General features: G+C 37.7%; 1 protein-coding gene across 1 annotated transcript; it reads right to left on the reverse strand.

Annotated features, from left to right (window-relative positions):
* Positions 1–995: 995 nt before the first annotated feature.
* LOC143841967 (integrase/recombinase xerD homolog) lies at positions 996–1892 on the reverse strand. Its single transcript, XM_077346517.1, has one exon. It carries the CDS (start codon positions 1890–1892, stop codon positions 996–998), a length of 897 nt encoding a protein of 298 aa, XP_077202632.1.
* Between the last annotated feature and the right edge of the window lie 70197 nt (positions 1893–72089).

Here is a 72089-nt window from a genome sequence, read left to right on the forward strand (position 1 = left end):
TTTAATCAAACAACCTCCCACGGAGGGTTGGCGCTACACCAGGTGAATGAGCCTTACCTAGGCAGTCCGCTGACTGCCCCACCCACACAACCCGATAAGAAGTCCATCAATGTTCCCCGCTGGGAATACGGACTTCCAATCAGGTTTCTAATCATGGGAGATAACTCATATGGAGGGCCAAAGGGCGCAAACCTCCTTGACTACCTCCAGAGTCATCTGGTCAATTAATGAGCCACTCTCGCCGCCCCGCCGGGTCAGCTGGTCACTCATTAGAACCACCTCGTTAAGGAGGTCCCAACCCCTGAGGGGAGTCCGATCGCATACCGGCTCCCCCAATAGGCTCATTCTCCTGTGTTCCAAACGCCACTGAACGAAGAATTCGATCCCGCCAACCCTCAACTCCACATAACCATTCAATAAGAGCCCAACGGATATCATTTAGCCAAATGTCATGCCCCCAATTGGATAGGTGTATTCCATCCGCTCGAAACAACGCTCCGAGCTGACTATCAATGTCAGGGTGCCTAACAACACGGCTTCCCCAATTAATAACAAAACTACAAATAGAACGATTAATTTTAGCTTTTGCCCTATTAATGATCGCTGCCTTCTTCATGGAACTCCAGACGCGCCGGCTCAAAAGTTCTGACCATAGCAAAACCGTCTGGGGCATACGTTGCTGCAAAACCTTCAGATCTTCCACCATGATGTTAATCAATTGGCGACCAGGAATCTTTGGTATGTCGTTTTCACCCAGCTGAACAATCATTACACTCGGCATCCCCCAACGATAGATAGCTTGGGATGCAACGTCCAGCAGGTATCTCCATCTCAGGCCCCGATGACCACACCATGTAATGCGAAGGTGGTGATCCAAACCAAGATGACGGCCCCAACCAGAATTGACTGCATACCGGCTGGCCCAATAGATGATGCTGTGCCCCAGTACCAACACTGTCCAAATCGAAGGGCATATCCCTGGAACAATGAATAGATTAGTGAACCATATCTGGGCGCAGGTACCCTTTATAGGCTGCTGAGCGCCACCGCCCAAGTTTCATGATCTGTTTTGTGGAAGCCCCATCTTGCAAAGCCTGCGTAGCGGCCCCAATCCTAAAAGAATGTGAACCAAATTGTCCAGCAGGCAATCCTAGCTCATTCAGACAAAGCCTGAGAACTGCCATAAACTGAAATCGGGAAAAGTACGACCCATCCCGATGTATCAATAACGGCCCAACAATATCTGGGCGAACTTTCAAAAACTTAGATACCCATCGTACCGGACAAACAGGTAAGTCGTGCTTTCGGATGTGAACTGAAATACCCTTGCCCAATTGATCTGTTTTCGATTTCTGGAGCCAAATCAACAGACCATCCCCATGAAGTGTTACATCATGTAAGGCAACTGTAGCTGCCCCTGCCCTAGTACGAGCCGGGGACAGCAGCTCCCCACTTCGAAATGCTCCGTAAAAGGCCAACGTGAAGGCCGCCCCTGTAAGGTAGACCTCATACTTATTTAAACAGATGTGGTGCAACTTCTGCAGCAACCTCTGTAAAATATTCTTTGTAATCGGGCGCCTAGCATCTGGGATCCCAGGGGCTTGACGTCTCCAACCGTTAATGGCCCTTCTTGCCAAAAACGATGATCCCGGATCCCAACCCTTAAACAGTTTGCTATAGAAAGAGAGTCCCGCTAATTGGACTCTAATAGTTCTATGTGATGCCCCACGCTCCCACAGATGTGCCATGTAGCTCAGCAATAAACTTTCCTTCATAGGCCAGTCCCCCCGGCAGCCTAGTGTTCTGCAAAATAGAAGGAAGTTTTTGGCAGCTCCCAAGTACGATCGACGTGTAGATGGTGCCACAGAGCCTAGCACGGCCTGTAAAATCATTCTCGGCCAAGTGCCCACAGCTCCTCTGGAAAGACGTCTGGGGCTGCGTTCGCACCCGGGGCCAACTGACGGAACCTCTCGTCCTGCAAACGAGAGAGGGCGTCGGCTATTTCGTTGTGGACCCCGGATACGTGGCTGGCCACAAACGTAACGTTAAACCTCAAACAAGTCAAGACAAGTCTGCGGAGCAACCTCATAACTCGCATTGACTTTGAACTTTGTCTGTTCACTATATGAACCACAGCCTGATTGTCACACCAGAACTTTACCCGTTTGTTAGCAAACAATGAACCCCACAACTCCACGGCAACCAAAATTGGGAAAGTTTCTAAAAAGGTAAGGTCCCTACGCACTGCTGCATCCCAGCAATCAGGCCAACGTCTTGAACACCATCGGTTTTCATAAAATACCCCGAATCCTAGGCTCCCCGCAGCATCCGAGTAAATTTGTAAACTATCCTTAACTGATAAAGGAGATTGCCATATGGCAACCCCATTGAACGTTTCCAAAAATTCCCTCCAAACTGTCAAATCTTCTTTTATGTGACGGGTCACCCTTATGTGGTGATGCGCTTGCTTCACTCCAGCAGTGGAATGCGCTAATCGCGCACAAAATGCCCTGCCTGGTGTTATCACCTTACATGCAAAGTTGAGATGTCCAACCAAGCTTTGCATTTCCTTAAGGGTACATTTCTTCCTCCCACACATTTCTCCCAACAGCCTTCTTACTTTTATTATTTTATCCTGGGGAAGCCTGGAGGTACCTTCAATGGAATCAAGTTCGATCCCCAAATATGAAAGGCAAGCTACCGGTCCCTCTGTTTTTTCAGCCGCCAATGGAACACCAAGCTCTGCCGCCAAGTCCTGAAACGTGGCTAGCCGCTGTGCACATGCCATTGAACCTCGGGGCCCCACAAAAAGAAAGTCATCCAAATAATGAGTGACCTCATCAAACTGCCCCTTAGCCTTTACCGCCCATTCTAAGAATGTGCTGAACGACTCGAAGGCTGCGCAAGCCACAGCACAGCCCATTGGCATTGCCTTATCCACGTACCAGCTACCTTGGAATTGCATACCTAATAGGTTAAAATCTGTCGGGTGCACTGGTAACAGCCGAAATGCCGATTGAATATCGCATTTGGCAATTAACGCACCAGGCCCGTTGGCCTTAACCAGAGCTACTGCCTGATCAAAAGGCGCATATCGCACAGAACATAATTCGTGTGGTATTCCATCATTAACTGAAGACCCCCGTGGATAAGACAAATGGTGGATAAGTCTAAACTCCCCTGCTGCCTTCTTAGGCACAACCCCCAACGGAGATACCCGTAAATGAGGGATCGGTGGGGCATCAAATGGACCTGCAATACGCCCTTCCCTGCACTCTTTCTCAAGCTTTTTAGCTACCACCTCAGGCATTGTCTTAGCTGATTTTAAGTTTTCAGACCACGAAGCCTCCCGTACCCCGACATAAGGAATCCTAAAGCCTTCCCGGAAACCTTCTGCAAGGTATTCTGCTGCCCTTCTATTAGGGTATCTGTGTAACCAAGCCAACAAGTGTGACACACTTACCGGAGTGGGGGCTTTGGATAACAGCACCTCAGGAATGGACTTAAGTGGTTTTGGCAGCACAGCAGGTATGGACCTAAGTAGTTTTGGCAGCATTTGAAGATCCAGCAGTGCCCGACCCCCCTTCTTTTTTACTGAGAGGCCGGGCCCCTCGAAAGGGCATTGATGAACCACCTTTAGCACATGCTGGAAGAGCATGACCCCCTCCACATGCTTCACATCTATGATCGAAACGGCAACGCCGCCGCCTGCATCCTTTATTATTAAAATCCCAACATGTGAGACCAAAAGAACGCTTTCCTGGCCCACCCTGTTGGCTGCGTTCCCTGGGACGCCTGGCTCCTGACCCAATTGTGACCATCCATGTGTCTAGGTGCTTTAAGTCCCACCGTGCATCCGGATTCTGTGAAGCTAACTCCCGGAATGCACGGTCATACTCAATTGCCCCTTCATCCCCTGCTATGTCCCGAGCCTCCAATATATGCGCAAAGTAGCGGCCCAAATGCCACCCTCGCTCGGGATAAGATCCACTGACTAGGATCAGATATTCAGCAAAACCCTTAAGCCAGTTATCAAAGGACCTTTCAACGAAAGGAGCATCCTTCCGCCGTTTCCGGTCTTTTTTGCTACCGGTGTCCCCGATCTTTTCTTGACTTTTTAGGAGAGAAAAGAAATCAACAAAATAACCCTCCAGAGCCCGCTCACGGATCTTAGTCCGCAAGTGAACACTTGGAGGCGCATCAGCCGTCTTGTATTTAACGGGAGGGGCCCTATCCTTTTCCGGCACTCCAGCTTCATCTAACAGCCGTTTTGTGTTTGTCCTACGAAGATCCATCCATTTCGGTATTCCGGGCACAAAAGCCCCTTCAATCCAAAACCAGCCCTCCCGCCTGATTTCCGTCCCGTCATCCCACTCGGAGGACTCACCCGACGACGGACTGCTGCGCAAAGACCGCCGTCGTTTGTGCCCTTTAGATTTTGAATTCCTCCCATGTTTTGTTCCAACTTGTCCTGCATGTCGCACTCCTTCTTTAGAAGTATGGCTCGTCCCCTCTCCTGAAGTACTGGATGGGCTGCCTTGAGCCCGACCCTTCCCTTTGACTTTTGCCCTAGACATGTGCTCCACGGCCCTAGCATAGCCTCTCCAGTAAGTACCGGATGATTTGTCTCTTAGCACCTGTTTACTAGCCTGTGAATCCCCTTCCTCCGATGAAGCGGATGTGCTCTCACTTTTGCCACCAGAACTACTAAAAGAACCCTCACTAGAACTTGTTAACTCTTGAACTTCCTTGCTTTTCCTGATCCTGGCACTCCTGGAACCATGTCTGCGATTGGCATTCGCCTTCTTATTTCTTCCTCTTCCCCGAGTTTGCCGCACTGGGGACTCACTATTAGAAGAATTTGACATTGCAGGACTACCCCATTTTGAGGCTACTCTGGACTCAGACCGCTCCTGTTGTTGAGCCCCTGCCTGTTTCTTATGCACCACTGCCTGTTTTTTATTTACCACTGGTCTAACCCCAGAATTGCTACTGCGCCTATCACGTGGTCTGACCTGCCTAACTTCCCCCTCCTGGCCTGAAGAAGGCTCAACTACTTTGACAGGGCGCTTCTTGCCAACCGCCGCACTTGCCCTTCTGCGTGGTGAGCGAGCTGGTGACCGTCCTTGACATGCCACCCCCTGCCCTGCCCGTGGAGTTGGCAAGGCAGAAGCCCATGCCTCACGGGCTCTAGATGCGCTGCTGCGCCGTAGTGGCCCGCCATGCTCCTGGGCAGGGTCCGCGCAATCCATCCCTGCACTCTGCCTTGAGCCCTGTCTCCCTCCAGCCTGTCTGGCCCGGGTAGCTCTCCTTGCTGGCATCTTTGAAATCTGCTGTTCAAATAGCCACCCTTGATACTTTGTTTCTTCCCTTTTCTACTTTGTTTCTTTCCAGTGAGAAACCTCCCAGCCAAGCCTGCCGATTTCAAAGTGGCCCCTTTTTTACTTTGTTTCTTACCCCCTCTAAGAGAGAAGAAACTCAAGAGCGAAACCTCCCAGCCAAGCCTGCCGGTTTTAAAACGGCCCCTTTTTTACTTTGCTTCTTACCCCCTCCAAGGAGGAAGAAACTCAAGAGCGAAACCTCCGAGCCAAGCCTGCCGGTTTTAAAACGGCCCCTTTTTTACTTTGCTTCTTACCCCCTCCAAGGAGGAAGAAACTCAAGAGCGAAACCTCCCAGCCAAGCCTGCCGGTTTTAAAACGGCCCCTTTTTTACTTTGTTTCTTACCCCCTCCAAGGGGGAAGAAACTCAAGAGCCAACCTGCTGAGCTTGGATTCGCGTGTGTGTGTGTGTTTTTTAAATCACTCGCGAAGCCACTCCGCTCACCGGTACCTCTTTTTTTTTTTTTTTTAAGTTAAATTGCCGCCGGGGCCAAGGCAAGCCGATTGCTCGCCCGCACTCCAGACAGAGGCAGGGAAGCAACGGCCAACGTCCTCCCGGGGCGTTTAAACCCCCGCCCGAGGCTCGCGCGCCTGCCGCCGCCGCGCCCCGCGCCCGAGCCCCGCACGAGGAATGCCGAGCCGGCGCTTCCCCACTCGCCCTCCCCCAGCCAACCAGCGGCACCGGTAAGTCCCTGCCGCTTCATTCTGGTTGGGCGTTGTATTGGTTTTTCGGAAGTGTTAGACCTGTAAGAGAAAAATTTAAATGGTTGGGATAGGCCATGGGATGTAGAAATATTTTTTTCACATTTTATTTCCTTGTAAAAATAGGTAAATCAATAGCGGTTTTCGTACGCATAAGTACCAAGTGAACGGTTCGTTTAGCTTTATATATTGTTCCGGGTGGGCGTTGTATTGGTTTTTCTGAAGTGTTAGACCTCTAAGAGAAAAATTTAAACGGTTGGGAAAGGCCATGGGATGTAGAAATATTTTTTTCACATTTTATTTCCTTGTAAAAACAGGTAAATCTATAGGGATTTTCGTACGGATAAGTGCCCAATGAACGGTTCGTTTAGCTTTATATATTGTTCCGGTTGGGCGTTGTATTGGTTTTTTGGAAGTGTTAGACCTGTAAGAGAAAAATTTAAATGGTTGGGAAAGGCCATGGGATGTAGAAATATTTTTTTCACATTTTACTTCCTTGTAAAAAAAGGTAAATCAATAGGGATTTTCGTACGGATAAGTACCCAGTGAACGGTTCGTTTAGCTTTATATATTGTTCCGGGTGGGCGTTGTATTGGTTTTTCGGAAGTGTTAGACCTGTAAGAGAAAAATTTAAATGGTTGGGAAAGGCCATGGGATGTAGAAATATCTTTTTCACATTTTACTTCCTTGTAAAAACAAGTAAATCAATAGGGATTTTCGTACGGAAAAGTACCCAGTGAACGGTTCGTTTAGCTTTATATATTGTTACGGGTGGGCGTTGTATTGGTTTTTCAGAAGTGTTAGACCTGTAAGAGAAAAATTTAAATGGTTGGGATAGGCCATGGGATGTTGAAATATTTTTTTCACATTTTATTCCCTTGTTAGAACAGGTAAATCAATAGCGATTTTCGTACGCATAAGTACCCAGTGAACGGTTCGTTTAGCTTTATATATTGTTCCGGGTGGCCGTTGTATTGGTTTTTCGGAAGTGTTAGACCTGTAAGAGAAAAGTTTAAATGGTTGGGATAGGCCATGGGATGTTGAAATATTTTTTTCACATTTTATTCCCTTGTTAGAACAGGTATATCAATAGCGATTTTCGTACGCATATGTACCCAGTGAACGGTTCATTTAGCTTTATATATTGTTCCGGGTGGGCGTTGTATTGGTTTTTCGGAAGTGTTAGACCTGTAAGAGAAAAATTTAAATGGTTGGGAAAGGCCATGGGATGTAGAAATATTTTTTTCACATTTTATTTCCTTGTAAAAACAGGTAAATCAATAGGGATTTTCGTACGGATAAGGACCCAGTGAAAGGTTCGTTTAGCTTTATATATTGTTACGGGTGGGTGTTGTATTGGTTTTTCAGAAGTGTTAGACCTGTAAGAGAAAAATTTAAATGGTTGGGAAAGGCCATGGGATGTAGAAATATTTTTTTCACATTTTATTTCCTTGTAAAAATAGGTAAATCAATAGCGGTTTTCGTACGCATAAGTACCAAGTGAACGGTTCGTTTAGCTTTATATATTGTTCCGGGTGGGCGTTGTATTGGTTTTTCTGAAGTGTTAGACCTCTAAGAGAAAAATTTAAACGGTTGGGAAAGGCCATGGGATGTAGAAATATTTTTTTCACATTTTATTTCCTTGTAAAAACAGGTAAATCTATAGGGATTTTCGTACGGATAAGTGCCCAATGAACGGTTCGTTTAGCTTTATATATTGTTCCGGTTGGGCGTTGTATTGGTTTTTTGGAAGTGTTAGACCTGTAAGAGAAAAATTTAAATGGTTGGGAAAGGCCATGGGATGTAGAAATATTTTTTTCACATTTTACTTCCTTGTAAAAAAAGGTAAATCAATAGGGATTTTCGTACGGATAAGTACCCAGTGAACGGTTCGTTTAGCTTTATATATTGTTCCGGGTGGGCGTTGTATTGGTTTTTCGGAAGTGTTAGACCTGTAAGAGAAAAATTTAAATGGTTGGGAAAGGCCATGGGATGTAGAAATATTTTTTTCACATTTTACTTCCTTGTAAAAACAAGTAAATCAATAGGGATTTTCGTACGGAAAAGTACCCAGTGAACGGTTCGTTTAGCTTTATATATTGTTACGGGTGGGCGTTGTATTGGTTTTTCAGAAGTGTTAGACCTGTAAGAGAAAAATTTAAATGGTTGGGATAGGCCATGGGATGTTGAAATATTTTTTTCACATTTTATTCCCTTGTTAGAACAGGTAAATCAATAGCGATTTTCGTACGCATAAGTACCCAGTGAACGGTTCGTTTAGCTTTATATATTGTTCCGGGTGGCCGTTGTATTGGTTTTTCGGAAGTGTTAGACCTGTAAGAGAAAAGTTTAAATGGTTGGGATAGGCCATGGGATGTTGAAATATTTTTTTCACATTTTATTCCCTTGTTAGAACAGGTAAATCAATAGCGATTTTCGTACGCATAAGTACCCAGTGAACGGTTCGTTTAGCTTTATATATTGTTCCGGGTGGCCGTTGTATTGGTTTTTCGGAAGTGTTAGACCTGTAAGATAAGTACCCAGTGAACGGTTCGTTTAGCTTTATATATTGTTCCGGGTGGGCGTTGTATTGGTTTTTCGGAAGTGTTAGACCTGTAAGAGAAAAATTTAAATGGTTGGGAAAGGCCATGGGATGTAGAAATATTTTTTTCACATTTTACTTCCTTGTAAAAACAAGTAAATCAATAGGGATTTTCGTACGGATAAGTACCCAGTGAACGGTTCGTTTAGCTTAATATATTGTTACGGGTGGGCGTTGTATTGGTTTTTCAGAAGTGTTAGACCTGTAAGAGAAAAATTTAAATGGTTGGGAAAGGCCATGGGATGTAGAAATATTTTTTTCACATTTTACTTCCTTGTAAAATAAGGTAAATCAATAGGGATTTTCGTACGGATAAGTACCCAGTGAACGGTTCGTTTAGCTTTATATATTGTTCCGGGTGGGCGTTGTATTGGTTTTTCGGAAGTGTTAGACCTGTAAGAGAAAAATTTAAATGGTTGGGAAAGGCCATGGGATGTAGAAATATTTTTTTCACATTTTACTTCCTTGTAAAAACAAGTAAATCAATAGGGATTTTCGTACGGAAAAGTACCCAGTGTACGGTTCGTTTAGCTTTATATATTGTTACGGGTGGGCGTTGTATTGGTTTTTCAGAAGTGTTAGACCTGTAAGAGAAAAATTTAAATGGTTGGGATAGGCCATGGGATGTTGAAATATTTTTTTCACATTTTATTCCCTTGTTAGAACAGGTAAATCAATAGCGATTTTCGTACGCATAAGTACCCAGTGAACGGTTCGTTTAGCTTTATATATTGTTCCGGGTGGCCGTTGTATTGGTTTTTCGGAAGTGTTAGACCTGTAAGAGAAAAGTTTAAATGGTTGGGATAGGCCATGGGATGTAGAAATATTTTTTTCACATTTTATTTTCTTGTAAAAACAGGTAAATCAATAGCGATTTTCGTACGCATATGTACCCAGTGAACGGTTCATTTAGCTTTATATATTGTTCCGGGTGGGCGTTGTATTGGTTTTTCGGAAGTGTTAGACCTGTAAGAGAAAAATTTAAATGGTTGGGAAAGGCCGTGGGATGTAGAAATATTTTTTTCACATTTTATTTCCTTGTAAAAACAGGTAAATCAATAGGGATTTTCGTACGGATAAGTACCCAGTGATCTGTTCGTTTAGCTTTATATATTGTTCCGGGTGGGCGTTGTATTGGTTTTTCGGAAGTGTTAGACCTGTAAGAGAAAAATTTAAATGGTTGGGAAAGGCCATGGGATGTAGAAATAATTTTTTCACATTTTACTTCCTTGTAAAAACAGGTAAATCTATAGGGATTTTCGAACGTATAAGTACCCAGTGAAAGGTTCGTTCAGCTTTATATATTGTTACGGGTGGGTGTTGTATTGGTTTTTCGGAAGTGTTAGACCTGTAAGAGAAAAATTTAAATGGTTGGGAAAGGCCATGGGATGTAGAAATATTTTTTTCACATTTTATTTCCTTGTAAAAACAGGTAAATCAATAGCGGTTTTCGTACGCATAAGTACCCAGTGAACGGTTCGTTTAGCTTTATATATTGTTCCGGGTGGCCGTTGTATTGGTTTTTCGGAAGTGTTAGACCTGTAAGATAAGTACCCAGTGAACGGTTCGTTTAGCTTTATATATTGTTCCGGGTGGGCGTTGTATTGGTTTTTCGGAAGTGTTAGACCTGTAAGAGAAAAATTTAAATGGTTGGGAAAGGCTATGGGATGTAGAAATATTTTTTTCACATTTTACTTCCTTGTAAAAACAAGTAAATCAATAGGGATTTTCGTACGCATAAGTACCCAGTGAACGGTTCGTTTAGCTTTATATATTGTTACGGGTGGCCGTTGTATTGGTTTTTCTGAAGTGTTAGACCTCTAAGAGAAAAATTAAACGGTTGGGAAAGGCCATGGGATGTAGAAATATTTTTTTCACATTTTATTTCCTTGTAAAAACAGGTAAATCTATAGGGATTTTCGTACGAATAAGTGCCCAGTGAACGGTTCGTTTAGCTTTATATATTGTTCCGGTTGGGCGTTGTATTGGTTTTTTGGAAGTGTTAGACCTGTAAGAGAAAAATTTAAATGGTTGGGAAAGGCCATGGGATGTAGAAATATTTTTTTCACATTTTACTTCCTTGTAAAAACAAGTAAATCAATAGGGATTTTCGTACGGATAAGTACCCAGTGAACGGTTCGATTAGCTTTATATATTGTTACGGGTGGGCGTTGTATTGTTTTTTCAGAAGTGTTAGACCTGTAAGAGAAAAATTTAAATGGTTGGGAAAGGCCATGGGATGTAGAAATATTTTTTTCACATTTTACTTCCTTGTAAAAAAAGGTAAATCAATAGGGATTTTCGTACGGATAAGTACCCAGTGAAAGGTTCGTTTAGCTTTATATATTGTTACGGGTGGGCGTTGTATTGGTTTTTCGGAAGTGTTAGACCTGTAAGAGAAAAATTTAAATGGTTGGGAAAGGCCATGGGATGTAGAAATATTTTTTTCACATTTTACTTCCTTGTAAAAACAAGTAAATCAATAGGGATTTTCGTACGGAAAAGTACCCAGTGAACGGTTCGTTTAGCTTTATATATTGTTACAGGTGGGCGTTGTATTGGTTTTTCAGAAGTGTTAGACCTGTAAGAGAAAAATTTAAATGGTTGGGATAGGCCATGGGATGTTGAAATATTTTTTTCACATTTTATTCCCTTGTTAGAACAGGTAAATCAATAGCGATTTTCGTACGCATAAGTACCCAGTGAACGGTTCGTTTAGCTTTATATATTGTTCCGGGTGGCCGTTGTATTGGTTTTTCGGAAGTGTTAGACCTGTAAGAGAAAAGTTTAAATGGTTGGGATAGGCCATGGGATGTAGAAATATTTTTTTCACATTTTATTTTCTTGTAAAAACAGGTAAATCAATAGCGATTTTCATACGCATATGTACCCAGTGAACGGTTCATTTAGCTTTATATATTGTTCCGGGTGGGCGTTGTATTGGTTTTTCGGAAGTGTTAGACCTGTAAGAGAAAAATTTAAATGGTTGGGAAAGGCCGTGGGATGTAGAAATATTTTTTTCACATTTTATTTCCTTGTAAAAACAGGTAAATCAATAGGGATTTTCGTACGGATAAGTACCCAGTGATCTGTTCGTTTAGCTTTATATATTGTTCCGGGTGGGCGTTGTATTGGTTTTTCGGAAGTGTTAGACCTGTAAGAGAAAAATTTAAATGGTTGGGAAAGGCCATGGGATGTAGAAATAATTTTTTCACATTTTACTTCCTTGTAAAAACAGGTAAATCTATAGGGATTTTCGAACGTATAAGTACCCAGTGAAAGGTTCGTTCAGCTTTATATATTGTTACGGGTGGGCGTTGTATTGGTTTTTCGGAAGTGTTAGACCTGTAAGAGAAAAATTTAAATGGTTGGGAAAGGCCATGGGATGTAGAAATATTTTTTTCACATTTTATTTCCTTGTAAAAACAGGTAAATCAATAGCGGTTTTCGTACGCATAAGTACCAAGTGAACGGTTCGTTTAGCTTTATATATTGTTCCGGGTGGGCGTTGTATTGGTTTTTCTGAAGTGTTAGACCTGTAAGAGAAAAATTTAAATGGTTGGGAAAGGCCATGGGATGTAGAAATATTTTTTTCACATTTTACTTCCTTGTAAAAACAAGTAAATCAATAGGGATTTTCGTACGGATAAGTACCCAGTGAACGGTTCGTTTAGCTTTATATATTGTTACCGGTGGGTGTTGTATTGGTTTTTCGGAAGTGTTATACCTGTAAGTGAAAAATTTAAATGGTTGGGAAAGGCCATGGGATGTAGAAATATTTTTTTCACATTTTACTTCCTTGTAAAAAAAGGTAAATCAATAGCGATTTTCGTACGGATAAGTACCCAGTGAACGGTTCGTTTAGCTTTATATATTGTTCCGGGTGGGCGTTGTATTGGTTTTTTGGAAGTGTTAGACCTGTAAGAGAAAAATTGAAATGGTTGGGAAAGGCCATGGGATGTAGAAATATTTTTTTCACAATTTACTTCCTTGTAAAAACAGGTAAATCGATAGGGATTTTCGTACGGATAAGTACCCAGTGAACGGTTCGTTTAGCTTTATATATTGTTACGGGTGGGCGTTGTATTGGTTTTTCGGAAGTGTTAGACTTGTAAGAGAAAAATTTAAATGGTTGGGATAGGACATGGGATGTAGAAATATTTTTTTCACATTTTATTTCCTTGTAAATACAGGTAAATCAATAGGGATTTTCGTACGTATAAGTACCCAGTGAAAGGTTCGTTTAGCTTTATATATTGTTCCGGGTGGGCATTGTATTGGTTCTTCGGAAGTGTTAGACCTGTAAGAGAAAAATTTAAATGGTTGGGAAAGGCCATGGGATGTAGAAATATTTTTTTCACATTTTACTTCCTTTTCAAAACAAGTAAATCAATAGGGATTTTCGTACGGATAAGTACCCAGTGAACGGTTCGTTTAGCTTTATATATTGTTACGGGTGGGCGTTGTATTGGTTTTTCGGAAGTGTTAGACATGTAAGAGAAAAATTTAAATCGTTGGATTAGGCCATGGGATGTAGAAATATTTTCTTCACATTTTATTTCCTTGTAAAAACAGGTAAATCAATAGCGATTTTCGTACGGATAAGTGCCCAGTGAACGGTTCGTTTAGCTTTATATATTGTTCCGGGTGGCCGTTGTATTGGTTTTTCGGAAGTGTTAGACCTGTAAGAGAAAAATTTAAATGGTTGGGATAGGACATGGGATGTAGAAATATTTTTTTCACATTTTATTTCCTTGTAAATACAGGTAAATCAATAGGGATTTTCGTACGTATAAGTACCCAGTGAAAGGTTCGTTTAGCTTTATATATTGTTCCGGGTGGGCATTGTATTGGTTCTTCGGAAGTGTTAGACCTGTAAGAGAAAAATTTAAATGGTTGGGAAAGGCCATGGGATGTAGAAATATTTTTTTCACATTTTACTTCCTTTTCAAAACAAGTAAATCAATAGGGATTTTCGTACGGATAAGTACCCAGTGAACGGTTCGTTTAGCTTTATATATTGTTACGGGTGGGCGTTGTATTGGTTTTTCGGAAGTGTTAGACATGTAAGAGAAAAATTTAAATCGTTGGATTAGGCCATGGGATGTAGAAATATTTTTTTCACATTTTACTTCCTTGTAAAATCAGGTAAATAAATAGGGATTTTCGTACGGAGAAGTACCCAGTGAACGGTTCGTTTAGCTTTATATATTGTTCCGGTTGGGCGTTGTATTGGTTTTTCGGAAGTGTTAGACTTGTAAGAAAAAAATTTAAATGGTTGGGAAAGGCCATGGGATGTAGAAACATTTTTTTCACATTTTACTTCCTTGTAAAAAAAGGTAAAACAATAGGGATTTTCATACGGATAAGTACCCAGTGAACGGTTCGTTTAGCTATATATATTGTTCCGAGTGGGCGTTGTATTGCTTTTTGGAAGTTTTAGACCTGTAAGAGAAAAATTTAAATGGTTGAGAAAGGCCATGGGATGTAGAAATATTTTTTTCACATTTTACTTCCTTGTAAAGACAGGTAAATCAATAGGGATTTTCGTACGGATAAGTACCCAGTGAACGGTTCGTTTATCTTTATATATTGTTACGGGTGGGTGTTGTATTGGTTTTTCGGAAGTGTTAGACCTGTAAGAGAAAAATTTTAATGGTTGGGATAGGCCATGGGATGTAGAAATATTTTTTCACATTTTATTTCCTTGTAAAAACAGGTAAATCAATAGCGGTTTTCGTACGCATAAGTACCCAGTGAATGGTTCGTTTAGCTTTATATATTGTTCCCGGTGGGCGTTGTATTGGTTTTTCTGAAGTGTTAGACCTCTAAGAGAAAAATTTAAATGGTTGGGAAAGGCCATGGGATGTAGAAACATTTTTTTCACATTTTATTTCCTTGTAAAAACAGGTAAATCTATAGGGATTTTCGTACGGATAAGTGCCCAGTGAACGGTTCGTTTAGCTTTATATATTGTTCCGGTTGGGCGTTGTATTGGTTTTTTGGAAGTGTTAGACCCGTAAGAGAAAAATTTAAATGGTTGGGAAAGGCCATGGGATGTAGAAATATTTTTTTCACATTTTACTTCCTTTTAAAAACAAGTAAATCAATAGGGATTTTCGTACGGATAAGTACCCAGTGAACGGTTCGTTTAGCTTTATATATTGTTACGGGTGGGCGTTGTATTGGTTTTTCGGAAGTGTTAGACATGTAAGAGAAATATTTAAATGGTTGGGAAAGGCCATGGGATGTAGAAATATTTTTTTCACATTTTACTTCCTTGTAAAAAAAGGTAAATCAATAGGGATTTTCGTACGGATAAGTACCCAGTGAACGGTTCGTTTAGCTTTATATATTGTTCCGGGTGGGCGTTGTATTGGTTTTTCGGAAGTGTTAGACATGTAAGAGAAAAATTTAAATCGTTGGATTAGGCCATGGGATGTAGAAATATTTTCTTCACATTTTATTTCCTTGTAAAAAAAGGTAAATCAATAGGGATTTTCGTACGGATAAGTGCCCAGTGAACGGTTCGTTTAGCTTTATATATTGTTCCAGGTGGCCGTTGTATTGGTTTTTCGGAAGTGTTATACCTGTAAGAGAAAAATTTAAATGGTTGGGAAAGGCCATGGGATGTAGAAATATTTTTTTCACATTTTACTTCCTTGTAAAAAAAGGTAAATCAATAGCGATTTTCGTACGGATAAGTACCCAGTGAACGGTTCGTTTAGCTTTATATATTGTTCCGGGTGGGCGTTGTATAGGTTTTTTGGAAGTGTTAGACCTGTAAGAGAAAAATTTAAATGGTTGGGAAAGGCCATGGGATGTAGAAATATTTTTTTCACATTTTACTTCCTTGTAAAAACAGGTAAATAATTAGGGATTTTCGTACGGAAAAGTACCCAGTGAACGGTTCATTTAGCTTTATATATTGTTCCGGGTGGGCGTTGTATTGGTTTTTTGGAAGTGTTCGACCTGTAAGAGAAAAATTTAAATCGTTGGGAAAGGCCATGGGATGTAGAAATATTTTTTTCACATTTTACTTCCTTGTAAAAACAGGTAAATCAATAAGGATTTTCGTACGGAGAAGTACCCAGTGAACGGTTCGTTTAGCTTTATATATTGTTCAGGGTGGGCGTTGTATTCGTTCTTCGGAAGTGTTAGACCTGTAAGAGTAAAATTTAAATGGTTGGGAAAGGCAATGGGATGTAGAAATATTTTTTTTCACATTTTATTTCCTTGTAAAAACAGGTAAATCAATAGGGATTTTCGTACGGATGAGTGTGTTGGCGTTTGTTGTTAAGCGGAAGCTGTTGTAGTGGTTTGTCACCTCGATGTGACAGAAGAACACAAGCAAACACAGGTTTGTAGGTTCCTTAGCAGTTATATTATGTACAGAATATTTACAGGTTATCCAGCAGAGTGCTGCGCGCACAATGGCATTCCAGAGAGGGTAGAACAGCTTTCCCATCATTCCTTATATACACATCCTATGTACATGCAACCTTCACTAATGTTGCATCAGCTTTCTATCCAGCCAATAGAAGCATTTGTGCTGTGTCATTCCTGTGCACCTGACACTTCTCACATGATCAGCACCTGTCAGTTAGATCAGTTTGATCACCTTCACGCTGTTAGCTGTCACTTGGTATATTATACCAACACCCCTCCTCAGATAACAGAGTGAAGTCCTAACATGTTACTAAACAGTTCATGTTTGTTTATACATACAGGCTTTGTGAATACATAAGATACAGTTTCATCAGTTCTGCAATTTTTGTGAAAAACCTCTCGCCACAAGCCTAGCTTTTGCCTGTGAAGAACCGTCTGCCTGGCTCCTAGCCAGGCGCCCCTTTCTGGTTCTGCAAAACTCAGAATTTCCTTGAAACTCTCTGGCTCCTGTGTGCCAACAAAGTTTATCACTGGAGTTCCCAGAGTCTCATACTGCAAGCGATTTGGTGGAACCCCTGCAGTTTTTCTAAGAGTTGCTCTGATACTTGGCTTAGTTTCTGAGCTTGCCTGCATCTGCTGAGATGGATCAGGCATTTGACCTCCCTGGTCATTGTGATTTGTTTCACCAGCATCTGGAGTGACTGGCAGCATAGCCATTTCAGGACTCTGTATGTGAGACCAGTTATTCTGCTCATTGAATGAAGCAGAACGGCTGAACCTCACTCCAGTTTGTCCCTCTTGAAAACGATATGCCTTCATTCCAGACTGATAGCCAATGAATTTCAGAAACTTTGACCGTGGCCCTGCCTTAGTTCTCTTTGCTTTGGGAATGGACACCCAAGCCCCAGACCCAAACACTCGCAAGTAGTTCAACTTAGGCAGTTTTCCATACAATAAGAAGTATGGAATGTGATTAACAGAACTCGACCACACACGGTTACATACATAACAGGCCGCACTGACAGCCTCTGCCCACAGACACGTAGACGACCTTGTGTCTTTTAACATACACCACATGACTGTCTGCAGTCTGCCTATATGTCTTTCAGCCACTCCATTTTCACTGGGACACCCAGGATTTGCTATCCTATGGCTGATGCCATTTTTCTCCAGCCACTGCTCAAAATCATGAGAAATAAACTCACCCCCAAAATCTGTTTGTATGGAGGACAGTTGACACCCCAACTGCTTTTGTGTTTTAAGACACCAGGTTTTAAATAGCTTGAATGTGTCTGACTTCTGCCTCATAGTTAGTGTCCAGCAGAACCTGCTATAATCGTCCACTATACAAAGCATGTACTGCCGTCCTGATACACTAGATGGCATCTTTCCCATAAGATCCATGTGTATTAGCTCAAGAGGTCTATGTGTTACTCTTGTGCTAATTTTAGCCACTGGATACGCCTTAGCCTTCACTTCCTTACACACCTGGCAATCCAAATAATTTGTACACTCCGAGATATTGCCAACCCCAAGAATATCTAAGGTTTTTTTCAATGCTGAGTATCCTATATGCCCAGTCCTTCGGTGCAATAAATGTATACAATTATTGTGAATGGGAGTGTTATCAACAACCTGTGCACTTTCTGAAGTCTCCTTCAACAGATACACACCATCAGACAAACACCCCTGCACCAACTCCTTTCCTTCTTTCCAAATTGAACACCCCTTATTAGTGAATATGACATTAAACATTTCCCTTGTTAAGACAGACACACTTAGGAGATTGGAACGAAGTGAGGGAACACACATTACATTCTTAAAAGTACAATTAAGTTGTGGGAGATATAGTGAACCCATACAGACAACTTCTCTTGTTTGTCCATCAGCCAGCCGCACTTCCTTTAGCTGAGCTGTCTGAATGTCTGTCAGCAGCTTCTGGTCATTGCAGAAAATTCCTGTAGCTCCGCTGTCTATTACCCAGTCCCCTCCTGAGGGTAATGCTGTGTTCACGAGCTTGATGGTAGCAGTACCCACTATCCTTTGGGCACTATTTGTAACATCCTTTCCCGATTGGGAATTAGCTTTTGAACAGAAACGAGCAATGTGTCCCGTTGACTGACAAATCCAGCACTTTCTCACTCTCCCAGACACCTTTTGGAAGTTGCTTGCTTGTTTGACCTTCGGTTTACAATAGACAGAAGCCACCTGGGAGCTGGAATACTCCTTTCCTTTGGCCATATGCCCAGACACAGATAAGACTCCCTTGGCAACTTGCCTGGACTCAAAATCTTGCAGTCGCCCAGTGACTTGGCTCCATTCCAAATCACGTGCTTCATAGCCCTCCAGGCTGGAAACGACTGGTTCAAACTCAGGTAACAGAGATGAAAGCAGAATGAAAATGCGATCCAATTTCGAAGTAGCTTTTCCTCTAAGCTCCAAATTACGAAAGCACTCACCCAGAGCATCAATATGTGACCTCACAGACTGACCTGGCAGCATCTGAGTTCTGTACAACTTCCTTGACAGAGATATCAGCGTACCGGCCGAGTCCTGGAGATAAACATTGCTCAGAGCAGTCCATGCCTCGCTTGCAGATTCAGCATTGTAGATATGCAGCAATTGTTGATTATCCACAGCTAACACAATTGTGGCAAGAGCCCTCTTATCAGCCACCTCTTCCTGTGAACTCGGTTTGGGAGGGGGATTATCCACATACCTCCAGAGCCCTTCTCTGGTTAGATAATGCTTCATCCGCAGCGCCCACACATTGTAGTTTTCCGAGTTGAGCTTCTCCACGGGGATAGCAGCTGTGCTCGCCATCGCAGCTGGAGAACTCATCAACACGTCTCTCTTCCCGCCTGCCTCCGTACCTTCCGTACCGGCAGACAACTGCTGCTCCTCAGCAGACATCCAAGCACTCAGGATAACACCACTGCCACAAACTCACAACTGCAACCACTGCAACCTCTGGAACCTCTGGAACCTCTGGAACGACTGGGCCCATAACCCTGTTGGCGTTTGTTGTTAAGCGGAAGCTGTTGTAGTGGTTTGTCACCTCGATGTGACAGAAGAACACAAGCAAACACAGGTTTGTAGGTTCCTTAGCAGTTATATTATGTACAGAATATTTACAGGTTATCCAGCAGAGTGCTGCGCGCACAATGGCATTCCAGAGAGGGTAGAACAGCTTTCCCATCATTCCTTATATACACATCCTATGTACATGCAACCTTCACTAATGTTGCATCAGCTTTCTATCCAGCCAATAGAAGCATTTGTGCTGTGTCATTCCTGTGCACCTGACACTTCTCACATGATCAGCACCTGTCAGTTAGATCAGTTTGATCACCTTCACGCTGTTAGCTGTCACTTGGTATATTATACCAACAGAGTGCCCAGTGAACGGTTCGTTTAGCTTTATATATTGTTCCGGTTGGGCGTTGTATTGGTTTTTCGGAAGTGTTAGACTTGTAAGAGAAAAATTTAAATGGTTGGGAAAGGCCATGGGATGTAGAAATATTCTTTTCACATTTTACTTCCTTGTAAAAAAAGGTAAATCAATAGGGATTTTCGTACGGATAAGTACCCAGTGAACGGTTCATTTATCTTTATATATTGTTCCGGGTGGGCGTTGTATTGGTTTTTTGGAAGTTTTAGACCTGTAAGTGAAAAATTTAAATGGTTGGGAAAGGCCATGGGATGTAGAAACATTTTTTTCACATTTTACTTCCTTCTAAAAACAGGTAAATCAATAGGGATTTTCGTACGGATAAGTACCCAGTGAACGGTTCGTTTAGCTTTATATATTGTTACCGGTGGGTGTTGTATTGGTTTTTCGGAAGTGTTATACCTGTAAGTGAAAAATTTAAATGGTTGGGAAAGGCCATGGGATGTAGAAATATTTTTTTCACATTTTACTTCCTTGTAAAAAAAGGTAAATCAATAGCGATTTTCGTACGGATAAGTACCCAGTGAACGGTTCGTTTAGCTTTATATATTGTTCCGGGTGGGCGTTGTATTGGTTTTTCGGAAGTGTTAGACCTGTAAGAGAAATATTTAAATGGTTGGGAAAGGCCATGGGATGTAGAAATATTTTTTTCACATTTTACTTCCTTGTAAAAAAAGGTAAATCAATAGGGATTTTCGTACGGATAAGTACCCAGTGAACGGTTCGTTTAGCTTTATATATTGTTCCGGGTGGGCGTTGTATTGGTTTTTCGGAAGTGTTAGACATGTAAGAGAAAAATTTAAATCGTTGGATTAGGCCATGGGATGTAGAAATATTTTCTTCACATTTTATTTCCTTGTAAAAAAAGGTAAATCAATAGGGATTTTCGTACGGATAAGTGCCCAGTGAACGGTTCGTTTAGCTTTATATATTGTTCCAGGTGGCCGTTGTATTGGTTTTTCGGAAGTGTTATACCTGTAAGAGAAAAATTTAAATGGTTGGGAAAGGCCATGGGATGTAGAAATATTTTTTTCACATTTTACTTCCTTGTAAAAAAAGGTAAATCAATAGCGATTTTCGTACGGATAAGTACCCAGTGAACGGTTCGTTTAGCTTTATATATTGTTCCGGGTGGGCGTTGTATAGGTTTTTTGGAAGTGTTAGACCTGTAAGAGAAAAATTTAAATGGTTGGGAAAGGCCATGGGATGTAGAAATATTTTTTTCACATTTTACTTCCTTGTAAAAACAGGTAAATAATTAGGGATTTTCGTACGGAAAAGTACCCAGTGAACGGTTCATTTAGCTTTATATATTGTTCCGGGTGGGCGTTGTATTGGTTTTTTGGAAGTGTTCGACCTGTAAGAGAAAAATTTAAATCGTTGGGAAAGGCCATGGGATGTAGAAATATTTTTTTCACATTTTACTTCCTTGTAAAAACAGGTAAATCAATAAGGATTTTCGTACGGAGAAGTACCCAGTGAACGGTTCGTTTAGCTTTATATATTGTTCAGGGTGGGCGTTGTATTCGTTCTTCGGAAGTGTTAGACCTGTAAGAGTAAAATTTAAATGGTTGGGAAAGGCAATGGGATGTAGAAATATTTTTTTTCACATTTTATTTCCTTGTAAAAACAGGTAAATCAATAGGGATTTTCGTACGGATGAGTGTGTTGGCGTTTGTTGTTAAGCGGAAGCTGTTGTAGTGGTTTGTCACCTCGATGTGACAGAAGAACACAAGCAAACACAGGTTTGTAGGTTCCTTAGCAGTTATATTATGTACAGAATATTTACAGGTTATCCAGCAGAGTGCTGCGTGCACAATGGCATTCCAGAGAGGGTAGAACAGCTTTCCCATCATTCCTTATATACACATCCTATGTACATGCAACCTTCACTAATGTTGCATCAGCTTTCTATCCAGCCAATAGAAGCATTTGTGCTGTGTCATTCCTGTGCACCTGACACTTCTCACATGATCAGCACCTGTCAGTTAGATCAGTTTGATCACCTTCACGCTGTTAGCTGTCACTTGGTATATTATACCAACACCCCTCCTCAGATAACAGAGTGAAGTCCTAACATGTTACTAAACAGTTCATGTTTGTTTATACATACAGGCTTTGTGAATACATAAGATACAGTTTCATCAGTTCTGCAATTTTTGTGAAAAACCTCTCGCCACAAGCCTAGCTTTTGCCTGTGAAGAACCGTCTGCCTGGCTCCTAGCCAGGCGCCCCTTTCTGGTTCTGCAAAACTCAGAATTTCCTTGAAACTCTCTGGCTCCTGTGTGCCAACAAAGTTTATCACTGGAGTTCCCAGAGTCTCATACTGCAAGCGATTTGGTGGAACCCCTGCAGTTTTTCTAAGAGTTGCTCTGATACTTGGCTTAGTTTCTGAGCTTGCCTGCATCTGCTGAGATGGATCAGGCATTTGACCTCCCTGGTCATTGTGATTTGTTTCACCAGCATCTGGAGTGACTGGCAGCATAGCCATTTCAGGACTCTGTATGTGAGACCAGTTATTCTGCTCATTGAATGAAGCAGAACGGCTGAACCTCACTCCAGTTTGTCCCTCTTGAAAACGATATGCCTTCATTCCAGACTGATAGCCAATGAATTTCAGAAACTTTGACCGTGGCCCTGCCTTAGTTCTCTTTGCTTTGGGAATGGACACCCAAGCCCCAGACCCAAACACTCGCAAGTAGTTCAACTTAGGCAGTTTTCCATACAATAAGAAGTATGGAATGTGATTAACAGAACTCGACCACACACGGTTACATACATAACAGGCCGCACTGACAGCCTCTGCCCACAGACACGTAGACGACCTTGTGTCTTTTAACATACACCACATGACTGTCTGCAGTCTGCCTATATGTCTTTCAGCCACTCCATTTTCACTGGGACACCCAGGATTTGCTATCCTATGGCTGATGCCATTTTTCTCCAGCCACTGCTCAAAATCATGAGAAATAAACTCACCCCCAAAATCTGTTTGTATGGAGGACAGTTGACACCCCAACTGCTTTTGTGTTTTAAGACACCAGGTTTTAAATAGCTTGAATGTGTCTGACTTCTGCCTCATAGTTAGTGTCCAGCAGAACCTGCTATAATCGTCCACTATACAAAGCATGTACTGCCGTCCTGATACACTAGATGGCATCTTTCCCATAAGATCCATGTGTATTAGCTCAAGAGGTCTATGTGTTACTCTTGTGCTAATTTTAGCCACTGGATACGCCTTAGCCTTCACTTCCTTACACACCTGGCAATCCAAATAATTTGTACACTCCGAGATATTGCCAACCCCAAGAATATCTAAGGTTTTTTTCAATGCTGAGTATCCTATATGCCCAGTCCTTCGGTGCAATAAATGTATACAATTATTGTGAATGGGAGTGTTATCAACAACCTGTGCACTTTCTGAAGTCTCCTTCAACAGATACACACCATCAGACAAACACCCCTGCACCAACTCCTTTCCTTCTTTCCAAATTGAACACCCCTTATTAGTGAATATGACATTAAACATTTCCCTTGTTAAGACAGACACACTTAGGAGATTGGAACGAAGTGAGGGAACACACATTACATTCTTAAAAGTACAATTAAGTTGTGGGAGATATAGTGAACCCATACAGACAACTTCTCTTGTTTGTCCATCAGCCAGCCGCACTTCCTTTAGCTGAGCTGTCTGAATGTCTGTCAGCAGCTTCTGGTCATTGCAGAAAATTCCTGTAGCTCCGCTGTCTATTACCCAGTCCCCTCCTGAGGGTAATGCTGTGTTCACGAGCTTGATGGTAGCAGTACCCACTATCCTTTGGGCACTATTTGTAACATCCTTTCCCGATTGGGAATTAGCTTTTGAACAGAAACGAGCAATGTGTCCCGTTGACTGACAAATCCAGCACTTTCTCACTCTCCCAGACACCTTTTGGAAGTTGCTTGCTTGTTTGACCTTCGGTTTACAATAGACAGAAGCCACCTGGGAGCTGGAATACTCCTTTCCTTTGGCCATATGCCCAGACACAGATAAGACTCCCTTGGCAACTTGCCTGGACTCAAAATCTTGCAGTCGCCCAGTGACTTGGCTCCATTCCAAATCACGTGCTTCATAGCCCTCCAGGCTGGAAACGACTGGTTCAAACTCAGGTAACAGAGATGAAAGCAGAATGAAAATGCGATCCAATTTCGAAGTAGCTTTTCCTCTAAGCTCCAAATTACGAAAGCACTCACCCAGAGCATCAATATGTGACCTCACAGACTGACCTGGCAGCATCTGAGTTCTGTACAACTTCCTTGACAGAGATATCAGCGTACCGGCCGAGTCCTGGAGATAAACATTGCTCAGAGCAGTCCATGCCTCGCTTGCAGATTCAGCATTGTAGATATGCAGCAATTGTTGATTATCCACAGCTAACACAATTGTGGCAAGAGCCCTCTTATCAGCCACCTCTTCCTGTGAACTCGGTTTGGGAGGGGGATTATCCACATACCTCCAGAGCCCTTCTCTGGTTAGATAATGCTTCATCCGCAGCGCCCACACATTGTAGTTTTCCGAGTTGAGCTTCTCCACGGGGATAGCAGCTGTGCTCGCCATCGCAGCTGGAGAACTCATCAACACGTCTCTCTTCCCGCCTGCCTCCGTACCTTCCGTACCGGCAGACAACTGCTGCTCCTCAGCAGACATCCAAGCACTCAGGATAACACCACTGCCACAAACTCACAACTGCAACCACTGCAACCTCTGGAACCTCTGGAACCTCTGGAACGACTGGGCCCATAACCCTGTTGGCGTTTGTTGTTAAGCGGAAGCTGTTGTAGTGGTTTGTCACCTCGATGTGACAGAAGAACACAAGCAAACACAGGTTTGTAGGTTCCTTAGCAGTTATATTATGTACAGAATATTTACAGGTTATCCAGCAGAGTGCTGCGCGCACAATGGCATTCCAGAGAGGGTAGAACAGCTTTCCCATCATTCCTTATATACACATCCTATGTACATGCAACCTTCACTAATGTTGCATCAGCTTTCTATCCAGCCAATAGAAGCATTTGTGCTGTGTCATTCCTGTGCACCTGACACTTCTCACATGATCAGCACCTGTCAGTTAGATCAGTTTGATCACCTTCACGCTGTTAGCTGTCACTTGGTATATTATACCAACAGAGTGCCCAGTGAACGGTTCGTTTAGCTTTATATATTGTTCCGGTTGGGCGTTGTATTGGTTTTTCGGAAGTGTTAGACTTGTAAGAGAAAAATTTAAATGGTTGGGAAAGGCCATGGGATGTAGAAATATTCTTTTCACATTTTACTTCCTTGTAAAAAAAGGTAAATCAATAGGGATTTTCGTACGGATAAGTACCCAGTGAACGGTTCATTTATCTTTATATATTGTTCCGGGTGGGCGTTGTATTGGTTTTTTGGAAGTTTTAGACCTGTAAGTGAAAAATTTAAATGGTTGGGAAAGGCCATGGGATGTAGAAACATTTTTTTCACATTTTACTTCCTTCTAAAAACAGGTAAATCAATAGGGATTTTCGTACGGATAAGTACCCAGTGAACGGTTCGTTTAGCTTTATATATTGTTACCGGTGGGTGTTGTATTGGTTTTTCGGAAGTGTTATACCTGTAAGTGAAAAATTTAAATGGTTGGGAAAGGCCATGGGATGTAGAAATATTTTTTTCACATTTTACTTCCTTGTAAAAAAAGGTAAATCAATAGCGATTTTCGTACGGATAAGTACCCAGTGAACGGTTCGTTTAGCTTTATATATTGTTCCGGGTGGGCGTTGTATTGGTTTTTCGGAAGTGTTAGACCTGTAAGAGAAAAATTGAAATGGTTGGGAAAGGCCATGGGATGTAGAAATATTTTTTTCACAATTTACTTCCTTGTAAAAACAGGTAAATCGATAGGGATTTTCGTACGGATAAGTACCCAGTGAACGGTTCGTTTAGCTTTATATATTGTTACGGGTGGGTGTTGTATTGGTTTTTCGGAAGTGTTAGACTTGTAAGAGAAAAATTTAAATGGTTGGGATAGGACATGGGATGTAGAAATATTTTTTTCACATTTTATTTCCTTGTAAAAACAGGTAAATCAATAGGGATTTTCGTACGTATAAGTACCCAGTGAAAGGTTCGTTTAGCTTTATATATTGTTCCGGGTGGGCATTGTATTGGTTCTTCGGAAGTGTTAGACCTGTAAGAGAAAAATTTAAATGGTTGGGAAAGGCCATGGGATGTAGAAATATTTTTTTCACATTTTACTTCCTTGTAAAAACAGGTAAATAAATAGGGATTTTTGTACGTATAAGTACCCAGTGAAAGGTTCGTTTAGCTTTATATATTGTTCCGGTTGGGCGTTGTATTGGTTTTTCGGAAGTGTTAGACTTGTAAGAAAAAAATTTAAATGGCTGGGAAAGGCCATGGGATGTAGAAACATTTTTTTCACATTTTACTTCCTTGTAAAAAAAGGTAAAACAATAGGGATTTTCATACGGATAAGTACCCAGTGAACGGTTCGTTTAGCTATATATATTGTTCCGGGTGGGCGTTGTATTGGTTTTTTGGAAGTTTTAGACCTGTAAGAGAAAAATTTAAATGGTTGAGAAAGGCCATGGGATGTAGAAATATTTTTTTCACATTTTACTTCCTTGTAAAAACAGGTAAATCAATAGGGATTTTCGTACGGATAAGTACCCAGTGAACGGTTCGTTTATCTTTATATATTGTTACGGGTGGGTGTTGTATTGGTTTTTCGGAAGTGTTAGACCTGTAAGAGAAAAATTTAAATGGTTGGGATAGGCCATGGGATGTAGAAATATTTTTTCACATTTTATTTCCTTGTAAAAACAGGTAAATCAATAGCGGTTTTCGTACGCATAAGTACCCAGTGAATGGTTCGTTTAGCTTTATATATTGTTCCCGGTGGGCGTTGTATTGGTTTTTCTGAAGTGTTAGACCTCTAAGAGAAAAATTTAAATGGTTGGGAAAGGCCATGGGATGTAGAAATATTTTTTTCACATTTTATTTCCTTGTTAGAACAGGTAAATCAATAGCGATTTTCGTACGCATAAGTACCCAGTGAACGGTTCGTTTAGCTTTATATATTGTTACGGGTGGGCGTTGTATTGGTTTTTCAGAAGTGTTAGACCTGTAAGAGAAAAATTTAAATGGTTGGATTAGGCCATGGGATGTAGAAATATTTTCTTCACATTTTATTTCCTTGTAAAAACAGGTAAATCAATAGGGATTTTCGTACGGATAAGTACCCAGTGAACGGTTCGTTTAGCTTTATATATTGTTCCGGGTGGGCGTTGTATTGGTTTTTTGGAAGTGTTAGACCTTTAAGAGAAAAATTTAAATGGTTGGGAAAGGCCATGGGATGTAGAAACATTCTTTTCACATTTTACTTCCTTGTAAAAAAAGGTAAATCAATAGGGATTTTCGTACGGAAAAGTACCCAGTGAACGGTTCATTTAGCTTTATATATTGTTCCGGGTGGGCGTTGTATTGGTTTTTTGGAAGTGTTCGACCTGTAAGAGAAAAATTTAAATCGTTGGGAAAGGCCATGGGATGTAGAAATATTTTTTTCACATTTTACTTCCTTGTAAAAACAGGTAAATCAATAGGGATTTTCGTACGGAGAAGTACCCAGTGAACGGTTCGTTTAGCTTTATATATTGTTCAGGGTGGGCGTTGTATTGGTTCTTCGGAAGTGTTAGACCTGTAAGAGAAAAATTTAAATGGTTGGGAAAGGCAATGGGATGTAGAAATATTTTTTTTCACATTTTATTTCCTTGTAAAAACAGGTAAATCAATAGGGATTTTCGTACGGATAAGTGCCCAGTGAACGGTTCGTTTAGCTTTATATATTGTTCCGGTTGGGCGTTGTATTGGTTTTTCGGAAGTGTTAGACTTGTAAGAGAAAAATTTAAATGGTTGGGAAAGGCCATGGGATGTAGAAATATTCTTTTCACATTTTACTTCCATGTAAAAAAAGGTAAATCAATAGGGATTTTCGTACGGATAAGTACCCAGTGAACGGTTCATTTAGCTTTATATATTGTTCCGGGTGGGCGTTGTATTGGTTTTTTGGAAGTTTTAGACCTGTAAGTGAAAAATTTAAATGGTTGGGAAAGGCCATGGGATGTAGAAACATTTTTTTCACATTTTACTTCCTTGTAAAAACAGGTAAATCAATAGGGATTTTCGTACGGATAAGTACCCAGTGAACGGTTCGTTTAGCTTTATATATTGTTACCGGTGGGTGTTGTATTGGTTTTTCGGAAGTGTTATACCTGTAAGAGAAAAATTTAAATGGTTGGGAAAGGCCATGGGATGTAGAAATATTTTTTTCACATTTTACTTCCTTGTAAAAAAAGGTAAATCAATAGCGATTTTCGTACGGATAAGTACCCAGTGAACGGTTCGTTTAGCTTTATATATTGTTCCGGGTGGGCGTTGTATTGGTTTTTTGGAAGTGTTAGACCTGTAAGAGAAAAATTTAAATGGTTGGGAAAGGCCATGGGATGTAGAAATATTTTTTTCACATTTTATTTCCTTGTAAAAACAGGTAAATCAATAGGGATTTTCGTACGGATAAGTACCCAGTGAACGGTTCGTTTAGCTTTATATATTGTTCCGGGTGGGCGTTGTATTGGTTTTTTGGAAGTGTTAGTCCTGTAAGAGAAACATTTAAATGGTTGGGAAAGGCCATGGGATGTAGAAATATTTTTTTCACATTTTACTTCCTTGTAAAAACAGGTAAATCAATAGGGATTTTCGTACGGATAAGTACCCAGTGAACGGTTCGTTTATCTTTATATATTGTAACTGGTGGGTGTTGTATTGGTTTTTCGGAAGTGTTAGACCTGTAAGAGAAAAATTTTAATGGTTGGGATAGGCCATGGGATGTAGAAATATTTTTTCACATTTTATTTCCCTGTAAAAACAGGTAAATCAATAGCGGTTTTCGTACGCATAAGTACCCAGTGAATGGTTCGTTTAGCTTTATATATTGTTCCCGGTGGGCGTTGTATTGGTTTTTCGGAAGTGTTAGACTTGTAAGAAAAAAATTTAAATGGCTGGGAAAGGCCATGGGATGTAGAAACATTTTTTTCACATTTTACTTCCTTGTAAAAAAAGGTAAAACAATAGGGATTTTCATACGGATAAGTACCCAGTGAACGGTTCGTTTAGCTATATATATTGTTCCGGGTGGGCGTTGTATTGGTTTTTTGGAAGTTTTAGACCTGTAAGAGAAAAATTTAAATGGTTGAGAAAGGCCATGGGATGTAGAAATATTTTTTTCACATTTTACTTCCTTGTAAAAACAGGTAAATCAATAGGGATTTTCGTACGGATAAGTACCCAGTGAACGGTTCGTTTATCTTTATATATTGTTACGGGTGGGTGTTGTATTGGTTTTTCGGAAGTGTTAGACCTGTAAGAGAAAAATTTAAATGGTTGGGATAGGCCATGGGATGTAGAAATATTTTTTCACATTTTATTTCCTTGTAAAAACAGGTAAATCAATAGCGGTTTTCGTACGCATAAGTACCCAGTGAATGGTTCGTTTAGCTTTATATATTGTTCCCGGTGGGCGTTGTATTGGTTTTTCTGAAGTGTTAGACCTCTAAGAGAAAAATTTAAATGGTTGGGAAAGGCCATGGGATGTAGAAATATTTTTTTCACATTTTATTTCCTTGTTAGAACAGGTAAATCAATAGCGATTTTCGTACGCATAAGTACCCAGTGAACGGTTCGTTTAGCTTTATATATTGTTACGGGTGGGCGTTGTATTGGTTTTTCAGAAGTGTTAGAGCAGTAAGAGAAAAATTTAAATGGTTGGATTAGGCCATGGGATGTAGAAATATTTTCTTCACATTTTATTTCCTTGTAAAAACAGGTAAATCAATAGCGATTTTCGTACGGATAAGTACCCAGTGAACGGTTCGTTTAGCTTTATATATTGTTACGGGTGGGTGTTGTATTGGTTTTTCGGAAGTGTTAGACTTGTAAGAGAAAAATTTAAATGGTTGGGATAGGCTATGGGATGTAGAAATATTTTTTTCACATTTTATTTCCTTGTAAAAACAGGTAAATCAATAGGGATTTTCGTACGGATAAGTACCCAGTGAACGGTTCGTTTAGCTTTATATATTGTTCCGGGTGGGCGTTGTATTGGTTTTTTGGAAGTGTTAGACCTTTAAGAGAAAAATTTAAATGGTTGGGAAAGGCCATGGGATGTAGAAACATTCTTTTCACATTTTACTTCCTTGTAAAAAAAGGTAAATCAATAGGGATTTTCGTACGGAAAAGTACCCAGTGAACGGTTCATTTAGCTTTATATATTGTTCCGGGTGGGCGTTGTATTGGTTTTTTGGAAGTGTTCGACCTGTAAGAGAAAAATTTAAATCGTTGGGAAAGGCCATGGGATGTAGAAATATTTTTTTCACATTTTACTTCCTTGTAAAAACAGGTAAATCAATAGGGATTTTCGTACGGAGAAGTACCCAGTGAACGGTTCGTTTAGCTTTATATATTGTTCAGGGTGGGCGTTGTATTGGTTCTTCGGAAGTGTTAGACCTGTAAGAGAAAAATTTAAATGGTTGGGAAAGGCAATGGGATGTAGAAATATTTTTTTTCACATTTTATTTCCTTGTAAAAACAGGTAAATCAATAGGGATTTTCGTACGGATAAGTGCCCAGTGAACGGTTCGTTTAGCTTTATATATTGTTCCGGTTGGGCGTTGTATTGGTTTTTCGGAAGTGTTAGACTTGTAAGAGAAAAATTTAAATGGTTGGGAAAGGCCATGGGATGTAGAAATATTCTTTTCACATTTTACTTCCATGTAAAAAAAGGTAAATCAATAGGGATTTTCGTACGGATAAGTACCCAGTGAACGGTTCATTTAGCTTTATATATTGTTCCGGGTGGGCGTTGTATTGGTTTTTTGGAAGTTTTAGACCTGTAAGTGAAAAATTTAAATGGTTGGGAAAGGCCATGGGATGTAGAAACATTTTTTTCACATTTTACTTCCTTGTAAAAACAGGTAAATCAATAGGGATTTTCGTACGGATAAGTACCCAGTGAACGGTTCGTTTAGCTTTATATATTGTTACCGGTGGGTGTTGTATTGGTTTTTCGGAAGTGTTATACCTGTAAGAGAAAAATTTAAATGGTTGGGAAAGGCCATGGGATGTAGAAATATTTTTTTCACATTTTACTTCCTTGTAAAAAAAGGTAAATCAATAGCGATTTTCGTACGGATAAGTACCCAGTGAACGGTTCGTTTAGCTTTATATATTGTTCCGGGTGGGCGTTGTATTGGTTTTTTGGAAGTGTTAGACCTGTAAGAGAAAAATTTAAATGGTTGGGAAAGGCCATGGGATGTAGAAATATTTTTTTTCACATTTTATTTCCTTGTAAAAACAGGTAAATCAATAGGGATTTTCGTACGGATAAGTACCCAGTGAACGGTTCGTTTAGCTTTATATATTGTAACTGGTGGGTGTTGTATTGGTTTTTCGGAAGTGTTAGACCTGTAAGAGAAAAATTTTAATGGTTGGGATAGGCCATGGGATGTAGAAATATTTTTTCACATTTTATTTCCCTGTAAAAACAGGTAAATCAATAGCGGTTTTCGTACGCATAAGTACCCAGTGAATGGTTCGTTTAGCTTTATATATTGTTCCCGGTGGGCGTTGTATTGGTTTTTCTGAAGTGTTAGACCTCTAAGAGAAAAATTTAAATTGTTGGGAAAGGCCATGGGATGTAGAAATATTTTTTTCACATTTTATTTCCTTGTTAGAACAGGTAAATCAATAGCGATTTTCGTGCGCATAAGTACCCAGTGAACGGTTCGTTTAGCTTTATATATTGTTACGGGTGGGCGTTGTATCGGTTTTTTGGAAGTGTTCGACCTGTAAGAGAAAAATTTAAATCGTTGGGAAAGGCCATGGGATGTAGAAATATTTTTTTCACATTTTACTTCCTTGTAAAAACAGGTAAATCAATAGGGATTTTCGTACGGAGAAGTACCCAGTGAACGGTTCGTTTAGCTTTATATATTGTTCAGGGTGGGTGTTGTATTGGTTCTTCGGAAGTGTTAGACCTGTAAGAGAAAAATTTAAATGGTTGGGAAAGGCAATGGGATGTAGAAATATTTTTTTTCACATTTTATTTCCTTGTAAAAACAGGTAAATCAATAGCGATTTTCGTACGCATAAGTGCCCAGGGAACGGTTCGTTTAGCTTTATATATTGTTCCGGGTGGCCGTTGTATTGGTTTTTCGGAAGTGTTATACCTGTAAGAGAAAAATTTAAATGGTTGGGAAAGGCCATGGGATGTAGAAATATTTTTTTCACATTTTACTTCCTTGTAAAAACAGGTAAATCAATAGGGATTTTCGTACGGATAAGTACCCAGTGAACGGTTCGTTTATCTTTATATATTGTTACGGGTGGGTGTTGTATTGGTTTTTCGGAAGTGTTAGACCTGTAAGAGAAAAATTTAAATGGTTGGGATAGGCCATGGGATGTAGAAATATTTTTTCACATTTTATTTCCTTGTAAAAACAGGTAAATCAATAGCGGTTTTCGTACGCATAAGTACCCAGTGAATGGTTCATTTAGCTTTATATATTGTTCCCGGTGGGCGTTGTATTGGTTTTTCTGAAGTGTTAGACCTCTAAGAGAAAAATTTAAATGGTTGGGAAAGCCCATGGGATGTAGAAATATTTTTTTCACATTTTATTTCCTTGTAAAAACAGGTAAATCTATAGGGATTTTCGTACGGATAAGTGCCCAGTGAACGGTTCGTTTAGCTTTATATATTGTTCCGGTTGGGCGTTGTATTGGTTTTTTGGAAGTGTTAGACCTGTAAGAGAAAAATTTAAATGGTTGGGAAAGGCCATGGGATGTAGAAATATTTTTTTTCACATTTTACTTCCTTTTAAAAACAAGTAAATCAATAGGGATTTTCGTACGGATAAGTACCCAGTGAACGGTTCGTTTAGCTTTATATATTGTTACGGGTGGGCGTTGTATTGGTTTTTCGGAAGTGTTAGACCTGTAAGAGAAAAATTTAAATGGTTGGGATAGGCCATGGGATGTAGAAATATTTTTTCACATTTTATTTCCTTGTAAAAACAGGTAAATCAATAGCGGTTTTCGTACGCATAAGTACCCAGTGAATGGTTCATTTAGCTTTATATATTGTTCCCGGTGGGCGTTGTATTGGTTTTTCTGAAGTGTTAGACCTCTAAGAGAAAAATTTAAATGGTTGGGAAAGCCCATGGGATGTAGAAATATTTTTTTCACATTTTATTTCCTTGTAAAAACAGGTAAATCTATAGGGATTTTCGTACGGATAAGTGCCCAGTGAACGGTTCGTTTAGCTTTATATATTGTTCCGGTTGGGCGTTGTATTGGTTTTTTGGAAGTGTTAGACCTGTAAGAGAAAAATTTAAATGGTTGGGAAAGGCCATGGGATGTAGAAATATTTTTTTTCACATTTTACTTCCTTTTAAAAACAAGTAAATCAATAGGGATTTTCGTACGGATAAGTACCCAGTGAACGGTTCGTTTAGCTTTATATATTGTTACGGGTGGGCGTTGTATTGGTTTTTCGGAAGTGTTAGACCTGTAAGAGAAAAATTTAAATGGTTGGGATAGGCCATGGGATGTAGAAATATTCTTTTCACATTTTACTTCCTTGTAAAAACAGGTAAATCAATACCGATTTTTGTACGGATAAGTGATCAGTGAACGGTTCGTTTAGCTTTATATATTGTTCCGGGTGGCCGTTGTATTGGTTTTTCGGAAGTGTTAGACCTGTAAGAGAAATATTTAAATGGTTGGGAAAGGCCATGGGATGTAGAAATATTTTTTTCACATTTTACTTCCTTGTAAAAAAAGGTAAATCAATAGGGATTTTCGTACGGATAAGTACCCAGTGAACGGTTCGTTTAGCTTTATATATTGTTCCGGGTGGGCGTTGTATTGGTTTTTCGGAAGTGTTAGACCTGTAAGAGAAAAATTTAAATGGTTGGGAAAGGCCATGGGATGTAGAAATATTTTTTTTCACATTTTACTTCCTTTTAAAAACAAGTAAATCAATAGGGATTTTCGTACGGATAAGTACCCAGTGAACGGTTCGTTTAGCTTTATATATTGTTACGGGTGGGCGTTGTATTGGTTTTTCGGAAGTGTTAGACCTGTAAGAGAAAAATTTAAATGGTTGGGATAGGCCATGGGATGTAGAAATATTTTTTCACATTTTATTTCCTTGTAAAAACAGGTAAATCAATAGCGGTTTTCGTACGCATAAGTACCCAGTGAATGGTTCATTTAGCTTTATATATTGTTCCCGGTGGGCGTTGTATTGGTTTTTCTGAAGTGTTAGACCTCTAAGAGAAAAATTTAAATGGTTGGGAAAGCCCATGGGATGTAGAAATATTTTTTTCACATTTTATTTCCTTGTAAAAACAGGTAAATCTATAGGGATTTTAGTACGGATAAGTGCCCAGTGAACGGTTCGTTTAGCTTTATATATTGTTCCGGTTGGGCGTTGTATTGGTTTTTTGGAAGTGTTAGACCTGTAAGAGAAAAATTTAAATGGTTGGGAAAGGCCATGGGATGTAGAAATATTTTTTTTCACATTTTACTTCCTTTTAAAAACAAGTAAATCAATAGGGATTTTCGTACGGATAAGTACCCAGTGAACGGTTCGTTTAGCTTTATATATTGTTACGGGTGGGCGTTGTATTGGTTTTTCGGAAGTGTTAGACCTGTAAGAGAAAAATTTAAATGGTTGGGATAGGCCATGGGATGTAGAAATATTCTTTTCACATTTTACTTCCTTGTAAAAACAGGTAAATCAATAGCGATTTTTGTACGGATAAGTGATCAGTGAACGGTTCGTTTAGCTTTATATATTGTTCCGGGTGGCCGTTGTATTGGTTTTTCGGAAGTGTTAGACCTGTAAGAGAAATATTTAAATGGTTGGGAAAGGCCATGGGATGTAGAAATATTTTTTTCACATTTTACTTCCTTGTAAAAAAAGGTAAATCAATAGGGATTTTCGTACGGATAAGTACCCAGTGAACGGTTCGTTTAGCTTTATATATTGTTCCGGGTGGGCGTTGTATTGGTTTTTCGGAAGTGTTAGACCTGTAAGAGAAAAATTTAAATGGTTGAGAAAGGCCATGGGATGTAGAAATATTTTTTTCACATTTTACTTCCTTGTAAAAAAAGGTAAATCAATAGGGATTTTCGTACGGATAAGTACCCTGTGAACGGTTCGTTTAGCTTTATATATTGTTACGGGTGGGTGTTGTATTGGTTTTTCGGAAGTGTTAGACCTGTAAGAGAAAAATTTAAATTGTTGGGAAAGGCAATGGGATGTAGAAATATTTTTTTTCACATTTTATTTCCTTGTAAAAACAGGTAAATCAATAGGGGTTTTCGTACGCATAAGTACCCAGTGAATGGTTCGTTTAGCTTTATTTATTGTTCCCGGTGGGCGTTGTATTGGTTTTTCTGAAGTGTTAGACCTCTAAGAGAAAAATTTAAATGGTTGGGAAAGGCCATGGGATGTAGAAATATTTTTTTCACATTTTATTTCCTTGTTAGAACAGGTAAATCAATAGCGATTTTCGTGCGCATAAGTACCCAGTGAACGGTTCGTTTAGCTTTATATATTGTTACGGGTGGGCGTTGTATTGGTTTTTCAGAAGTGTTAGACCTGTAAGAGAAAAATTTAAATGGTTGTATTAGGCCATGGGATGTAGAAATATTTTCTTCACATTTTATTTCCTTGTAAAAACAGGTAAATCAATAGCGATTTTCGTACGGATAAGTGCCCAGGGAACGGTTCGTTTAGCTTTATATATTGTTCCGGGTGGCCGTTGTATTGGTTTTTCGGAAGTGTTATACCTGTAAGAGAAAAATTTAAATGGTTGGGAAAGGCCATGGGATGTAGAAATATTTTTTTCACATTTTACTTCCTTGTAAAAACAGGTAAATCAATAGGGATTTTCGTACGGATAAGTACCCAGTGAACGGTTCGTTTATCTTTATATATTGTTACGGGTGGGTGTTGTATTGGTTTTTCGGAAGTGTTAGACCTGTAAGAGAAAAATTTAAATGGTTGGGATAGGCCATGGGATGTAGAAATATTTTTTCACATTTTACTTCCTTGTAAAAACAGGTAAATAAATAGCGATTTTCGTACGGATAAGTGATCAGTGAACGGTTCGTTTAGCTTTATATATTGTTCCGGGTGGCCGTTGTATTGGTTTTTCGGAAGTGTTAGACCTGTAAGAGAAATATTTAAATGGTTGGGAAAGGCCATGGGATGTAGAAATATTTTTTTCACATTTTACTTCCTTGTAAAAAAAGGTAAATCAATAGGGATTTTCGTACGGATAAGTACCCAGTGAACGGTTCGTTTAGCTTTATATATTGTTCCGGGTGAGCGTTGTATTGGTTTTTCGGAAGTGTTAGACCTGTAAGAGAAAAATTTAAATGGTTGAGAAAGGCCATGGGATGTAGAAATATTTTTTTCAAATTTTACTTCCTTGTAAAAAAAGGTAAATCAATAGGGATTTTCGTACGGATAAGTACCCAGTGAACGGTTCGTTTAGCTTTATATATTGTTACGGGTGGGCGTTGTATTGGTTTTTCGGAAGTGTTAGACCTGTAAGAGAAAAATTTAAATTGTTGGGATAGGCCATGGGATGTAGAAATATTTTTTTCACATTTTATTTCCTTGTAAAAACAGGTAAATCAATAGCAATTTTTGTACGCATAAGTACCCAGTGAACGCTTCGTTTAGCTTTATATATTGTTCCGGGTGGGCATTGTATTGGTTTTTCGGAATTGTTAGACCTGTAAGGGAAAAATTTAAATGGTTGGGAAAGGCCATGGGATGTAGAAATATTTTTTTCACATTTTATTTCCTTGTAAAAACAGGTAAATCAATAGGGATTTTCGTACGTATAAGTACCCAGTGAAAGGTTCGTTTAGCTTTATATATTGTTCCGGGTGGGCGTTGTATTGGTTTTCCTGAAGTGTTAGACCTCTAAGAGAAAAATTTAAATGGTTGGGAAAGGCCATGGGATGTAGAAATATTTTTTTCACATTTTATTTCCTTGTTAGAACAGGTAAATCAATAGCGATTTTCGTACGCATAAGTACCCAGTGAACGGTTCGTTTAGCTTTATATATTGTTACGGGTGGGCGTTGTATTGGTTTTTCAGAAGTGTTAGACCTGTAAGAGAAAAATTTAAATGGTTGGATTAGGCCATGGGATGTAGAAATATTTTCTTCACATTTTATTTCCTTGTAAAAACAGGTAAATCAATAGGGATTTTCGTACGGATAAGTACCCAGTGAACGGTTCGTTTAGCTTTATATATTGTTACGGGTGGGCGTTGTATTGGTTTTTCGGAAGTGTTAGACCTGTAAGAGAAAAATTTAAATGGTTGGGATAGGCCATGGGATGTAGAAATATTCTTTTCACATTTTACTTCCTTGTAAAAACAGGTAAATAAATAGCGATTTTCGTACGGATAAGTGATCAGTGAACGGTTCGTTTAGCTTTATATATTGTTCCGGGTGGCCGTTGTATTGGTTTTTCGGAAGTGTTAGACCTGTAAGAGAAATATTTAAATGGTTGGGAAAGGCCATGGGATGTAGAAATATTTTTTTCACATTTTACTTCCTTGTAAAAAAAGGTAAATCAATAGGGATTTTCGTACGGATAAGTACCCAGTGAACGGTTAGTTTAGCTTTATATATTGTTCCGGGTGAGCGTTGTATTGGTTTTTCGGAAGTGTTAGACCTGTAAGAGAAAAATTTAAATGGTTGAGAAAGGCCATGGGATGTAGAAATATTTTTTTCACATTTTACTTCCTTGTAAAAACAGGTAAATCAATAGGGATTTTCGTACGTATAAGTACCCAGTGAAAGGTTCGTTTAGCTTTATATATTGTTCCGGGTGGGCGTTGTATTAGTTTTTCGGAAGTGTTAGACCTGTAAGAGAAAAATTTAAATGGTTGGGAAAGGCAATGGGATGTAGAAATATTTTTTTTCACATTTTATTTCCTTGTAAAAACAGGTAAATCAATAGGGATTTTCGTACGGATAAGTACCCAGTGAACGGTTCGTTTAGCTTTATATATTGTTCCGGGTGGGCATTGTATTGGTTTTTTGGAAGTGTTAGTCCTGTAAGAGAAAAATTTAAATGGTTGGGAAAGGCCATGGGATGTAGAAATATTTTTTTCACATTTTAGTTCCTTGTAAAAACAGGTAAATCAATAGGGATTTTCGTACGGATAAGTACCCAGTGAACGGTTCGTTTATCTTTATATATTGTTACGGGTGGGTGTTGTATTGCTTTTTCGGAAGTGTTAGACCTGTAAGAGAAAAATTTAAATGGTTGGGATAGGCCATGGGATGTAGAAATATTTTTTCACATTTTATTTCCTTGTAAAAACAGGTAAATCAATAGCGGTTTTCATACGCATAAGTACCCAGTGAATGGTTCGTTTAGCTTTATATATTGTTCCCGGTGGGCGTTGTATTGGTTTTCCTGAAGTGTTAGACCTCTAAGAGAAAAATTTAAATGGTTGGGAAAGGCCATGGGATGTAGAAATATTTTTTTCACATTTTATTTCCTTGTTAGAACAGGTAAATCAATAGCGATTTTCGTACGCATAAGTACCCAGTGAACGGTTCGTTTAGCTTTATATATTGTTACGGGTGGGCGTTGTATTGGTTTTTCAGAAGTGTTAGACCTGTAAGAGAAAAATTTAAATGGTTGGATTAGGCCATGGGATGTAGAAATATTTTCTTCACATTTTATTTCCTTGTAAAAACAGGTAAATCAATAGGGATTTTCGTACGGATAAGTACCCAGTGAACGGTTCGTTTAGCTTTATATATTGTTACGGGTGGGCGTTGTATTGGTTTTTTGGAAGTGTTAGACCTGTAAGAGAAAAATTTAAATGGTTGGGATAGGCCATGGGATGTAGAAATATTCTTTTCACATTTTACTTCCTTGTAAAAACAGGTAAATAAATAGCGATTTTCGTACGGATAAGTGATCAGTGAACGGTTCGTTTAGCTTTATATATTGTTCCGGGTGGCCGTTGTATTGGTTTTTCGGAAGTGTTAGACCTGTAAGAGAAATATTTAAATGGTTGGGAAAGGCCATGGGATGTAGAAATATTTTTTTCACATTTTACTTCCTTGTAAAAAAAGGTAAATCAATAGGGATTTTCGTACGGATAAGTACCCAGTGAACGGTTCGTTTAGCTTTATATATTGTTCCGGGTGAGCGTTGTATTGGTTTTTCGGAACTGTTAGACCTGTAAGAGAAAAATTTAAATGGTTGAGAAAGGCCATGGGATGTAGAAATATTTTTTTCACATTTTACTTCCTTGTAAAAAAAGGTAAATCAATAGGGATTTTCGTACGGATAAGTACCCAGTGAACGGTTCGTTTAGCTTTATATATTGTTACGGGTGGGTGTTGTATTGGTTTTTCGGAAGTGTTAGACCTGTAAGAGAAAAATTTAAATTGTTGGGATAGGCCATGGGATGTAGAAATATTTTTTTCACATTTTATTTCCTTGTAAAAACAGGTAAATCAATAGCAATTTTTGTACGCATAAGTACCCAGTGAACGCTTCGTTTAGCTTTATATATTGTTCCGGGTGGGCATTGTATTGGTTTTTCGGAATTGTTAGACCTGTAAGGGAAAAATTTAAATGGTTGGGAAAGGCCATGGGATGTAGAAATATTTTTTTCACATTTTATTTCCTTGTAAAAACAGGTAAATCAATAGGGATTTTCGTACGTATAAGTACCCAGTGAAAGGTTCGTTTAGCTTTATATATTGTTCCGGGTGGGCGTTGTATTGGTTCTTCGGATGTGTTAGACCTGTAAGAGAAAAATTTAAATGGTTGGGAAAGGCAATGGGATGTAGAAATATTTTTTTTCACATTTTATTTCCTTGTAAAAACAGGTAAATCAATAGGGATTTTCGTACGGATAAGTACCCAGTGAACGGTTCGTTTAGCTTTATATATTGTTCCGGGTGGGCATTGTATTGGTTTTTTGGAAGTGTTAGTCCTGTAAGAGAAAAATTTAAATGGTTGGGAAAGGCCATGGGATGTAGAAATATTTTTTTCACATTTTAGTTCCTTGTAAAAACAGGTAAATCAATAGGGATTTTCGTACGGATAAGTACCCAGTGAACGGTTCGTTTATCTTTATATATTGTTACGGGTGGGTGTTGTATTGGTTTTTCGGAAGTGTTAGACCTGTAAGAGAAAAATTTAAATGGTTGGGATAGGCCATGGGATGTAGAAATATTTTTTCACATTTTATTTCCTTGTAAAAACAGGTAAATCAATAGCGGTTTTCGTACGCATAAGTACCCAGTGAATGGTTCGTTTAGCTTTATATATTGTTCCCGGTGGGCGTTGTATTGGTTTTCCTGAAGTGTTAGACCTCTAAGAGAAAAATTTAAATGGTTGGGAAAGGCCATGGGATGTAGAAATATTTTTTTCACATTTTATTTCCTTGTTAGAACAGGTAAATCAATAGCGATTTTCGTACGCATAAGTACCCAGTGAACGGTTCGTTTAGCTTTATATATTGTTACGGGTGGGCGTTGTATTGGTTTTTCAGAAGTGTTAGACCTGTAAGAGAAAAATTTAAATGGTTGGATTAGGCCATGGGATGTAGAAATATTTTCTTCACATTTTATTTCCTTGTAAAAGCAGGTAAATCAATAGCGATTTTCGTACGGATAAGTACCCAGTGAACGGTTCGTTTAGCTTTATATATTGTTCCGGGTGGGCGTTGTATTGGTTTTTCGGAAGTGTTAGACCTGTAAGAGAAAAATTTAAATGGTTGGGAAAGGCAATGGGATGTAGAAATATTTTTTTTCACATTTTATTTCCTTGTAAAAACAGGTAAATCAATAGGGATTTTCGTACGGATAAGTGCCCAGTGAACGGTTCGTTTAGCTTTATATATTGTTCCGGTTGGGCGTTGTATTGGTTTTTCGGAAGTGTTAGACTTGTAAGAGAAAAATTTAAATGGTTGGGAAAGGCCATGGGATGTAGAAATATTCTTTTCACATTTTACTTCCATGTAAAAAAAGGTAAATCAATAGGGATTTTCGTACGGATAAGTACCCAGTGAACGGTTCATTTAGCTTTATATATTGTTCCGGGTGGGCGTTGTATTGGTTTTTTGGAAGTTTTAGACCTGTAAGTGAAAAATTTAAATGGTTGGGAAAGGCCATGGGATGTAGAAACATTTTTTTCACATTTTACTTCCTTGTAAAAACAGGTAAATCAATAGGGATTTTCGTACGGATAAGTACCCAGTGAACGGTTCGTTTAGCTTTATATATTGTTACCGGTGGGTGTTGTATTGGTTTTTCGGAAGTGTTATACCTGTAAGAGAAAAATTTAAATGGTTGGGAAAGGCCATGGGATGTAGAAATATTTTTTTCACATTTTACTTCCTTGTAAAAAAAGGTAAATCAATAGCGATTTTCGTACGGATAAGTACCCAGTGAACGGTTCGTTTAGCTTTATATATTGTTCCGGGTGGGCGTTGTATTGGTTTTTTGGAAGTGTTAGACCTGTAAGAGAAAAATTTAAATGGTTGGGAAAGGCCATGGGATGTAGAAATATTTTTTTCACATTTTATTTCCTTGTAAAAACAGGTAAATCAATAGGGATTTTCGTACGGATAAGTACCCAGTGAACGGTTCGTTTAGCTTTATATATTGTTCCGGGTGGGCGTTGTATTGGTTTTTTGGAAGTGTTAGTCCTGTAAGAGAAACATTTAAATGGTTGGGAAAGGCCATGGGATGTAGAAATATTTTTTTCACATTTTACTTCCTTGTAAAAACAGGTAAATCAATAGGGATTTTCGTACGGATAAGTACCCAGTGAACGGTTCGTTTATCTTTATATATTGTAACTGGTGGGTGTTGTATTGGTTTTTCGGAAGTGTTAGACCTGTAAGAGAAAAATTTTAATGGTTGGGATAGGCCATGGGATGTAGAAATATTTTTTCACATTTTATTTCCCTGTAAAAACAGGTAAATCAATAGCGGTTTTCGTACGCATAAGTACCCAGTGAATGGTTCGTTTAGCTTTATATATTGTTCCCGGTGGGCGTTGTATTGGTTTTTCGGAAGTGTTAGACTTGTAAGAAAAAAATTTAAATGGCTGGGAAAGGCCATGGGATGTAGAAACATTTTTTTCACATTTTACTTCCTTGTAAAAAAAGGTAAAACAATAGGGATTTTCATACGGATAAGTACCCAGTGAACGGTTCGTTTAGCTATATATATTGTTCCGGGTGGGCGTTGTATTGGTTTTTTGGAAGTTTTAGACCTGTAAGAGAAAAATTTAAATGGTTGAGAAAGGCCATGGGATGTAGAAATATTTTTTTCACATTTTACTTCCTTGTAAAAACAGGTAAATCAATAGGGATTTTCGTACGGATAAGTACCCAGTGAACGGTTCGTTTATCTTTATATATTGTTACGGGTGGGTGTTGTATTGGTTTTTCGGAAGTGTTAGACCTGTAAGAGAAAAATTTAAATGGTTGGGATAGGCCATGGGATGTAGAAATATTTTTTCACATTTTATTTCCTTGTAAAAACAGGTAAATCAATAGCGGTTTTCGTACGCATAAGTACCCAGTGAATGGTTCGTTTAGCTTTATATATTGTTCCCGGTGGGCGTTGTATTGGTTTTTCTGAAGTGTTAGACCTATAAGAGAAAAATTTAAATGGTTGGGAAAGGCCATGGGATGTAGAAATATTTTTTTCACATTTTATTTCCTTGTTAGAACAGGTAAATCAATAGCGATTTTCGTACGCATAAGTACCCAGTGAACGGTTCGTTTAGCTTTATATATTGTTACGGGTGGGCGTTGTATTGGTTTTTCAGAAGTGTTAGAGCAGTAAGAGAAAAATTTAAATGGTTGGATTAGGCCATGGGATGTAGAAATATTTTCTTCACATTTTATTTCCTTGTAAAAACAGGTAAATCAATAGCGATTTTCGTACGGATAAGTACCCAGTGAACGGTTCGTTTAGCTTTATATATTGTTACGGGTGGGTGTTGTATTGGTTTTTCGGAAGTGTTAGACTTGTAAGAGAAAAATTTAAATGGTTGGGATAGGCTATGGGATGTAGAAATATTTTTTTCACATTTTATTTCCTTGTAAAAACAGGTAAATCAATAGGGATTTTCGTACGGATAAGTACCCAGTGAACGGTTCGTTTAGCTTTATATATTGTTCCGGGTGGGCATTGTATTGGTTTTTTGGAAGTGTTAGTCCTGTAAGAGAAAAATTTAAATGGTTGGGAAAGGCCATGGGATGTAGAAATATTTTTTTCACATTTTAGTTCCTTGTAAAAACAGGTAAATCAATAGGGATTTTCGTACGGATAAGTACCCAGTGAACGGTTCGTTTATCTTTATATATTGTTACGGGTGGGTGTTGTATTGGTTTTTCGGAAGTGTTAGACCTGTAAGAGAAAAATTTAAATGGTTGGGATAGGCCATGGGATGTAGAAATATTTTTTCACATTTTATTTCCTTGTAAAAACAGGTAAATCAATAGCGGTTTTCGTACGCATAAGTACCCAGTGAATGGTTCGTTTAGCTTTATATATTGTTCCCGGTGGGCGTTGTATTGGTTTTCCTGAAGTGTTAGACCTCTAAGAGAAAAATTTAAATGGTTGGGAAAGGCCATGGGATGTAGAAATATTTTTTTCACATTTTATTTCCTTGTTAGAACAGGTAAATCAATAGCGATTTTCGTACGCATAAGTACCCAGTGAACGGTTCGTTTAGCTTTATATATTGTTACGGGTGGGCGTTGTATTGGTTTTTCAGAAGTGTTAGACCTGTAAGAGAAAAATTTAAATGGTTGGATTAGGCCATGGGATGTAGAAATATTTTCTTCACATTTTATTTCCTTGTAAAAGCAGGTAAATCAATAGCGATTTTCGTACGGATAAGTACCCAGTGAACGGTTCGTTTAGCTTTATATATTGTTCCGGGTGGGCGTTGTATTGGTTTTTCGGAAGTGTTAGACCTGTAAGAGAAAAATTTAAATGGTTGGGAAAGGCAATGGGATGTAGAAATATTTTTTTTCACATTTTATTTCCTTGTAAAAACAGGTAAATCAATAGGGATTTTCGTACGGATAAGTGCCCAGTGAACGGTTCGTTTAGCTTTATATATTGTTCCGGTTGGGCGTTGTATTGGTTTTTCGGAAGTGTTAGACTTGTAAGAGAAAAATTTAAATGGTTGGGAAAGGCCATGGGATGTAGAAATATTCTTTTCACATTTTACTTCCATGTAAAAAAAGGTAAATCAATAGGGATTTTCGTACGGATAAGTACCCAGTGAACGGTTCATTTAGCTTTATATATTGTTCCGGGTGGGCGTTGTATTGGTTTTTTGGAAGTTTTAGACCTGTAAGTGAAAAATTTAAATGGTTGGGAAAGGCCATGGGATGTAGAAACATTTTTTTCACATTTTACTTCCTTGTAAAAACAGGTAAATCAATAGGGATTTTCGTACGGATAAGTACCCAGTGAACGGTTCGTTTAGCTTTATATATTGTTACCGGTGGGTGTTGTATTGGTTTTTCGGAAGTGTTATACCTGTAAGAGAAAAATTTAAATGGTTGGGAAAGGCCATGGGATGTAGAAATATTTTTTTCACATTTTACTTCCTTGTAAAAAAAGGTAAATCAATAGCGATTTTCGTACGGATAAGTACCCAGTGAACGGTTCGTTTAGCTTTATATATTGTTCCGGGTGGGCGTTGTATTGGTTTTTTGGAAGTGTTAGACCTGTAAGAGAAAAATTTAAATGGTTGGGAAAGGCCATGGGATGTAGAAATATTTTTTTCACATTTTATTTCCTTGTAAAAACAGGTAAATCAATAGGGATTTTCGTACGGATAAGTACCCAGTGAACGGTTCGTTTAGCTTTATATATTGTTCCGGGTGGGCGTTGTATTGGTTTTTTGGAAGTGTTAGTCCTGTAAGAGAAACATTTAAATGGTTGGGAAAGGCCATGGGATGTAGAAATATTTTTTTCACATTTTACTTCCTTGTAAAAACAGGTAAATCAATAGGGATTTTCGTACGGATAAGTACCCAGTGAACGGTTCGTTTATCTTTATATATTGTAACTGGTGGGTGTTGTATTGGTTTTTCGGAAGTGTTAGACCTGTAAGAGAAAAATTTTAATGGTTGGGATAGGCCATGGGATGTAGAAATATTTTTTCACATTTTATTTCCCTGTAAAAACAGGTAAATCAATAGCGGTTTTCGTACGCATAAGTACCCAGTGAATGGTTCGTTTAGCTTTATATATTGTTCCCGGTGGGCGTTGTATTGGTTTTTCGGAAGTGTTAGACTTGTAAGAAAAAAATTTAAATGGCTGGGAAAGGCCATGGGATGTAGAAACATTTTTTTCACATTTTACTTCCTTGTAAAAAAAGGTAAAACAATAGGGATTTTCATACGGATAAGTACCCAGTGAACGGTTCGTTTAGCTATATATATTGTTCCGGGTGGGCGTTGTATTGGTTTTTTGGAAGTTTTAGACCTGTAAGAGAAAAATTTAAATGGTTGAGAAAGGCCATGGGATGTAGAAATATTTTTTTCACATTTTACTTCCTTGTAAAAACAGGTAAATCAATAGGGATTTTCGTACGGATAAGTACCCAGTGAACGGTTCGTTTATCTTTATATATTGTTACGGGTGGGTGTTGTATTGGTTTTTCGGAAGTGTTAGACCTGTAAGAGAAAAATTTAAATGGTTGGGATAGGCCATGGGATGTAGAAATATTTTTTCACATTTTATTTCCTTGTAAAAACAGGTAAATCAATAGCGGTTTTCGTACGCATAAGTACCCAGTGAATGGTTCGTTTAGCTTTATATATTGTTCCCGGTGGGCGTTGTATTGGTTTTTCTGAAGTGTTAGACCTATAAGAGAAAAATTTAAATGGTTGGGAAAGGCCATGGGATGTAGAAATATTTTTTTCACATTTTATTTCCTTGTTAGAACAGGTAAATCAATAGCGATTTTCGTACGCATAAGTACCCAGTGAACGGTTCGTTTAGCTTTATATATTGTTACGGGTGGGCGTTGTATTGGTTTTTCAGAAGTGTTAGAGCAGTAAGAGAAAAATTTAAATGGTTGGATTAGGCCATGGGATGTAGAAATATTTTCTTCACATTTTATTTCCTTGTAAAAACAGGTAAATCAATAGCGATTTTCGTACGGATAAGTACCCAGTGAACGGTTCGTTTAGCTTTATATATTGTTACGGGTGGGTGTTGTATTGGTTTTTCGGAAGTGTTAGACTTGTAAGAGAAAAATTTAAATGGTTGGGATAGGCTATGGGATGTAGAAATATTTTTTTCACATTTTATTTCCTTGTAAAAACAGGTAAATCAATAGGGATTTTCGTACGGATAAGTACCCAGTGAACGGTTCGTTTAGCTTTATATATTGTTCCGGGTGGGCGTTGTATTGGTTTTTTGGAAGTGTTAGACCTTTAAGAGAAAAATTTAAATGGTTGGGAAAGGCCATGGGATGTAGAAACATTCTTTTCACATTTTACTTCCTTGTAAAAAAAGGTAAATCAATAGGGATTTTCGTACGGAAAAGTACCCAGTGAACGGTTCATTTAGCTTTATATATTGTTCCGGGTGGGCGTTGTATTGGTTTTTTGGAAGTGTTCGACCTGTAAGAGAAAAATTTAAATCGTTGGGAAAGGCCATGGGATGTAGAAATATTTTTTTCACATTTTACTTCCTTGTAAAAACAGGTAAATCAATAGGGATTTTCGTACGGAGAAGTACCCAGTGAACGGTTCGTTTAGCTTTATATATTGTTCAGGGTGGGCGTTGTATTGGTTCTTCGGAAGTGTTAGACCTGTAAGAGAAAAATTTAAATGGTTGGGAAAGGCAATGGGATGTAGAAATATTTTTTTTCACATTTTATTTCCTTGTAAAAACAGGTAAATCAATAGGGATTTTCGTACGGATAAGTGCCCAGTGAACGGTTCGTTTAGCTTTATATATTGTTCCGGTTGGGCGTTGTATTGGTTTTTCGGAAGTGTTAGACTTGTAAGAGAAAAATTTAAATGGTTGGGAAAGGCCATGGGATGTAGAAATATTCTTTTCACATTTTACTTCCTTGTTAGAACAGGTAAATCGATAGCGATTTTCGTACGGATAAGTACCCAGTGAACGGTTCGTTTAGCTTTATATATTGTTCCGGGTGAGCGTTGTATTGGTTTTTCGGAAGTGTTAGACCTGTAAGAGAAAAATTTAAATGGTTGAGAAAGGCCATGGGATGTAGAAATATTTTTTTCAAATTTTACTTCCTTGTAAAAAAAGGTAAATCAATAGGGATTTTCGTACGGATAAGTACCCAGTGAACGGTTCGTTTAGCTTTATATATTGTTACGGGTGGGCGTTGTATTGGTTTTTCGGAAGTGTTAGACCTGTAAGAGAAAAATTTAAATTGTTGGGATAGGCCATGGGATGTAGAAATATTTTTTTCACATTTTATTTCCTTGTAAAAACAGGTAAATCAATAGCAATTTTTGTACGCATAAGTACCCAGTGAACGCTTCGTTTAGCTTTATATATTGTTCCGGGTGGGCATTGTATTGGTTTTTCGGAATTGTTAGACCTGTAAGGGAAAAATTTAAATGGTTGGGAAAGGCCATGGGATGTAGAAATATTTTTTTCACATTTTATTTCCTTGTAAAAACAGGTAAATCAATAGGGATTTTCGTACGTATAAGTACCCAGTGAAAGGTTCGTTTAGCTTTATATATTGTTCCGGGTGGGCGTTGTATTGGTTTTCCTGAAGTGTTAGACCTCTAAGAGAAAAATTTAAATGGTTGGGAAAGGCCATGGGATGTAGAAATATTTTTTTCACATTTTATTTCCTTGTTAGAACAGGTAAATCAATAGCGATTTTCGTACGCATAAGTACCCAGTGAACGGTTCGTTTAGCTTTATATATTGTTACGGGTGGGCGTTGTATTGGTTTTTCAGAAGTGTTAGACCTGTAAGAGAAAAATTTAAATGGTTGGATTAGGCCATGGGATGTAGAAATATTTTCTTCACATTTTATTTCCTTGTAAAAACAGGTAAATCAATAGGGATTTTCGTACGGATAAGTACCCAGTGAACGGTTCGTTTAGCTTTATATATTGTTACGGGTGGGCGTTGTATTGGTTTTTCGGAAGTGTTAGACCTGTAAGAGAAAAATTTAAATGGTTGGGATAGGCCATGGGATGTAGAAATATTCTTTTCACATTTTACTTCCTTGTAAAAACAGGTAAATAAATAGCGATTTTCGTACGGATAAGTGATCAGTGAACGGTTCGTTTAGCTTTATATATTGTTCCGGGTGGCCGTTGTATTGGTTTTTCGGAAGTGTTAGACCTGTAAGAGAAATATTTAAATGGTTGGGAAAGGCCATGGGATGTAGAAATATTTTTTTCACATTTTACTTCCTTGTAAAAAAAGGTAAATCAATAGGGATTTTCGTACGGATAAGTACCCAGTGAACGGTTAGTTTAGCTTTATATATTGTTCCGGGTGAGCGTTGTATTGGTTTTTCGGAAGTGTTAGACCTGTAAGAGAAAAATTTAAATGGTTGAGAAAGGCCATGGGATGTAGAAATATTTTTTTCACATTTTACTTCCTTGTAAAAACAGGTAAATCAATAGGGATTTTCGTACGTATAAGTACCCAGTGAAAGGTTCGTTTAGCTTTATATATTGTTCCGGGTGGGCGTTGTATTAGTTTTTCGGAAGTGTTAGACCTGTAAGAGAAAAATTTAAATGGTTGGGAAAGGCAATGGGATGTAGAAATATTTTTTTTCACATTTTATTTCCTTGTAAAAACAGGTAAATCAATAGGGATTTTCGTACGGATAAGTACCCAGTGAACGGTTCGTTTAGCTTTATATATTGTTCCGGGTGGGCATTGTATTGGTTTTTTGGAAGTGTTAGTCCTGTAAGAGAAAAATTTAAATGGTTGGGAAAGGCCATGGGATGTAGAAATATTTTTTTCACATTTTAGTTCCTTGTAAAAACAGGTAAATCAATAGGGATTTTCGTACGGATAAGTACCCAGTGAACGGTTCGTTTATCTTTATATATTGTTACGGGTGGGTGTTGTATTGCTTTTTCGGAAGTGTTAGACCTGTAAGAGAAAAATTTAAATGGTTGGGATAGGCCATGGGATGTAGAAATATTTTTTCACATTTTATTTCCTTGTAAAAACAGGTAAATCAATAGCGGTTTTCATACGCATAAGTACCCAGTGAATGGTTCGTTTAGCTTTATATATTGTTCCCGGTGGGCGTTGTATTGGTTTTCCTGAAGTGTTAGACCTCTAAGAGAAAAATTTAAATGGTTGGGAAAGGCCATGGGATGTAGAAATATTTTTTTCACATTTTATTTCCTTGTTAGAACAGGTAAATCAATAGCGATTTTCGTACGCATAAGTACCCAGTGAACGGTTCGTTTAGCTTTATATATTGTTACGGGTGGGCGTTGTATTGGTTTTTCAGAAGTGTTAGACCTGTAAGAGAAAAATTTAAATGGTTGGATTAGGCCATGGGATGTAGAAATATTTTCTTCACATTTTATTTCCTTGTAAAAACAGGTAAATCAATAGGGATTTTCGTACGGATAAGTACCCAGTGAACGGTTCGTTTAGCTTTATATATTGTTACGGGTGGGCGTTGTATTGGTTTTTTGGAAGTGTTAGACCTGTAAGAGAAAAATTTAAATGGTTGGGATAGGCCATGGGATGTAGAAATATTCTTTTCACATTTTACTTCCTTGTAAAAACAGGTAAATAAATAGCGATTTTCGTACGGATAAGTGATCAGTGAACGGTTCGTTTAGCTTTATATATTGTTCCGGGTGGCCGTTGTATTGGTTTTTCGGAAGTGTTAGACCTGTAAGAGAAATATTTAAATGGTTGGGAAAGGCCATGGGATGTAGAAATATTTTTTTCACATTTTACTTCCTTGTAAAAAAAGGTAAATCAATAGGGATTTTCGTACGGATAAGTACCCAGTGAACGGTTCGTTTAGCTTTATATATTGTTCCGGGTGAGCGTTGTATTGGTTTTTCGGAACTGTTAGACCTGTAAGAGAAAAATTTAAATGGTTGAGAAAGGCCATGGGATGTAGAAATATTTTTTTCACATTTTACTTCCTTGTAAAAAAAGGTAAATCAATAGGGATTTTCGTACGGATAAGTACCCAGTGAACGGTTCGTTTAGCTTTATATATTGTTACGGGTGGGTGTTGTATTGGTTTTTCGGAAGTGTTAGACCTGTAAGAGAAAAATTTAAATTGTTGGGATAGGCCATGGGATGTAGAAATATTTTTTTCACATTTTATTTCCTTGTAAAAACAGGTAAATCAATAGCAATTTTTGTACGCATAAGTACCCAGTGAACGCTTCGTTTAGCTTTATATATTGTTCCGGGTGGGCATTGTATTGGTTTTTCGGAATTGTTAGACCTGTAAGGGAAAAATTTAAATGGTTGGGAAAGGCCATGGGATGTAGAAATATTTTTTTCACATTTTATTTCCTTGTAAAAACAGGTAAATCAATAGGGATTTTCGTACGTATAAGTACCCAGTGAAAGGTTCGTTTAGCTTTATATATTGTTCCGGGTGGGCGTTGTATTGGTTCTTCGGATGTGTTAGACCTGTAAGAGAAAAATTTAAATGGTTGGGAAAGGCAATGGGATGTAGAAATATTTTTTTTCACATTTTATTTCCTTGTAAAAACAGGTAAATCAATAGGGATTTTCGTACGGATAAGTACCCAGTGAACGGTTCGTTTAGCTTTATATATTGTTCCGGGTGGGCATTGTATTGGTTTTTTGGAAGTGTTAGTCCTGTAAGAGAAAAATTTAAATGGTTGGGAAAGGCCATGGGATGTAGAAATATTTTTTTCACATTTTAGTTCCTTGTAAAAACAGGTAAATCAATAGGGATTTTCGTACGGATAAGTACCCAGTGAACGGTTCGTTTATCTTTATATATTGTTACGGGTGGGTGTTGTATTGGTTTTTCGGAAGTGTTAGACCTGTAAGAGAAAAATTTAAATGGTTGGGATAGGCCATGGGATGTAGAAATATTTTTTCACATTTTATTTCCTTGTAAAAACAGGTAAATCAATAGCGGTTTTCGTACGCATAAGTACCCAGTGAATGGTTCGTTTAGCTTTATATATTGTTCCCGGTGGGCGTTGTATTGGTTTTCCTGAAGTGTTAGACCTCTAAGAGAAAAATTTAAATGGTTGGGAAAGGCCATGGGATGTAGAAATATTTTTTTCACATTTTATTTCCTTGTTAGAACAGGTAAATCAATAGCGATTTTCGTACGCATAAGTACCCAGTGAACGGTTCGTTTAGCTTTATATATTGTTACGGGTGGGCGTTGTATTGGTTTTTCAGAAGTGTTAGACCTGTAAGAGAAAAATTTAAATGGTTGGATTAGGCCATGGGATGTAGAAATATTTTCTTCACATTTTATTTCCTTGTAAAAGCAGGTAAATCAATAGCGATTTTCGTACGGATAAGTACCCAGTGAACGGTTCGTTTAGCTTTATATATTGTTCCGGGTGGGCGTTGTATTGGTTTTTCGGAAGTGTTAGACCTGTAAGAGAAAAATTTAAATGGTTGGGAAAGGCAATGGGATGTAGAAATATTTTTTTTCACATTTTATTTCCTTGTAAAAACAGGTAAATCAATAGGGATTTTCGTACGGATAAGTGCCCAGTGAACGGTTCGTTTAGCTTTATATATTGTTCCGGTTGGGCGTTGTATTGGTTTTTCGGAAGTGTTAGACTTGTAAGAGAAAAATTTAAATGGTTGGGAAAGGCCATGGGATGTAGAAATATTCTTTTCACATTTTACTTCCATGTAAAAAAAGGTAAATCAATAGGGATTTTCGTACGGATAAGTACCCAGTGAACGGTTCATTTAGCTTTATATATTGTTCCGGGTGGGCGTTGTATTGGTTTTTTGGAAGTTTTAGACCTGTAAGTGAAAAATTTAAATGGTTGGGAAAGGCCATGGGATGTAGAAACATTTTTTTCACATTTTACTTCCTTGTAAAAACAGGTAAATCAATAGGGATTTTCGTACGGATAAGTACCCAGTGAACGGTTCGTTTAGCTTTATATATTGTTACCGGTGGGTGTTGTATTGGTTTTTCGGAAGTGTTATACCTGTAAGAGAAAAATTTAAATGGTTGGGAAAGGCCATGGGATGTAGAAATATTTTTTTCACATTTTACTTCCTTGTAAAAAAAGGTAAATCAATAGCGATTTTCGTACGGATAAGTACCCAGTGAACGGTTCGTTTAGCTTTATATATTGTTCCGGGTGGGCGTTGTATTGGTTTTTTGGAAGTGTTAGACCTGTAAGAGAAAAATTTAAATGGTTGGGAAAGGCCATGGGATGTAGAAATATTTTTTTCACATTTTATTTCCTTGTAAAAACAGGTAAATCAATAGGGATTTTCGTACGGATAAGTACCCAGTGAACGGTTCGTTTAGCTTTATATATTGTTCCGGGTGGGCGTTGTATTGGTTTTTTGGAAGTGTTAGTCCTGTAAGAGAAACATTTAAATGGTTGGGAAAGGCCATGGGATGTAGAAATATTTTTTTCACATTTTACTTCCTTGTAAAAACAGGTAAATCAATAGGGATTTTCGTACGGATAAGTACCCAGTGAACGGTTCGTTTATCTTTATATATTGTAACTGGTGGGTGTTGTATTGGTTTTTCGGAAGTGTTAGACCTGTAAGAGAAAAATTTTAATGGTTGGGATAGGCCATGGGATGTAGAAATATTTTTTCACATTTTATTTCCCTGTAAAAACAGGTAAATCAATAGCGGTTTTCGTACGCATAAGTACCCAGTGAATGGTTCGTTTAGCTTTATATATTGTTCCCGGTGGGCGTTGTATTGGTTTTTCGGAAGTGTTAGACTTGTAAGAAAAAAATTTAAATGGCTGGGAAAGGCCATGGGATGTAGAAACATTTTTTTCACATTTTACTTCCTTGTAAAAAAAGGTAAAACAATAGGGATTTTCATACGGATAAGTACCCAGTGAACGGTTCGTTTAGCTATATATATTGTTCCGGGTGGGCGTTGTATTGGTTTTTTGGAAGTTTTAGACCTGTAAGAGAAAAATTTAAATGGTTGAGAAAGGCCATGGGATGTAGAAATATTTTTTTCACATTTTACTTCCTTGTAAAAACAGGTAAATCAATAGGGATTTTCGTACGGATAAGTACCCAGTGAACGGTTCGTTTATCTTTATATATTGTTACGGGTGGGTGTTGTATTGGTTTTTCGGAAGTGTTAGACCTGTAAGAGAAAAATTTAAATGGTTGGGATAGGCCATGGGATGTAGAAATATTTTTTCACATTTTATTTCCTTGTAAAAACAGGTAAATCAATAGCGGTTTTCGTACGCATAAGTACCCAGTGAATGGTTCGTTTAGCTTTATATATTGTTCCCGGTGGGCGTTGTATTGGTTTTTCTGAAGTGTTAGACCTCTAAGAGAAAAATTTAAATGGTTGGGAAAGGCCATGGGATGTAGAAATATTTTTTTCACATTTTATTTCCTTGTTAGAACAGGTAAATCAATAGCGATTTTCGTACGCATAAGTACCCAGTGAACGGTTCGTTTAGCTTTATATATTGTTACGGGTGGGCGTTGTATTGGTTTTTCAGAAGTGTTAGAGCAGTAAGAGAAAAATTTAAATGGTTGGATTAGGCCATGGGATGTAGAAATATTTTCTTCACATTTTATTTCCTTGTAAAAACAGGTAAATCAATAGCGATTTTCGTACGGATAAGTACCCAGTGAACGGTTCGTTTAGCTTTATATATTGTTACGGGTGGGTGTTGTATTGGTTTTTCGGAAGTGTTAGACTTGTAAGAGAAAAATTTAAATGGTTGGGATAGGCTATGGGATGTAGAAATATTTTTTTCACATTTTATTTCCTTGTAAAAACAGGTAAATCAATAGGGATTTTCGTACGGATAAGTACCCAGTGAACGGTTCGTTTAGCTTTATATATTGTTCCGGGTGGGCGTTGTATTGGTTTTTTGGAAGTGTTAGACCTTTAAGAGAAAAATTTAAATGGTTGGGAAAGGCCATGGGATGTAGAAACATTCTTTTCACATTTTACTTCCTTGTAAAAAAAGGTAAATCAATAGGGATTTTCGTACGGAAAAGTACCCAGTGAACGGTTCATTTAGCTTTATATATTGTTCCGGGTGGGCGTTGTATTGGTTTTTTGGAAGTGTTCGACCTGTAAGAGAAAAATTTAAATCGTTGGGAAAGGCCATGGGATGTAGAAATATTTTTTTCACATTTTACTTCCTTGTAAAAACAGGTAAATCAATAGGGATTTTCGTACGGAGAAGTACCCAGTGAACGGTTCGTTTAGCTTTATATATTGTTCAGGGTGGGCGTTGTATTGGTTCTTCGGAAGTGTTAGACCTGTAAGAGAAAAATTTAAATGGTTGGGAAAGGCAATGGGATGTAGAAATATTTTTTTTCACATTTTATTTCCTTGTAAAAACAGGTAAATCAATAGGGATTTTCGTACGGATAAGTGCCCAGTGAACGGTTCGTTTAGCTTTATATATTGTTCCGGTTGGGCGTTGTATTGGTTTTTCGGAAGTGTTAGACTTGTAAGAGAAAAATTTAAATGGTTGGGAAAGGCCATGGGATGTAGAAATATTCTTTTCACATTTTACTTCCATGTAAAAAAAGGTAAATCAATAGGGATTTTCGTACGGATAAGTACCCAGTGAACGGTTCATTTAGCTTTATATATTGTAACTGGTGGGTGTTGTATTGGTTTTTCGGAAGTGTTAGACCTGTAAGAGAAAAATTTAAATGGTTGGGAAAGGCCATGGGATGTAGAAATATTTTTTTCACATTTTACTTCCTTGTAAAAAAAGGTAAATCAATAGGGATTTTCGTACGGATAAGTACCCAGTGAACGGTTCGTTTAGCTTTATATATTGTTACCGGTGGGTGTTGTATTGGTTTTTCGGAAGTGTTATACCTGTAAGAGAAAAATTTAAATGGTTGGGAAAGGCCATGGGATGTAGAAATATTTTTTTCACATTTTACTTCCTTGTAAAAAAAGGTAAATCAATAGCGATTTTCGTACGGATAAGTACCCAGTGAACGGTTCGTTTAGCTTTATATATTGTTCCGGGTGGGCGTTGTATTGGTTTTTTGGAAGTGTTAGACCTGTAAGAGAAAAATTTAAATGGTTGGGAAAGGCCATGGGATGTAGAAATATTTTTTTTCACATTTTATTTCCTTGTAAAAACAGGTAAATCAATAGGGATTTTCGTACGGATAAGTACCCAGTGAACGGTTCGTTTAGCTTTATATATTGTAACTGGTGGGTGTTGTATTGGTTTTTCGGAAGTGTTAGACCTGTAAGAGAAAAATTTTAATGGTTGGGATAGGCCATGGGATGTAGAAATATTTTTTCACATTTTATTTCCCTGTAAAAACAGGTAAATCAATAGCGGTTTTCGTACGCATAAGTACCCAGTGAATGGTTCGTTTAGCTTTATATATTGTTCCCGGTGGGCGTTGTATTGGTTTTTCTGAAGTGTTAGACCTCTAAGAGAAAAATTTAAATTGTTGGGAAAGGCCATGGGATGTAGAAATATTTTTTTCACATTTTATTTCCTTGTTAGAACAGGTAAATCAATAGCGATTTTCGTGCGCATAAGTACCCAGTGAACGGTTCGTTTAGCTTTATATATTGTTACGGGTGGGCGTTGTATTGGTTTTTTGGAAGTGTTCGACCTGTAAGAGAAAAATTTAAATCGTTGGGAAAGGCCATGGGATGTAGAAATATTTTTTTCACATTTTACTTCCTTGTAAAAACAGGTAAATCAATAGGGATTTTCGTACGGAGAAGTGCCCAGGGAACGGTTCGTTTAGCTTTATATATTGTTCCGGGTGGCCGTTGTATTGGTTTTTCGGAAGTGTTATACCTGTAAGAGAAAAATTTAAATGGTTGGGAAAGGCCATGGGATGTAGAAATATTTTTTTCACATTTTACTTCCTTGTAAAAACAGGTAAATCAATAGGGATTTTCGTACGGATAAGTACCCAGTGAACGGTTCGTTTATCTTTATATATTGTTACGGGTGGGTGTTGTATTGGTTTTTCGGAAGTGTTAGACCTGTAAGAGAAAAATTTAAATGGTTGGGATAGGCCATGGGATGTAGAAATATTTTTTCACATTTTATTTCCTTGTAAAAACAGGTAAATCAATAGCGGTTTTCGTACGCATAAGTACCCAGTGAATGGTTCATTTAGCTTTATATATTGTTCCCGGTGGGCGTTGTATTGGTTTTTCTGAAGTGTTAGACCTCTAAGAGAAAAATTTAAATGGTTGGGAAAGCCCATGGGATGTAGAAATATTTTTTTCACATTTTATTTCCTTGTAAAAACAGGTAAATCTATAGGGATTTTCGTACGGATAAGTGCCCAGTGAACGGTTCGTTTAGCTTTATATATTGTTCCGGTTGGGCGTTGTATTGGTTTTTTGGAAGTGTTAGACCTGTAAGAGAAAAATTTAAATGGTTGGGAAAGGCCATGGGATGTAGAAATATTTTTTTTCACATTTTACTTCCTTTTAAAAACAAGTAAATCAATAGGGATTTTCGTACGGATAAGTACCCAGTGAACGGTTCGTTTAGCTTTATATATTGTTACGGGTGGGCGTTGTATTGGTTTTTCGGAAGTGTTAGACCTGTAAGAGAAAAATTTAAATGGTTGGGATAGGCCATGGGATGTAGAAATATTCTTTTCACATTTTACTTCCTTGTAAAAACAGGTAAATCAATAGCGATTTTTGTACGGATAAGTGATCAGTGAACGGTTCGTTTAGCTTTATATATTGTTCCGGGTGGCCGTTGTATTGGTTTTTCGGAAGTGTTAGACCTGTAAGAGAAATATTTAAATGGTTGGGAAAGGCCATGGGATGTAGAAATATTTTTTTCACATTTTACTTCCTTGTAAAAAAAGGTAAATCAATAGGGATTTTCGTACGGATAAGTACCCAGTGAACGGTTCGTTTAGCTTTATATATTGTTCCGGGTGGGCGTTGTATTGGTTTTTCGGAAGTGTTAGACCTGTAAGAGAAAAATTTAAATGGTTGAGAAAGGCCATGGGATGTAGATATATTTTTTTCACATTTTACTTCCTTGTAAAAAAAGGTAAATCAATAGGGATTTTCGTACGGATAAGTACCCTGTGAACGGTTCGTTTAGCTTTATATATTGTTACGGGTGGGTGTTGTATTGGTTTTTCGGAAGTGTTAGACCTGTAAGAGAAAAATTTAAATTGTTGGGATAGGCCATGGGATGTAGAAATATTTTTTTCACATTTTATTTCCTTGTAAAAACAGGTAAATCAATAGCAATTTTTGTACGCATAAGTACCCAGTGAACGCTTCGTTTAGCTTTATATATTGTTCCGGGTGGGCATTGTATTGGTTTTTCGGAATTGTTAGACCTGTAAGGGAAAAATTTAAATGGTTGGGAAAGGCAATGGGATGTAGAAATATTTTTTTTCACATTTTATTTCCTTGTAAAAACAGGTAAATCAATAGGGGTTTTCGTACGCATAAGTACCCAGTGAATGGTTCGTTTAGCTTTATTTATTGTTCCCGGTGGGCGTTGTATTGGTTTTTCTGAAGTGTTAGACCTCTAAGAGAAAAATTTAAATGGTTGGGAAAGGCCATGGGATGTAGAAATATTTTTTTCACATTTTATTTCCTTGTTAGAACAGGTAAATCAATAGCGATTTTCGTGCGCATAAGTACCCAGTGAACGGTTCGTTTAGCTTTATATATTGTTACGGGTGGGCGTTGTATTGGTTTTTCAGAAGTGTTAGACCTGTAAGAGAAAAATTTAAATGGTTGTATTAGGCCATGGGATGTAGAAATATTTTCTTCACATTTTATTTCCTTGTAAAAACAGGTAAATCAATAGCGATTTTCGTACGGATAAGTGCCCAGGGAACGGTTCGTTTAGCTTTATATATTGTTCCGGGTGGCCGTTGTATTGGTTTTTCAGAAGTGTTATACCTGTAAGAGAAAAATTTAAATGGTTGGGAAAGGCCATGGGATGTAGAAATATTTTTTTCACATTTTACTTCCTTGTAAAAACAGGTAAATCAATAGGGATTTTCGTACGGATAAGTACCCAGTGAACGGTTCGTTTATCTTTATATATTGTTACGGGTGGGTGTTGTATTGGTTTTTCGGAAGTGTTAGACCTGTAAGAGAAAAATTTAAATGGTTGGGATAGGCCATGGGATGTAGAAATATTTTTTCACATTTTATTTCCTTGTAAAAACAGGTAAATCAATAGCGGTTTTCGTACGCATAAGTACCCAGTGAATGGTTCATTTAGCTTTATATATTGTTCCCGGTGGGCGTTGTATTGGTTTTTCTGAAGTGTTAGACCTCTAAGAGAAAAATTTAAATGGTTGGGAAAGCCTATGGGATGTAGAAATATTTTTTTCACATTTTATTTCCTTGTAAAAACAGGTAAATCTATAGGGATTTTCGTACGGATAAGTGCCCAGTGAACGGTTCGTTTAGCTTTATATATTGTTCCGGTTGGGCGTTGTATTGGTTTTTTGGAAGTGTTAGACCTGTAAGAGAAAAATTTAAATGGTTGGGAAAGGCCATGGGATGTAGAAAAATTTTTTTTCACATTTTACTTCCTTTTAAAAACTAGTAAATCAATAGGGATTTTCGTACGGATAAGTACCCAGTGAACGGTTCGTTTAGCTTTATATATTGTTACGGGTGGGCGTTGTATTGGTTTTTCGGAAGTGTTAGACCTGTAAGAGAAAAATTTAAATGGTTGGGATAGGCCATGGGATGTAGAAATATTCTTTTCACATTTTACTTCCTTGTAAAAACAGGTAAATAAATAGGGATTTTCGTACGGATAAGTACCCAGTGAACGGTTCGTTTAGCTTTATATATTGTTATGGGTGGGTGTTGTATTGGTTTTTCGGAAGTGTTAGACCTGTAAGAGAAAAATTTAAATTGTTGGGATAGGCCATGGGATGTAGAAATATATTTTTCACATTTTATTTCCTTGTAAAAACAGGTAAATCAATAGCAATTTTTGTACGCATAAGTACCCAGTGAACGCTTCGTTTAGCTTTATATATTGTTCCGGGTGGGCATTGTATTGGTTTTTCGGAATTGTTAGACCTGTAAGGGAAAAATTTAAATGGTTGGGAAAGGCCATGGGATGTAGAAATATTTTTTTCACATTTTATTTCCTTGTAAAAACAGGTAAATCAATAGGGATTTTCGTACGTATAAGTACCCAGTGAAAGGTTCGTTTAGCTTTATATATTGTTCTGGGTGGGCGTTGTATTGGTTCTTCGGATGTGTTAGATCTGTAAGAGAAAAATTTACATGGTTGAGAAAGGCCATGGGATGTAGAAATATTTTTTTCACATTTTACTTCCTTGTAAAAAAAGGTAAATCAATAGGGATTTTCGTACGGATAAGTACCCTGTGAACGGTTCGTTTAGCTTTATATATTGTTACGGGTGGGTGTTGTATTGGTTTTTCGGAAGTGTTAGACCTGTAAGAGAAAAATTTAAATTGTTGGGATAGGCCATGGGATGTAGAAATATTTTTTTCACATTTTATTTCCTTGTAAAAACAGGTAAATCAATAGCAATTTTTGTACGCATAAGTACCCAGTGAACGCTTCGTTTAGCTTTATATATTGTTCCGGGTGGGCATTGTATTGGTTTTTCGGAATTGTTAGACCTGTAAGGGAAAAATTTAAATGGTTGGGAAAGGCAATGGGATGTAGAAATATTTTTTTTCACATTTTATTTCCTTGTAAAAACAGGTAAATCAATAGCGGTTTTCGTACGCATAAGTACCCAGTGAATGGTTCGTTTAGCTTTATTTATTGTTCCCGGTGGGCGTTGTATTGGTTTTTCTGAAGTGTTAGACCTCTAAGAGAAAAATTTAAATGGTTGGGAAAGGCCATGGGATGTAGAAATATTTTTTTCACATTTTATTTCCTTGTTAGAACAGGTAAATCAATAGCGATTTTCGTGCGCATAAGTACCCAGTGAACGGTTCGTTTAGCTTTATATATTGTTACGGGTGGGCGTTGTATTGGTTTTTCAGAAGTGTTAGACCTGTAAGAGAAAAATTTAAATGGTTGTATTAGGCCATGGGATGTAGAAATATTTTCTTCACATTTTATTTCCTTGTAAAAACAGGTAAATCAATAGCGATTTTCGTACGGATAAGTGCCCAGGGAACGGTTCGTTTAGCTTTATATATTGTTCCGGGTGGCCGTTGTATTGGTTTTTCGGAAGTGTTATACCTGTAAGAGAAAAATTTAAATGGTTGGGAAAGGCCATGGGATGTAGAAATATTTTTTTCACATTTTACTTCCTTGTAAAAACAGGTAAATCAATAGGGATTTTCGTACGGATAAGTACCCAGTGAACGGTTCGTTTAGCTTTATATATTGTTCCGGGTGGGTGTTGTATTGGTTTTTCGGAAGTGTTAGACCTGTAAGAGAAAAATTTAAATGGTTGCGATAGGCCATGGGATGTAGAAATATTTTTTTCACATTTTACTTCCTTGTAAAAACAGCTAAATCTATAGGGATTTTCGTACGGATAAGTGCCCAGTGAACGGTTTGTTTAGCTTTATATATTGTTACGGGTGGGTGTTGTATTGGTTTTTCGGAAGTGTTAGACCTGTAAGAGAAAAATTTAAATGGTTGCGATAGGCCATGGGATGTAGAAATATTTTTTTCACATTTTACTTCCTTGTAAAAAAAGGTAAATCAATAGGGATTTTCGTACGGATAAGTACCCAGTGAACGGTTCGTTTAGCTTTATATATTGTTACGGGTGGGTGTTGTATTGGTTTTTCGGAAGTGTTAGACCTGTAAGAGAAAAATTTAAATTGTTGGGATAGGCCATGGGATGTAGAAATATTTTTTTCACATTTTATTTCCTTGTAAAAACAGGTAAATCTATAGGGATTTTCGTACGGATAAGTGCCCAGTGAACGGTTCGTTTAGCTTTATATATTGTTCCGGTTGGGCGTTGTATTGGTTTTTTGGAAGTGTTAGACCTGTAAGAGAAAAATTTAAATGGTTGGGAAAGGCCATGGGATGTAGAAATATTTTTTTTCACATTTTACTTCCTTTTAAAAACAAGTAAATCAATAGGGATTTTCGTACGGATAAGTACCCAGTGAACGGTTCGTTTAGCTTTATATATTGTTACGGGTGGGCGTTGTATTGGTTTTTCGGAAGTGTTAGACCTGTAAGAGAAAAATTTAAATGGTTGGGATAGGCCATGGGATGTAGAAATATTCTTTTCACATTTTACTTCCTTGTAAAAACAGGTAAATAAATAGCGATTTTCGTACGGATAAGTGATCAGTGAACGGTTCGTTTAGCTTTATATATTGTTCCGGGTGGCCGTTGTATTGGTTTTTCGGAAGTGTTAGACCTGTAAGAGAAATATTTAAATGGTTGGGAAAGGCCATGGGATGTAGAAATATTTTTTTCACATTTTACTTCCTTGTAAAAAAAGGTAAATCAATAGGGATTTTCGTACGGATAAGTACCCAGTGAACGGTTCGTTTAGCTTTATATATTGTTCCGGGTGAGCGTTGTATTGGTTTTTCGGAAGTGTTAGACCTGTAAGAGAAAAATTTAAATGGTTGAGAAAGGCCATGGGATGTAGAAATATTTTTTTCACATTTTACTTCCTTGTAAAAAAAGGTAAATCAATAGGGATTTTCGTACGGATAAGTACCCAGTGAACGGTTCGTTTAGCTTTATATATTGTTACGGGTGGGTGTTGTATTGGTTTTTCGGAAGTGTTAGACCTGTAAGAGAAAAATTTAAATTGTTGGGATAGGCCATGGGATGTAGAAATATTTTTTTCACATTTTATTTCCTTGTAAAAACAGGTAAATCAATAGCAATTTTTGTACGCATAAGTACCCAGTGAACGCTTCGTTTAGCTTTATATATTGTTCCGGGTGGGCATTGTATTGGTTTTTCGGAATTGTTAGACCTGTAAGGGAAAAATTTAAATGGTTGGGAAAGGCCATGGGATGTAGAAATATTTTTTTCACATTTTATTTCCTTGTAAAAACAGGTAAATCAATAGGGATTTTCGTACGTATAAGTACCCAGTGAAAGGTTCGTTTAGCTTTATATATTGTTCCGGGTGGGCGTTGTATTGGTTCTTCGGATGTGTTAGACCTGTAAGAGAAAAATTTAAATGGTTGGGAAAGGCAATGGGATGTAGAAATATTTTTTTTCACATTTTATTTCCTTGTAAAAACAGGTAAATCAATAGGGATTTTCGTACGGATAAGTACCCAGTGAACGGTTCGTTTAGCTTTATATATTGTTACGGGTGGGCGTTGTATTGGTTTTTCAGAAGTGTTAGACCTGTAAGAGAAAAATTTAAATGGTTGTATTAGGCCATGGGATGTAGAAATATTTTCTTCACATTTTATTTCCTTGTAAAAACAGGTAAATCAATAGCGATTTTCGTACGGATAAGTGCCCAGGGAACGGTTCGTTTAGCTTTATATATTGTTCCGGGTGGCCGTTGTATTGGTTTTTCGGAAGTGTTATACCTGTAAGAGAAAAATTTAAATGGTTGGGAAAGGCCATGGGATGTAGAAATATTTTTTTCACATTTTACTTCCTTGTAAAAACAGGTAAATCAATAGGGATTTTCGTACGGATAAGTACCCAGTGAACGGTTCGTTTAGATTTATATATTGTTCCGGGTGGGTGTTGTATTGGTTTTTCGGAAGTGTTAGACCTGTAAGAGAAAAATTTAAATGGTTGCGATAGGCCATGGGATGTAGAAATATTTTTTTCACATTTTACTTCCTTGTAAAAACAGCTAAATCTATAGGGATTTTCGTACGGATAAGTGCCCAGTGAACGGTTTGTTTAGCTTTATATATTGTTCCGGGTGGGTGTTGTATTGGTTTTTCGGAAGTGTTAGACCTGTAAGAGAAAAATTTAAATGGTTGCGATAGGCCATGGGATGTAGAAATATTTTTTTCACATTTTACTTCCTTGTAAAAAAAGGTAAATCAATAGGGATTTTCGTACGGATAAGTACCCAGTGAACGGTTCGTTTAGCTTTATATATTGTTACGGGTGGGTGTTGTATTGGTTTTTCGGAAGTGTTAGACCTGTAAGAGAAAAATTTAAATTGTTGGGATAGGCCATGGGATGTAGAAATATTTTTTTCACATTTTATTTCCTTGTAAAAACAGGTAAATCTATAGGGATTTTCGTACGGATAAGTGCCCAGTGAACGGTTCGTTTAGCTTTATATATTGTTCCGGTTGGGCGTTGTATTGGTTTTTTGGAAGTGTTAGACCTGTAAGAGAAAAATTTAAATGGTTGGGAAAGGCCATGGGATGTAGAAATATTTTTTTTCACATTTTACTTCCTTTTAAAAACAAGTAAATCAATAGGGATTTTCGTACGGATAAGTACCCAGTGAACGGTTCGTTTAGCTTTATATATTGTTACGGGTGGGCGTTGTATTGGTTTTTCGGAAGTGTTAGACCTGTAAGAGAAAAATTTAAATGGTTGGGATAGGCCATGGGATGTAGAAATATTCTTTTCACATTTTACTTCCTTGTAAAAACAGGTAAATAAATAGCGATTTTCGTACGGATAAGTGATCAGTGAACGGTTCGTTTAGCTTTATATATTGTTCCGGGTGGCCGTTGTATTGGTTTTTCGGAAGTGTTAGACCTGTAAGAGAAATATTTAAATGGTTGGGAAAGGCCATGGGATGTAGAAATATTTTTTTCACATTTTACTTCCTTGTAAAAAAAGGTAAATCAATAGGGATTTTCGTACGGATAAGTACCCAGTGAACGGTTCGTTTAGCTTTATATATTGTTCCGGGTGAGCGTTGTATTGGTTTTTCGGAAGTGTTAGACCTGTAAGAGAAAAATTTAAATGGTTGAGAAAGGCCATGGGATGTAGAAATATTTTTTTCACATTTTACTTCCTTGTAAAAAAAGGTAAATCAATAGGGATTTTCGTACGGATAAGTACCCAGTGAACGGTTCGTTTAGCTTTATATATTGTTACGGGTGGGTGTTGTATTGGTTTTTCGGAAGTGTTAGACCTGTAAGAGAAAAATTTAAATTGTTGGGATAGGCCATGGGATGTAGAAATATTTTTTTCACATTTTATTTCCTTGTAAAAACAGGTAAATCAATAGCAATTTTTGTACGCATAAGTACCCAGTGAACGCTTCGTTTAGCTTTATATATTGTTCCGGGTGGGCATTGTATTGGTTTTTCGGAATTGTTAGACCTGTAAGGGAAAAATTTAAATGGTTGGGAAAGGCCATGGTATGTAGAAATATTTTTTTCACATTTTATTTCCTTGTAAAAACAGGTAAATCAATAGGGATTTTCGTACGTATAAGTACCCAGTGAAAGGTTCGTTTAGCTTTATATATTGTTCCGGGTGGGCGTTGTATTGGTTCTTCGGATGTGTTAGACCTGTAAGAGAAAAATTTAAATGGTTGGGAAAGGCAATGGGATGTAGAAATATTTTTTTTCACATTTTATTTCCTTGTAAAAACAGGTAAATCAATAGGGATTTTCGTACGGATAAGTACCCAGTGAACGGTTCGTTTAGCTTTATATATTGTTCCGGGTGGGCATTGTATTGGTTTTTTGGAAGTGTTAGTCCTGTAAGAGAAAAATTTAAATGGTTGGGAAAGGCCATGGGATGTAGAAATATTTTTTTCACATTTTAGTTCCTTGTAAAAACAGGTAAATCAATAGGGATTTTCGTACGGATAAGTACCCAGTGAATGGTTCGTTTAGCTTTATATATTGTTCCCGGTGGGCGTTGTATTGGTTTTCCTGAAGTGTTAGACCTCTAAGAGAAAAATTTAAATGGTTGGGAAAGGCCATGGGATGTAGAAATATTTTTTTCACATTTTATTTCCTTGTTAGAACAGGTAAATCAATAGCGATTTTCGTACGCATAAGTACCCAGTGAACGGTTCGTTTAGCTTTATATATTGTTACGGGTGGGCGTTGTATTGGTTTTTCAGAAGTGTTAGACCTGTAAGAGAAAAATTTAAATGGTTGGATTAGGCCATGGGATGTAGAAATATTTTCTTCACATTTTATTTCCTTGTAAAAACAGGTAAATCAATAGCGATTTTCGTACGGATAAGTACCCAGTGAACGGTTCGTTTAGCTTTATATATTGTTCCGGGTGGGCGTTGTATTGGTTTTTCAGAAGTGTTAGACCTGTAAGAGAAAAATTTAAATGGTTGGATTAGGCCATGGGATGTAGAAATATTTTCTTCACATTTTATTTCCTTGTAAAAACAGGTAAATCAATAGCGATTTTCGTACGGATAAGTACCCAGTGAACGGTTCGTTTAGCTTTATATATTGTTCCGGGTGGGCGTTGTATTGGTTCTTCGGAAGTGTTAGACCTGTAAGAGAAAAATTTAAATGGTTGGGAAAGGCAATGGGATGTAGAAATATTTTTTTTCACATTTTATTTTCTTTGTAAAAACAGGTAAATCAATAGGGATTTTCGTACGGATAAGTGCCCAGTGAACGGTTCGTTTAGCTTTATATATTGTTCCGGTTGGGCGTTGTATTGGTTTTTCGGAAGTCTTAGACCTGTAAGAGAAAAATATAAATGGTTGCGATAGGCCATGGGATGTAGAAATATTTTTTTCACATTTTACTTCCTTGTAAAAACAGCTAAATCTATAGGGATTTTCGTACGGATAAGTGACCAGTGAACGGTTCGTTTAGCTTTATATATTGTTACGGGTGGGTGTTGTATTGGTTTTTCGGAAGTGTTAGACTTGTAAGAGAAAAATTTAAATGGTTGGGAAAGGCCATGGGATGTAGAAATATTTTTTTCAAATTTTACTTCCTTGTAAAAAAAGGTAAATCAATAGGGATTTTCGTACGGATAAGTGCCCAGTGAACGGTTCGTTTAGCTTTATATATTGTTCCGGTTGGGCGTTGTATTGGTTTTTCGGAAGTCTTAGACCTGTAAGAGAAAAATATAAATGGTTGCGATAGGCCATGGGATGTAGAAATATTTTTTTCACATTTTACTTCCTTGTAAAAACAGCTAAATCTATAGGGATTTTCGTACGGATAAGTGACCAGTGAACGGTTCGTTTAGCTTTATATATTGTTACGGGTGGGTGTTGTATTGGTTTTTCGGAAGTGTTAGACTTGTAAGAGAAAAATTTAAATGGTTGGGAAAGGCCATGGGATGTAGAAATATTTTTTTCAAATTTTACTTCCTTGTAAAAAAAGGTAAATCAATAGGGATTTTCGTACGGATAAGTACCCAGTGAACGGTTCGTTTAGCTTTATATATTGTTCCGGGTGGGTGTTGTATTGGTTTTTCGGAAGTGTTAGACCTGTAAGAGAAAAATTTAAATGGTTGCGATAGGCCATGGGATGTAGAAATATTTTTTTCACATTTTACTTCCTTGTAAAAACAGCTAAATCTATAGGGATTTTCGTACGGATAAGTGCCCAGTGAACGGTTTGTTTAGCTTTATATATTGTTACGGGTGGGTGTTGTATTGGTTTTTCGGAAGTGTTAGACCTGTAAGAGAAAAATTTAAATGGTTGCGATAGGCCATGGGATGTAGAAATATTTTTTTCACGTTTTACTTCCTTGTAAAAACAGCTAAATCTATAGGGATTTTCGTACGGATAAGTGCCCAGTGAACGGTTCGTTTAGCTTTATATATTGTTACGGGTGGGTGTTGTATTGGTTTTTCAGAAGTGTTAGACCTGTAAGAGAAAAATTTAAATGGTTGGGATAGGCCATGGGATGTAGAAATATTTTTTTCACATTTTATTTCCTTGTAAAAACAGGTAAATCAATAGCGATTTTCGTACGAATACGTACCGAGAGAACGGTTCGTTTAGCTTTATATATTGTTCCGGGTGGCCGTTGTATTGGTTTTTCGGAAGTGTTAGACCTGTAAGAGAAAAATTTAAATGGTTGGGAAAGGCCATGGGATGTAGAAATATTTTTTTCACATTTTACTTCCTTGTAAAAAAAGGTAAATCAATAGGGATTTTCGTACGGATAAGTACCCAGTAAACGGTTCGTTTAGCTTTATATATTGTTCCGGGTGGGCGTTGTATTGGTTTTTCGGAAGTTTTAGACCTGTAAGAGAAAAATTTAAATGGTTGGGAAAGGCCATGGGATGTAGAAATATTTTTTTCACATTTTACTTCCTTGTAAAAAAAGGTAAATCAATAGGGATTTTCGTACGGATAAGTACCCAGTGAATGGTTCGTTTAGCTTTATATATTGTTCCGGGTGGGTGTTATATGGGTTTTTCGGAAGTGTTAGACCTGTAAGAGAAAAATTTAAATGGTTGCGATAGGCCATGGGATGTAGAAATATTTTTTTCACATTTTACTTCCTTGTAAAAACAGCTAAATCTATAGGGATTTTCGTACGGATAAGTGCCCAGTGACCGGTTCGTTTAGCTTTATATATTGTTACGGGTGGGTGTTGTATTGGTTTTTCGGAAGTGTTAGACCTGTAAGAGAAAAATTTAAATGGTTGGGAAAGGCCATGGGATGTAGAAATATTTTTTTCACATTTTATTTCCTTGTAAAAACAGGTAAATCTATAGGGATTTTCGTACGGATAAGTTCCCAGTGAACGGTTCGTTTAGCTTTATATATTATTCCGGTTGGGCGTTGTATTGGTTTTTCGGAAGTGTTAGACCTGTAAGAGAAAAATTTAAATGGTTGGGAAAGGCCATGGGATGTAGAAATATTTTTTTCACATTTTACTTCCTTGTAAAAAAAGGTAAATCAATAGGGATTTTCGTACGGATAAGTACCCAGTGAACGGTTCGTTTAGCTTTATATATTGTTCCGGGTGGGTGTTGTATTGGTTTTTCGGAAGTGTTAGACCTGTAAGAGAAAAATTTAAATGGTTGCAATAGGCCATGGGATGTAGAAATATTTTTTTCACGTTTTACTTCCTTGTAAAAACAGCTAAATCTATAGGGATTTTCGTACGGATAAGTGCCCAGTGAACGGTTCGTTTAGCTTTATATATTGTTACGGGTGGGTGTTGTATTGGTTTTTCGGAAGTGTTAGACCTGTAAGAGAAAAATTTAAATGGTTGGGATAGGCCATGGGATGTAGAAATATTTTTTTCACATTTTATTTCCTTGTAAAAACAGGTAAATCAATAGCGATTTTCGTACGCACAAGTACCCAGAGAACGGTTCATTTAGCTTTATATATTGTCCCGGGTGGCCGTTGTATTGGTTTTTCGGAAGTGTTAGACCTGTAAGAGAAAAATTTAAATGGTTGGGAAAGACCATGGGATGTAGAAATATTTTTTTCACATTTTACTTCCTTGTAAAAAAAGGTAAATCAATAGGGATTTTCGTACGGATAAGTACCCAGTGAACGGTTCGTTTAGCTTTATATATTGTTCCGGGTGGGCGTTGTATTGGTTTTTTGGAAGTTTTAGACCTGGAAGAGAAAAATTTAAATGGTTGGGAAAGGCCATGGGATGTAGAAATATTTTTTTCACATTTTACTTCCTTGTAAAAAAAAGGTAAATCAATAGGGATTTTCGTACGGATAAGTACCCAGTGAACGGTTCGTTTAGCTTTATATATTGTTACGGGTAGGTGTTGTATTGGTTTTTCGGAAGTGTTAGACCTGCAAGAGAAAAATTTAAATGGTTGCGATAGGCCATGGGATGTAGAAATATTTTTTTCACATTTTACTTCCTTGTAAAAACAGCTAAATCTATAGGGATTTTCGTACGGATAAGTGCCCAGTGAACGGTTCGTTTAGCTTTATATATTGTTACGGGTGGGTGTTGTATTGGTTTTTCAGAAGTGTTAGACCTGTAAGAGAAAAATTTAAATGGTTGGGAAAGGCCATGGGATGTAGAAATATTTTTTTCACATTTTATTTCCTTGTAAAAACAGGTAAATCTATAGGGATTTTCGTACGGATAAGTGCCCAGTGAACGGTTCGTTTAGCTTTATATATTATTCCGGTTGGGCGTTGTATTGGTTTTTCGGAAGTGTTAGACCTGTAAGAGAAAAATTTAAATGGTTGGGAAAGGCCATGGGATGTAGAAATATTTTTTTCACATTTTACTTCCTTGTAAAAAAAGGTAAATCAATAGCGATTTTCGTACGCATAAGTACCCAGAGAACGGTTCGTTTAGCTTTATATATTGTTCCGGGTGGCCGTTGTATTGGTTTTTCGGAAGTGTTAGACCTGTAAGAGAAAAATTTAAATGGTTGGGAAAGGCCATGGGATGTAGAAATATTTTTTTCACATTTTACTTCCTTGTAAAAAAAGGTAAATCAATAGGGATTTTCGTACGGATAAGTACCCAGTGAACGGTTCGTTTAGCTTTATATATTGTTACGGGTGGGTGTTGTATTGGTTTTTCAGAAGTGTTAGACCTGTAAGAGAAAAATTTAAATGGTTGGGAAAGGCCATGGGATGTAGAAATATTTTTTTCACATTTTATTTCCTTGTAAAAACAGGTAAATCTATAGGGATTTTCGTACGGATAAGTGCCCAGTGAACGGTTCGTTTAGCTTTATATATTATTCCGGTTGGGCGTTGTATTGGTTTTTCGGAAGTGTTAGACCTGTAAGAGAAAAATTTAAATGGTTGGGAAAGGCCATGGGATGTAGAAATATTTTTTTCACATTTTACTTCCTTGTAAAAAAAGGTAAATCAATAGCGATTTTCGTACGCATAAGTACCCAGAGAACGGTTCGTTTAGCTTTATATATTGTTCCGGGTGGCCGTTGTATTGGTTTTTCGGAAGTGTTAGACCTGTAAGAGAAAAATTTAAATGGTTGGGAAAGGCCATGGGATGTAGAAATATTTTTTTCACATTTTACTTCCTTGTAAAAAAAGGTAAATCAATAGGGATTTTCGTACGGATAAGTACCCAGTGAACGGTTCGTTTAGCTTTATATATTGTTCCGGGTGGGCGTTGTATTGGTTTTTTGGAAGTTTTAGACCTGTAAGAGAAAAATTTAAATGGTTGGGATAGGCCATGGGATGTAGAAATATTTTTTTCACATTTTACTTCCTTGTAAAAACAGCTAAATCTATAGGGATTTTCGTACGGATAAGTGCCCAGTGAACGGTTCGTTTAGCTTTATATATTGTTACGGGTGGGTGTTGTATTGGTTTTTCGGAAGTGTTAGACCTGTAAGAGAAAAATTTAAATGGTTGGGAAAGGCCATGGGATGTAGAAATATTTTTTTCACATTTTATTTCCTTGTAAAAACAGGTAAATCTATAGGGATTTTCGTACGGATAAGTCCCCAGTGAACGGTTCGTTTAGCTTTATATATTGTTACGGGTGGGTGTTGTATTGGTTTTTCGGAAGTGTTAGACCTGTAAGAGAAAAATTTATATGGTTGCGATAGGCCATGGGATGTAGAAATATTTTTTTCACATTTTACTTCCTTGTAAAAACAGCTAAATCTATAGGGATTTTCGTACGGATAAGTGCCCAGTGAACGGTTCGTTTAGCTTTATATATTGTTACTGGTGGGTGTTGTATTGGTTTTTCGGAAGTGTTAGACCTGTAAGAGAAAAATTTAAATGGTTGGGAAAGGCCATGGGATGTAGAAATATTTTTTTCACATTTTATTTCCTTGTAAAAACAGGTAAATCTATAGGGATTTTCGTACGGATAAGTCCCCAGTGAACGGTTCGTTTAGCTTTATATATTGTTACGGGTGGGTGTTGTATTGGTTTTTCGGAAGTGTTAGACCTGTAAGAGAAAAATTTAAATGGTTGCGATAGGCCATGGGATGTAGAAATATTTTTTTCACATTTTACTTCCTTGTAAAAACACCTAAATCTATAGGGATTTTCGTATGGATAAGTGCCCAGTGAACGGTTCGTTTAGCTTTATATATTGTTACGGGTGGGTGTTGTATTGGTTTTTCGGAAGTGTTAGACCTGTAAGAGAAAAATTTAAATGGTTGGGATAAGCCATGGGATGTAGAAATATTTTTTTCACATTTTATTTCCTTGTAAAAACAGGTAAATCAATAGCGATTTTCGTACGCATAAGTACCCAGAGAACGGTTCGTTTAGCTTTATATATTGTTCCGGGAGGGCGTTGTATTGGTTTTTTGGAAGTTTTAGACCTGTAAGAGAAAAATTTAAATGGTTGGGAAAGGCCATGGGATGTAGAAATATTTTTTTCACATTTTACTTCCTTGTAAAAAAAGGTAAATCAATAGGGATTTTCGTACGGATAAGTACCCAGTGAACATTTCGTTTAACTTTATATATTGTTCCGGGTGGGTGTTGTATTGGTTTTTCGGAAGTGTTAGACCTGTAAGAGAAAAATTTAAATGGTTGGGATAGGCCGTGGGATGTAGAAATATTTTTTTCACATTTTACTTCCTTGTAAAAACAGCTAAATCTATAGGGATTTTCGTACGGATAAGTGCCCAGTGAACGGTTCGTTTAGCTTTATATATTGTTACTGGTGGGTGTTGTATTGGTTTTTCGGAAGTGTTAGACCTGTAAGAGAAAAATTTAAATGGTTGGGAAAGGCCATGGGATGTAGAAATATTTTTTTCACATTTTATTTCCTTGTAAAAACAGGTAAATCTATAGGGATTTTCGTACGGATAAGTCCCCAGTGAACGGTTCGTTTAGCTTTATATATTGTTACGGGTGGGTGTTGTATTGGTTTTTCGGAAGTGTTAGACCTGTAAGAGAAAAATTTAAATGGTTGGGATAGGCCGTGGGATGTAGAAATATTTTTTTCACATTTTACTTCCTTGTAAAAACAGCTAAATCTATAGGGATTTTCGTACGGATAAGTGCCCAGTGAACGGTTCGTTTAGCTTTATATATTGTTACTGGTGGGTGTTGTATTGGTTTTTCGGAAGTGTTAGACCTGTAAGAGAAAAATTTAAATGGTTGGGAAAGGCCATGGGATGTAGAAATATTTTTTTCACATTTTATTTCCTTGTAAAAAAAGGTAAATCTATAGGGATTTTCGTACGGATAAGTCCCCAGTGAACGGTTCGTTTAGCTTTATATATTGTTACGGGTGGGTGTTGTATTGGTTTTTCGGAAGTGTTAGACCTGTAAGAGAAAAATTAAATGGTTGCGATAGGCCATGGGATGTAGAAATATTTTTTTCACATTTTACTTCCTTGTAAAAACAGCTAAATCTATAGGGATTTTCGTATGGATAAGTGCCCAGTGAACGGTTCGTTTAG

This window comes from Paroedura picta, chromosome 7 (assembly GCF_049243985.1).
Source record: "Paroedura picta isolate Pp20150507F chromosome 7, Ppicta_v3.0, whole genome shotgun sequence".
NCBI classification, from domain to species: Eukaryota; Metazoa; Chordata; class Lepidosauria; order Squamata; family Gekkonidae; genus Paroedura; species Paroedura picta.

Excerpts from the sequence above, each read along its gene's own strand:
- LOC143841967 (XM_077346517.1), bottom strand. The coding sequence starts at position 1,892 with ATGATTTTACAGGCCGTGCTAGGCTCTGTGGCACCATCTACACGTCGA.